General features: G+C 25.6%; 5 protein-coding genes across 5 annotated transcripts; 2 read left to right on the top strand and 3 right to left on the bottom strand.

The window, feature by feature from the left end:
* The first annotated feature begins 11,368 nt into the window (after positions 1-11,368).
* On the top strand, positions 11,369-12,742 carry LOC145832030 (polymerase delta-interacting protein 2-like). The gene has a single exon (XM_082939399.1). The coding sequence runs from the start codon at positions 11,404-11,406 to the stop codon at positions 12,382-12,384; it is 981 nt and encodes a 326-aa protein (XP_082795525.1). The 5' UTR covers positions 11,369-11,403; the 3' UTR covers positions 12,385-12,742.
* Positions 12,743-12,851: 109 nt separating this feature from the next.
* Positions 12,852-21,782, top strand: LOC145832031 (josephin-2-like). Its single transcript, XM_082939400.1, has 5 exons — positions 12,852-13,010; positions 13,084-13,262; positions 13,724-13,849; positions 19,014-19,211; positions 20,063-21,782. Exons 1-5 carry the CDS (start codon positions 12,978-12,980, stop codon positions 20,292-20,294), a joined length of 768 nt encoding a protein of 255 aa, XP_082795526.1. The 5' UTR covers positions 12,852-12,977; the 3' UTR covers positions 20,295-21,782.
* A 6,264-nt stretch (positions 21,783-28,046) lies between these two features.
* On the bottom strand, positions 28,047-28,814 carry LOC145832404 (uncharacterized). The gene has a single exon (XM_082939722.1). The coding sequence runs from the start codon at positions 28,812-28,814 to the stop codon at positions 28,047-28,049; it is 768 nt and encodes a 255-aa protein (XP_082795848.1).
* Positions 28,815-33,686: 4,872 nt separating this feature from the next.
* LOC145832403 (uncharacterized) lies at positions 33,687-34,454 on the bottom strand. The gene has a single exon (XM_082939721.1). The coding sequence runs from the start codon at positions 34,452-34,454 to the stop codon at positions 33,687-33,689; it is 768 nt and encodes a 255-aa protein (XP_082795847.1).
* An 8,457-nt stretch (positions 34,455-42,911) lies between these two features.
* Positions 42,912-51,503, bottom strand: LOC145831447 (flavin reductase (NADPH)-like). The gene is made up of 5 exons (XM_082938707.1): positions 51,404-51,503; positions 50,019-50,183; positions 49,809-49,898; positions 46,474-46,640; positions 42,912-43,497 (listed from the first exon to the last, which is right to left on the bottom strand). The coding sequence occupies exons 1-5, from the start codon at positions 51,477-51,479 to the stop codon at positions 43,255-43,257; spliced, it is 741 nt and encodes a 246-aa protein (XP_082794833.1). The 5' UTR covers positions 51,480-51,503; the 3' UTR covers positions 42,912-43,254.
* Between the last annotated feature and the right edge of the window lie 3,928 nt (positions 51,504-55,431).

Genomic DNA, 55,431 nt, shown 5'->3' with positions numbered 1-55,431 from the left:
AGTCTATAATGAGTTCTTTATAATTTTAACTTTGTTTCATACTTTGTTTATGTTTATTTTTTGTTGAATATAGACGCATAATATTTTTTTTTGTTCTCTTTTGTGTCCTGTTTAAGTGGCTCATATTTCGATAACTGAGTCCATCATTGCACAATAAACAATATATTAGTAATTTATGTTGTTTATTCATTAAAGTACAAAAAAAAAACTTTTTATTAGACACTAAAAACTTGTTTTGACAGCTCTTTTAAAACATGTTCTTATTTTCAACTTAAAAATAGATTGAAAAAATTGAAAGTGGATATAAAATAAACCTGCATTGATAAATTAAAATTATTTTTTTTATGAATCAGTGGTTTTTTAAAAAATGTAAACGTTTAAAAACGTATTTCAGCTTCTTTAGCTGAACATATAACATAACCTTCTGAAAGATACAATCTAGTTTGAATCATGATTGAAATTAATTGAAAAATATCAAACTAGACTTTGTACCATAGTACTTACTTACTAATACTCAATTTTTAGTGAACAGCATTTGAAAAACCTTTGCTCTCTTTTAAATAAGCGAAAGCTTTAAACAAAACAAGGTACAGTTACATATCAAATTAAAAATTAAAAACTAATAATTTTTAAAAATGAAAAATATCTATACCTTACACTTTTTTAAACTAGCATAATTCCTGCGTAATAAAGATAACACTTATTTATATATACTGTTAGGTGAAATAAATAAACTGAAAAACAGTTCTTCACACACAGCTAACCACGTAAATATACTAAAACGAATAATGAGTAAATTGTGTCTCCCTGTTTTTTCCAAGATTGATAGCTTTGAGTCGTCTTGTTTTATCGAAAGTAGTTTTTTTATTGAGGAAGTTGTTCTGTATTACTGTTCATGTTTTGCATTTTTGAGGTGTTAGCAGGATTTGTAAATTTAGATAATAATTAGTTAATGTTATAACTTATGCAAGTAGCTTCTTTCTGTACTGTATAACTTTTATTAGGTGAGTTATTTTGTTAATAAAGAATTTATATACACGGTAAACTATAAAGCTGGATCAATGTCCATTGTCAAGTTGTTTCGTTAACCTTGCGTCCGGTCTGTTTCCATCAAGTTATCTCAACCAGGTAATTTTTATTCCAATCTAACTCCTATCCATATTTTAAATCAGTTTATTTCAAATGTAAGATATTTAAAATAATATTTGAACTTATAAATGATTTAGAATTTGTTTTAAAACGCATAAAAATAGTAGATTTGTTTTGTTCACTATAAATAAACGGGAGCCGATCACTTCTAATCCGATCATTTGTAACCCGATAATTTTTAACTCGATTACTTCTAACTCGATCGCTTCTAACCTGATCACTAATAATCCGATCATTTCTAACCCGATCATTTCTGACCCGATCACTTCTAACCCAATCACCTGAAATCCGATCTTTTCTAACATGATCATTTCTAACCCGATCACTATTAGAAATTAACCCGATATATTACCTCATTTTTTTATTTTCATCCTACACATAATTTCAATGTATTTTCATTATTTCATATTTTCTTTTTCAATTTACTTTAACAGACGTTTTTTGTTAATCAAATACAATTTACTACATAGTTTAATTTAAATATTTTGAACTTTTCTTTGTAGGATTTTAAAGTAAGCAGTTATAACTATATAAAAGTTGGATCTTATAGTAATCATGTGATTATAATAATTTTAATATAAGCAAATTTTATAAAGAAACCTTTACAATTGTAATATTTAGATACAAAAACTTTTATATTACGGTCTGAAAACTACATTGTAATTCTGACGTAAATGTTGTATTATTGCTGACTAATGTATTAATGTTTTATAGAAGATTAATTTTAAGTTTCATATCAAATTCTTCTACAACTTGCATAGGCCTATTAAGATAATGAAATTCAAAGAAACATTAGGAGAAATTAAACTCTTTTGTCATATTAAGTGAAAATCATGATTTTTACATATAACCTTGCTATTAAAACAGTTATTTCATATAACAAACCGTAAAAGTATGTAACGTCGATTGACCGTCTTGATTTCTCATCATTAAAAAATTCTTACTTAGTCCTAGAGCAAAAAAAAGTCACTAATAGTTAAACAGACATGTTTATTTGTATAACAAGTCCGGGGGTAATCAAATTTTGTCAGGTAATCTTCTTCAAAACTTTCACTTAAATAAATATATTGTACGAAATACTTCAATTACGCCTTAAATTAATACTTTAGTTGACAAATATTTTTTTAAAAATTTACTTTATTATGAGGAGTTGAAATAACGTAAGTAAAAACGAAATAAGAACTAAAATAAATTTTAAAACAGAATAATAGATTAGTTATAGTTAGATTAAGTATAACTTGGAGCCTCAAATTAAGTATAACGTCTCTTAAAAATAAAAATTACTAAAAAAAAATTTTTTTTTTGCGTAAAAGGTTGTACATCTGAAAACAAAAATCGTGCAAGATTGGAATTTTTCTTAAAGTTTATTCAGGCTTATGGTATAAAAATAAAATTGAAAAACAAAAATTAAAAAAAAAAATTTATAGCACAATTAAAATCATTTTATAAGTATATTTAATAAAATAATTTTGAATTTTGTTTTTATTTTTTAAGAAAAGGTTGTATAAATAAAAGACTAGAAAAAAACACAAAAATTTTAAAGGGCCCTATTCAAAAAGTCAAACCCCAATTCAATGGATTTTTTAAATTAAAGACAAAGGACCGTTCTTAAGAATAAAAAAAAGTTTTTAATTATCTATTAAGATAAGGACATAATTGGGTCTTAAGTTTGGACATTTTTATAAAATTCCTAAAAAACGCTCTCAAGCTAAGTTCACGCTTGTTGAAAAAACTACTAGATTTTATAACATGAAGTAAAATAAAATGAGTTAATTTTTTTTTGTCTTTCCAATAATCAAAAACAAACAATAAAAATGAGAAAAGTATTTGCTAAAAAATTTGATTTATCCTACTATCAAAAAGTTATACATTTCATCATCAACTGCTACGGCAAAACAAGTCATAAGCTTTTTGAGCGCTAAAAACTATTAAGTTGAAATATTTAAGTAAAACCAATAGATACCATAAGATTTAATTATAACTTTAAAGCCGGGTTGCCCAGTACTAAAGAAATAAACTTTTTTGAGTACTAAATAAACTATTGTAAAACTTTAAACGTCATTCTCTAGTAAATTTTTAGCGAGTTTTAATTGAAAACTGACTGCTATGATTTAATGTATCATAATACTACAAATTTCTTTAACTAACTTTTTATTGTTTTTATTAATTACATTGGTTATATTCGTTTTTTCATAGATACAGTCCTAATTAAAGAATATACGATACACTTACAAATGTTATTGTCGTTCCGGGTTGTCCGGGTTCTAGAACTGAAGTATTTCGATTTTAACTTAAACAGGCGACAAATGAAACTGTGACTTAAAAGATGTTTGAAACTAAAATTGGACCATGGGTTTAATATCCTTGATGTAAATCAGTTGTTTTAGCTTTTAAGTTCGAATAGAATAATTCAAATATGTCAGAACTCAGAACTACGGCTTGCATAGAAACTACTGAGATTATTTTATGGTATATCTTGGTGTATTTTTTCAAACAAGTTTAGTAAACGTACATATAAAAATCCCTTCTACCACGAAGTTTGACTGAAATACTTTTGTTTGTTACAAAATTAAAATGTATCCACTAAGTAGTGCTAACAAACCAAAAATTCTAGATAATCACACATTGTCAATAAATGAAAAAGATAAATAAAAGGTAAATATTACAATAACCATGCTTCACTAACTAGAATTGGAATCATTAGTTTCTAATACCTTAGATAAATAATAGTTTATAATAAAGAAGAAGACCTTAAGAGTGGTTAGTTGTGTAACTGACTACAACTTAAAATTTACTTAAGTTGTAAATCAATTTGATAATAAGTGGTTTCAAGATGTTAGAGTATAATAAAAGTTATATAAAAAGTATTTTGTTTTTTATAACACACATAAGCACTTAATTTTCTATTTGTTTATAACCTAATATATATTACCTATTAGATAAAAAATTCTGGGCTTAATGCTAAATATATAGTTTTGAAGTTATTTAAATTAATATATCTACTAATGGTAATTTTTGATATGTACACATTTACAAAAATTAAAGTTATTATTGATCTCTATAGTTTTTCCTTTAAAATGCCAATAAAGGTAGACTATGATTTCCATGGTCAATTTTGGCAGTAGTTAGTTAAAAAAAGGATGCTTACCAGTTTTTATTAACTTAAATTAAGGGCATAGGGGGGGGATAAATTACTTTTTTCAAAATTTGATCTCATTTTATTGAGTTTTAACTAAGCTACAAAATATCTTTGAAGATTTAAAAAACTCATTTTAATAATTTTTGAGATATAGCAGGCAAAGTTTAAGGCAACAATAGGTTCTAATGGGAGGCTGCAAATTAGAAAAAAAGACAATTTTACTAAAAATCTGTCTTCTCAAACTTAATAAAATATTAATTTCATAAATACCCCAAACTTTAAAGAAATATTTGTTGCAATATTTAGACAATCTGTCCAAAGCAATAAAAAAAAAAAATCACTTGTTTTTTTGTTTTTTTTTGTCATAAATTATTTTTTTATATATTTTAATCTGTTCTGACAAAATATTCTAAATATTGCATCGAGTATTTCCTTGAAGTTTGAGGTAGTTATTTTAAAAAAACGTAGGAGGAGATGATTTTTAGTGATTTCTACTTATTTGTGGTTTTAGTTTGCGCCTCCTACAAGGAACTTGTTGTAGTCTCCAACTTGCTTTATCTTACAAGTTATTTTGGTTTTTAAAAAATCTGTAAAAAGCAACTTATAGCTTAGTCAAAACTTAATAAAATAAGACTCAATTGTGATAAGGAAGATTAATAAACTTTTATCTAAACAGAGCGCCAAATATATGCTCAAATTTTACTGCTTTTAAAGAAGCACTTACAAAAATTAAAAACTTATTGTTTAATAAATAGCATCTAAAAAACTTTATAGAGTCCAAAATCAACAAATTCTTTGAAGTTCATAAAATTGACAGTTCAACATTTAACAAAATGAAAATACTAACACAAAAAATGAAAAGAAAACAGAAATTGATAACTGCTTTATTTCAAAACAGTTTACATATGTAGTTGTTCAATAAGATTCCAAAATGAATATCATCCAATATTTCAAAACACAACATTGTTATTAAACTGGCCTACACCAGCAAAAAAGTTTCTGACTATTTTAACAACAAAAGTAAATGTTATTTATAAGTACACCTGCCCTGCATATCAGAGCATTTCCTACATAAGAGAAACATCACCGCAAGTCTCCAACAAACTACAGACCACTGTGAAACAGATAAAAACAAATCAATTTTAGACCATCTTTTTAATTGTACACATTGTAAAAATTCTGACAATGTAAAGAAAGCGAACTCTACAGCCTGGAATCAATATTGAATTTAGGAAGAACAACCTAAGTTAATACGCAAATATTTTTAAATGGAAAACCAAAATTATAAACAATATATTAGTTAACATATCTTTTCATTAGTTTTACTTGCTAAACTCTAAAGTTTGTATTTATTTGGATATATTTATCTATAATTTAAACTTGTTTTCAAAAGTGAAGTACTTTTTTAATTTCATAACTCCGTTGAAGTGTGTTAATCTGTTAATGCACAGAAACATGTGTTAGTGTATTAAAAAAAGGACACTGTATAATTTGTTATCATTAAATATTCCAGTGAACTTGTTTTGCTAGGATTTTTTGTTAATAAACACTTAAATATATATTTTTGAACAGTAATCTCTATATACTAAGTTGCAAATGATATATAAATAATTATATATACATTTAAAAAATGGTAAGCACCCTTTTTTATCCCATTACTGCCAATGTTGATCATGGAAACCATAGTTCACCATGGGCTCCACAGGTCTTCTCCCCTAGATTTTGATTTTTATGATCATTTACAACCAATTTTTTTTTTGTTGCCTTTCTACAAGACCAACCACAAAAAATGCAACAAATAACTCAAAATTAAATAGGAGGGAGAATTGGTTATGTCACTATAAATAAAATATTTAGTATAATCATAATATACTTTTAGTATACTGTAAGATCACCATGTATTTTTGTATAGTTTCTATAAATTTTTAGTATATGTGCTTGTAGGTAGGTAAAAATTTAAAATTATTAAGTATTTGCTCAACTGTTTTATTGATTTGTAAACTATTCAGTTTTAATCAATTAAGTCAAGCAATAGTAATTGGTTGAATTTTTTTAAACTACCTAAAATAAAATCACTTCTACTACTAAAAAGTTTAACTTAGAAAAAAAAAAACTTAAAAAATACTATAAAAAAAAATATTACAAGTGACTTAAATAAACTTTAGGTAAACATAATGCAAAAATTTTTAACAAATAAAGTTAAACAACCTAATTAAATAAAAGATATATAGTTTATGCAGTTATAGACCATAGTTGTTTGTGTTCACATTTTTCTTTCTAATTAAGGCCATAAGGGGGAGGGGGGTCAACCTTGATTTTTACAAGTTGATTTTAATTTATAATTTTGGTCTCAGCTATCAGAAATTAAAGTAACTTTCAAGATATAGACAATCAAAGTCTGTGACCTAAATAGGTTCCTTATAGAGGCGATTAAAAGTCTATTTAAATAAAAATCAATCTCTTCCTTCATTTTTTAACTAATCTTCAACAAATTTTCATAGTAAGTCCATTACAAATATTTAAATCGATTGAATAGAGGATTTTTTCTCTTAATCTAAAATTACATTTTCAATATTTTCAAAGGGTAATATTCAAAGTTTTTTAAATATAAAAGAAATGTTTCCTGAAAATTTGAGGTCTCTAGCTTAAACATTGAAGTAGAAAATAGATTTAAAGTAAATTTTTAAATATTTAAGAAAAATAACCATGAAAAATTTGTGATCCATACGTTTGTATTGGAAACTTTTTACATAAACGTCTGTTTTTCTATTTGAATAAGAATTAAATAAATTTCTATTTGAATAAGACCTATTTACAACAACTGAGGATCTCCTGTATGCAAGTATAGGAGTGAAACTTTGTTTTGTTAGTAATAAACTCTTAAAATATTGGATATAATTGCCCTTAAAGACATTTAAGTCAAGAACTTTAAATTGTTTATTTTAAAACCACTTACATTATTAATAAACGTCTGTTTATTAAAAACTTTCTTGTTGTTAATACTTGAAACTTTCATTTAAAGACCAATGTTAATTTTTATAAAAAAACGTCAGACCTCCTATGGCTTTAACAATCTCATGTCTAAAACTGATAAACATTTACACTTTAGTAGATGATAAACAAATCTTACTATGTTCTTTTATACATACAATAGTTATGAAGAAATGTATTTTTAAGGTTATTATTAAAACTTTTTTTACTGAAAAAAATTAAAGTACCAGTTATCCAGGTGTAGTATGATGTTAAATGTGTAATCTTATTATTCTAAAATACATGTACTATTGGTGAAATTTTTATAACCTTTTATGATTTTTAAAAGAATTAATTTAGTAATTATGATTCACAACAAAAATATATTCATTCAACTAAATAAGATATATTTTTTTATGTCATAAATTCTGAATGATTCTACTTAATACTATAAATTAGTTTTAAAAACATCTCATTAGTAAGTATAGGGAATTTGATAACTATATATGCTGAAAATTTAATTGTAGTTTTTTATCCAGACTGTACTCTAACTGTCTTTTGAATAGTTTTTTGTATATTACCACTGGATTTCCATCTTGCAACGTCCAACTAAGTGAGTCAACAACATATACTGCCATTAAGATCCCTACGCCATCAGGTCACACATTTGATACTGTTACTGTAATTTAAGATCATAAGGAGAATTCTTAGTATTTTATAATATAATAAAAAACTGAATTAGCTATTATTTAAAGTTATTAATTATATGTTGTTTTTGTTTTTCACATAAATTCAGAGTTACTATACAATTAAACTACTCAGGATATCTTAAGCTATTCTGAACATTTTTGAAGTGTTAGGCCTGTTTGATTTTTTGCCATAACTTAGGCCAGTTTTTATTGCTAAAATATCTTTTCTTTTCAAAAATTGTCTTTTTACTAAATCCTTTTGTTATAGTTTTAGTATTTTTATGTATTTATGCTTGATTATTTAATTTTTTTTTCTTTAATTACTTGTAAAATAATTTAAAAACTGATGCTAACTTAGGCTAGTTTGATGTAACAAGGCTAGCTTTTCTGCCTTAATGAGAGGCAATCCTTGAAGTTAAAAAAGTAACATATACATTTTTTATTTGTTTTTCAAGCTTTGAGACTTTGAATTTTTATGAAATATGTCTTTGATGATTTAAAATAAAAGCTGTAAGAAATTTAAAGTAAAAAATAAACTAGGACTAAAGTAAAATTGTTTAATTTTTTAATACAATTTTTAGAATACTATGTTTCTACTCGAACCTTTGAAAAATACAAGAAGTTTGGATGAAATTTTGTAAGTATTAGATTGAGAAAATTTTAAAATAATTATATAACTGCACTTAAAATATAGTAATGATAGGCCTGCTATCAGACAAAGTTGACTACTCATTAAGGCCATAGGGGGGTAACCATATTTTAAACTAGTTGATCTTATTTTAAAGAGTTTATTCTAAGCTTCAAAATGCTTTTTATTGTTTTAAAAAATTCAAATTATTTTTTGAGATATGACCCTAAGTCAAGCCGCATAATAGGTTTCCTATGAGAAGGGAAAACTAAAACAGCAAAAAAAGACTATTTTATTTAAAATCTATCTTCTCCTACATTTGTTAAGCAATCTTCTTCAAACTTTCATAGTCTAATTTTTATACAATTACAAAAAAACGTTACTTAAGAATTAAAAAAAACTCAAGTAAAAATATATTTTTTTTGAAAAAAAAGACATTTTTAAATTTTTTTTTATAAAATTTAAAAATTTTTAAAGTGCATAAGTAGCTTTTTTCTTTTAATATAAGGAACATTTCCTGAAAATTTGAAGAAGATTGCTTGAAAAATGAAGGAAGAGATAGATTTTTAGTGATTTTAAAAATATCCAAGAAAATTGACCCCAAAAATTTGTGGTCCATACGTTTGTATCTGAAACTTTTTACAAAAAATAAAATATTTAAAAGTTAAATGATATTTTTGAATTATATAAAAACTAGCTTGTAGTTTGTACTTAAAGCTTTCATATAAAAGCCAAAGTTAGTTTTTGGAAAAAAAAAGTGTATTATCCCCCTCCCCCCTATGGCCTTAATATGCTTATAAAATATACAACCTTTATGTTTTCACTTATAAAACTTTTTATATTATGCAAATATCACAAAAGCACTTTGTGGAAAATTTTAACTGCTTTAAAAAAGTTTTTGTAGAGAATATTTTTGGTTTAAAAAAAAAAAACTAATGTAAATTGTATGGCACCCAAAAGATGAGACCTTGAAATTTTTCAGAACATTGTTAAACATTTGGAAATTACCACATAAACCCCTTGTGCAGAATTTAAAACAATTTAAAGAAAGTCTCACAGAGGCAATTCATGTTTTTTGAAAAAAAAAACATTATTACAGAAGTAATTATTTAGTTAAATAAAAAAAAAAATACATACATAAAATCAAGAGATGCTTGTGTGAAAATTTTTAAATCACCTTAAATTTTGCACAGTGTATTTTTGTGATATTTGCCCCATGTAAAATAATTTTCAGCTTAAAAATCAATTTGAATTTTTATAAACACCCTACTTATGCATCTTATGGTCAAAAAATTGACCATTATTAAAATATTTTACACCAAATTCAGGGTTGCCTAACACTCAGGATACTTTGAAACTTATGAAAATCTCAGCATGATTCAGGATATTATGAATAAAAGAAAAACACAGGATGACCTAGGTGTAATTAGTTTCTTTATAAAAAAGTTGATAATTTTAAGATTTCTAAAAATCTTGAGTCAATTTTATAAATTTTGAATAAGATTTAGTTGATTTACTTTCAATATTTGTTATTTTATAAACAAATGTGTAGAAACACCAGTTTTTATTGATTATGTAAGGTTAATTAAATATTTTCATAGTTTTGAAAAACTCAGGATGACTCAAGACAGTTTAAGGTCTATCAGGACAGTTTTTGAACCAAAGAGTTAAACTGACTGTAAAAAAAAGATAAACACAACATTGCAAAAAAAAAATTATAATAAATGGGTGTGTGTCACTTTTGCACAAAGTCACTTTCACACAAGTGGACAATTTTGAACAACGTCACTCTTGCACAAAGGTTTACTTTTGCGCGGTGTAACATTTGAATAGAAATATTTTTTCACTGCATTTTTACTAAAATATTTATGCACAGCAACACCTTTAAATGAAAGGTCAATTTTGAACAGAGCTTTACTTATGTACAAAATTGTGCCAAACTGAAGCGTGCTGTGCAAATGTAACAATGTAATGCTGTGCAAATATGTTGCTGTTTAAGTGTAACAATATAATGCCGTGCATAAGTGTTGATGTTCAAAAGAGTTACCGTACAAAAATGTCCCCTTGTACAAAAGTGACCCTCTGTGCAAAAAAGTCCCTTGTGCAAAAATAACCATCTGTGCAAAAGAGTTGCCATGCAAAGTTGTCTACTCTTGCAAATGTGACCCTGTGTGCGAAAGTGACACCTTGTAAAAGTGTCCCGTTGTGCTAATGTGATGCTTGTACAAAAAAGTTTGTTCAAAAGTGATGCATGTGCAATAGTGACCTGTTCCCATAGAAAAAAAAAAGTTAGGATTATTTTTTGTTTCTTTGTCTGCTTTGTTTTTTTAAAGTACTACTTTCTTTCTCTCAAGCTCATAAATAAAATATATTTTTGCAGTCACTAGCAACCTCCTTGCACTTATCAGTGATAACATTCAAGCTGTTTAGGTTGTGCTTGCAGACATCCTTAAAATGTGATGTTGGCCAGTCTTGTGTATTTTCATTGATGATTTTTTGAGAGTTTTGAAAAGCTCTTCAAAAATATATCTCCTACTTAGTTTAAAAAATTTTCTTGGAAATGTCCTTTTTAATGTTATAAACAATATGTTGGAGCATATTTTTGAAATAAAAATAACAAATTTTCTGACCAAAAAAGATTGTTTTGTTAGTTTTTTATAAAATTTATAAATTTCAGTACCCTACAAGTTGTGCAAAATTTATTAAAAATAAGACTAAGATTAATTAAACAAATTTTATTAACTCTTACACTAAATGCTATTAAAACTAAATTAATTTATTACTCTTAGCCTTTACAAAAGTAAAAGTAACTACGTGAAAAAACTAAAATGGTTTCAAAGCAGCTGATTAATCTAAAACTCAAAAAGTGTGCAGAAGTAATTTCTGAAAAGTTCTGTGCATCTTGCAAGTCGTACAGCACCAAAACTTATCTCCAGCACATTGGAACTTCCCAAGAGTCAAGCAAACATCAATACAAAGCAGGACAGACTTTTGTTCACAAAATTCTTGCATACAGAGGTGTGGTTTTACACCCTTGGAATGTGCATGTGTACGAGCGGAACTCACAAGAGGCTTCAAACAAAAAAGAGGCAGAAAAACTGCTTCCCAAATTAAACACTGATACTTACTATCAGGTTTTGATGGACTCGCGAGATCTTAAAAACAATCAAAATATACTACCGAATGATGGGATAACTTTTTTACACAAGGAAACATCAGACAGAAACAAGTGTCTTTACTCAGTTCCAGGCGTGGACTATGTGTCTCATGTTGACATTATTCCTTACAAGTCAGCCGAAGATATTCCTGTTCATCATGACCTTTATAATGAGTTTTTGACAAAAGACTCTGAATCGGAGGAGGTGAAAGGCACTGAAATCCTGGAAAACTGGCAAAAAGTTCACCAACAAAGCTTGGAAGTAGACAAAGTTCACAAGGAAACAACAAAAAATTTCAGAGTAACTGTCATACCATTTTTCTTAGGAATGAAGCAAACACTTTCCACACAGGCTTGCGACTACTGGTGGAGGTACACAATTAGAATAGAAAATTTAAGCAGCATACCTGCTACTTTGAGAGAGAGACATTGGCAAATAGTCAGCAATGGCTCTGTGAAAACTGTCAGAGGCAGAGGTGTGACTGGCTCTGAGCCTATTTTGTCAGAAGAAAGACCAGTGTTTCAGTTTAGTAGCCACATCTCTTTACAGTCACCAAATGGCACTGTGTGGGGTTCGTTTCGATTGGAGCAAGAAGATGGAAAACAGTTTGAAGCTGGAATACCAGCTTTTGCTTTAGAAAGCAAACTCTGAAACAATTTTTTACTGATGATTTTATTATTATCTGAAATTTATTTATTTGCACCAATCTGCCTAAAATTTGTGCCTTTTTTAACTTGATGGTATTTATAATGCTCATTAAAATGATTTAAAATATTTATAACCTTAAAAATAATTCTAATAATAAATGTTTTTACTAATAATAAGATCATAATTTATCACATTACATAAAAATGTATCAGGTAGCTTAAAATAAAACTTGTGCTAATTATTTTATGTAAGTTATATCTAACACTGTCCTTTTATTTTGTTCTCTAAGTTTTGCAAATTTCATTTGATGTTTATATAAATTTTAATTAATTTCTGTTTGTTGATTAAGTAAAGAAACAAGTTGACTGAAATTTTCGCTCTTTCTAAAACGTATGCACTTATTATTTGTAAGAAAAGTTTATTGTGCATTGTCAGCGTTATTTGTAAGTTTATTACTTTAACATATTAAACTCTTATGTCTTCTATTCTGTATTTTTTTTTGATATAGCTAAACATTTTTTTTATTTATCTGCAATACTTTTACTAAGCTATAATAACCAATTTATTTATATCTGCATAAGATTGTTTAATACGATATGTTGGAGATTGCTTGCTTAATTTTAATTACAGTAAGTTGTTTGTCTATTTTTTGTAAATATCAAAACCTGTTATCATTTAGTAATGATCAAATTTGTACTACAGATAGCAACGTATATAGTCATGTCATGTTTCAGCTTGAGATCAGGAATGTCAAACTCCCAATTGAAGAACATTTACCACGAGAAGCAGCATTTCGAGCTGTGCGCCTTGCACGCTCTGAACAACATATTTCAAGATGCCAACGCCTTCAACAAGGAACTGCTTGATGAAATATGTTCAAGGTAAGGTTCTTTTCTGAAAATAATCTAACCTTTATAACATGAAAAAGTCAAACAAAAAATTAATAAATATTCTATTTATGATCAAAGTTGATAAAATAGAAAATATAAACAGCAAATAGTTTTTTTTAAATGTTTAAATTTTGTGTAAAACTAACTTTAATCATAACTAATATATTAGATAGTTTTTTGTGTAACTAGTTCTTTTTTTCAAATTAAATTTGAAAATTTACTATAATCAGTCTAGGTTTCTAGATAGACAAAATTTAATATAATAGTAATTATTAGGAGAATTCATAATTTTTGCAATTTTTGCAATTAATGTATTGTATTAACTAATTTAAGTAGTTAATTTCAAATTTAATTAGTTATGAAATTATTTTAATTTGTTTTCATATCAAAACTAATAATGTACAAGTGAATTTGTTTTTCCGACATGTTGACAAGATCATATCTTTATTAAGGTTATCACCAGGAACTCTAGTGAATCCTCACAAATGCGTGCTTGGAACGGGAAATTACGATGTGAATGTCATAATGGCCAGTCTACAGTGTAAAGGTCATGTTGCAGTTTGGTGGGACAAAAGAAGGTTTGTGTTTTTGTGCTTGAGTAAAGTTTTGTTTATATAAAAATAAGTTTTGTTCAGTTTGTTTATAAGAGAAGTATTCTTAGACGTGCTATAATTTTTAAACAATCTGTTTTTTATTTAAACCTTTTCCCAACAAGAAATATTTACTTAACTTTTATATAAGTAATACAATTTGAATAATTATTTTATTCTTTTTCAAGCTATGCTTTTTACTTAAATACAAGAACCTAGAATGTTTTAAATCCATTTACAATTTAAAATTGTTTCAGCTTGAAATTTTGATTTGCTTTTAATATTACGTATTCAATAATAAATCTTTAAAAGTTTTTTCATTTATTTTTAATTATCATAGTAATTTTGAGTATTTTAAAACAGTTATGCGCTGTAAATTTATTTCCTTAAGTTCTATTTATTTTAAGGGCATAGGCGGAAAAGTTCCTTTTTTCACATTTGATCTTAATTTGTAAAGTTTTAACTAAGCTAAAAGTAGCTTTTTACAAAATTTTAAAACTGAAAACAACTTTGAGATATAGCTGGTTAAATTCAAAGTGTACAATAGGATCCTTGAGGAGAAAACTAAAACGGCAAATAAATACAAATCACTAAAAATATATCTTTCTACGTTTTTTGAGATAAATACCTCAAATTTTTTAGAAATGATGTTCTATTTATAGTGTAATGTTAAAAAGAAATTGTAACTAACTTTAGAAAAGACTAAAGATTAAAATTTTTTAACAGAAAAAAACAATTTAGAAATAGTTTTTTGTCTATATTTGTCATAAAATTCTTATTTTTGAATTTCTTTAAAGAAACTTTTCCTAATTTTTTAAGGTATTTATTTCAAAAGTCGTAGAAAGATATATAGATTTTTAGTGATTTCTTTTTATCTACCGTTTTAGTTATCTCCTCTTTTAAGAAGTAAATTATTGTACTCTCTAACTTTAGCCGGCTATATCTCAAGAATTATTTTGAATTTCAATAATCTGTTAAAAGCAGCTTTTAGTCTGATTAAAACTTAACAAAATAAGTTTGTTTATAGGAGAAATGTTCTTAGACGTGATATAATTTGTAAACACTTTGTTCTTTATTTAAACATTTTTCCAGCAAGAAATATTTGCTTAAGGGCATAGGGGGGTCAGACATTTTTTATCAATAATATAACATTGGATCTTATATGAAAGCTTAAAGTACAAACTACAAGCCAGTGTTTATAGAATTAAAATATTGTATTTAACTTTTGAGATATTGTAATTTTTATAAAAAGTTTCGATACAAACGTATGGACAGCTAATTTTTCGGGGTCAATTTTCTCGGAAATTTTAAAAATCATTAAAAACGTAGCTTCTTCATTTTTTGAGATAGAAACCTCAAATTTTCAGGAAACGTTTCTTTTATAGTTTAAAAGACTTGTAATGTTGAAATTTCAAAAATATTAAAAGATAAAAATTTTAGATAAAAAAAAAAATATAGGTGGTTTTTATTTTTCAAAATAAAAAAAAATTCTGCATTCAATCTTTTGAAATTTTAATAATGGACTTTCTGTGAAAATTTGAAGAATATTGCTTACAAAATGAAGGAGGAGATAGATTTTTAGTGAAATGGTCTTTTTTTTTGCGTTTTTAGTTTGCTACTTCCATTAGGAACCTATTGAGGTCACTAACTTTGACTGCTCATATCTCAAAAAATACTTTAAATATTTTTTATGCGGTTAAAAATTTCTGATAGCTCAGATAAGTTTCTACAAAATAAGATCAACTTGTAAAAATCAAGGTGGACCCCCCTATGACCTTAACTTTTATATAAGTAACACAGTTTTAATAATTATTTTCTTCTTTCAAGCTATGCTATAAATTGTCTTTAACTATTTTGTTGAGTAGTAATACTGTTGCTTTTTCTTATTGCTAGTTTTTATTAATTATTAGAAGTTTGTTGATTACAAAAGTAGTGATATACTTTTGTAGAAAACTCTTATACAGGGTTGCCAAAAAACATGGAGTTATGGAAAAACTTGGAATTTTATAAAATAAGCTAAAAAACCTTAAATTAAAAAAGGAATTTAAAAAACTTAGAAATTTAAACAATTTTTTCATGTAAAGTAATGAAAATTCGGTTTGACACAAAGAATAAATAATTTAAAGTAATTTTACAGAATCTTTTTAATGTTGTTATACTAATTAAGACAGTTTTTTACCTTAAACCTGATTTTATACTAAAAATGGACCCAAAAACTTGCACTTTCGAAAACCTGGAAGAAATGTCTCAAAACCCTTTGGCAACCCTGTATTATAAAGAGTTATTAAAACTTTTATATATGTTTAAAATGTTAACTAAATGATTAATTTAAAAAACCTAAACACAATAAAAATCAACTACAGGTTTGTTTCTACTATTGATCATATTATAAAACAAATTGAAAATGTTAAAGGGATTAAACATGTTTTCTTCTTTCTAGATAAAAATATAAAAAATGTTAGGATGTTAGTTTGTATCTATAGAGTAAACTGTTCTATATTTTTTGTTGAATATTTAATATTGCGATAAAAGAACAGGAAATAGATAATCAAAAATGTAACGAAATAAATAAATTAAAACAACCGAAAATGCATGCAAATTTAGAAGGAAAAATTTTACTTTACTCATAAATTTTTATCTAAATTAAAACGATTTTCTTAGCTGCTCTAAATATATTTTACTATTTTTAATGTATGGTAATTTGTCTACAATGCGTTTTTATAATAAAAGTTTAAAAGTTGTTTAACAGTTTATAATGTGTTTTCAGCATTTTTTATTTTAAACTTAGTCGTCAATTTTTTTACATCTAAAAAGTAAATTTATTTATAGGCTATTGAATGTAATTTTAGCTTTAGCTGTGTATTAATAATATAGTAGATATAATTAAAAATTCAAAAATATAATTTTTTTTAATTCAATTAAAAGAAAATCTGTATAACTAAAAGTAAGAATTTATAAGTAACTATTTGTTCAAAGCAAGTATTTTTGTTATTAATTTTTTTATCGAATTGTGCATTTAATGGTTTCTTATAAGCTTATTAAAAAGGAACATAACATTTTAAATCTGATCAAAAAAAGCATTAAAATTTGTTCATTGTTTCAATTGGATTTAATCACTTTCTGTTACACAATGGTCAGTGCGAAATTTTCCTTTTAACTTTGTGTTCATATGAAAAGCTTTTCTTTGCGAACAGTTGCATGAATTTTGCATGAAGAGGAAAGCGCTCAGTTTGTTTCTAAATCTAATAAGCAAGTATCGCCCCCTTTTATGCCTGAGAAAAGTCTTTATTTGTGGTTAAGCACTTTGTTTTTTCTTATTTTTGCAAATTGTTTACTATTCTAAAAGGTGATCTGATTTTTTTTAAATAAATGTATGGTGTCATGTATGAACGTGAAATTTTTATTCAAAATTTTACGGATGCTTTGTAACTGCTATCATATGAAAAAATTATTGATAAAAATTTAAGCATGATAAATGCAAATTTCCAACATTAATTGCAGAGTTAAATCACGTTTTGCAATCAGCAAGAATTTAGTATTGTTAATGACATTTTATTTAAAATGCGTTTTTATTGTAATAGAAACTATAATTTTTTTTTCAAGAGGGTGGTAAGTTTTATGAGTTTTGAGGTATTTATTTTACAATGAATTATTAGTTTTGGATTAAAGTGCAGTTTTATAGTATTTTATCTTAAATAAAGCAATAGCCGCTGGGTTGGTTTATATTGTTGCTATTAAGTAGAACATGTTTGTGATTATTTTTTAATATACATATTTTAATTATGTATTTAGTGCATAATTTGCATAATTTTAGAACATTATTTTTTAGTGGTTTGTTTAAAACCTATAAGTACTTATTTAATTGTGCGGTCTACACTTCATTTGGATTGCTAGATTTTTAAATATAGTTTTTTATCAAAGTAGTATTTTAACATTTATTTAAGTCTTGTTAACCAATGTCAAGTAATTAATTTTGTCCTTAACTTTAAAAACGTTCAAGTAAATTTTAAAAAGCACATTTCTGTGAAATGAACTGTTTTGCTAAAAATAGCTTTAATGGACATTGATGATAGAAATGATTTAATGAAATATTTATTAAACCAATGTTTTAAACAATTAAACCTTTTTTCACAACTACTTTCAATTAAAATATTTCAAAAAAAAAAAATATTTCTTTTATGTAAAACACTTTTTGTAATACAATTTATTCTTTTCTAAACTTTATCAAAATTATGAGCTTATATTTCAAAAAAAAAAAACTTGTTTTTGTGTGAACTAAGTTCAAAAATATTAACCAAAATTGTTATTAATAAATATTTATTAAAAAAATATGTATAAAAATAAATTAAAACACTAGATCAGGGTGCGTTAAGTGTCTTATTAAATTTTATTAAAATAAATATTTAAAGCATAAAATATCATTTTATTATTATATATTTTTTGAAATTAAATATTAACCAGTCTAACCAATAATAAGACTTATATTTTGTCATAGATGATACTTCTTTAATTTGCACATATTTATTTATAACGTTTACTGTTACATATTTGTTTCTAAAATTTGATACTTTACTGAATATTTATTGCGACTTAATTGCTTAAAAAATTCAAAACTTGTTCAAACATATCAACGCTTTGTTAATTACATAATAAATAATTTTGTTGTGTCATATAACAATTTTATTTTAAGTAAATCAAATTATGAGTATTTAATTAAATGAAGGTAAATGGAAATAGTTAATGAAACTATATGTTAATTTATAAATTAAAGTTAAACTCAAAATATTGTACAACAAACTAAATAAAGTTACACTGTTTGATTTATAGCGCTGATCTGTAGTTTTGTTAAGAGTTTCTACAAGTTGATGTCGCAGTGCTTGAGTTTTATTCAAAGTTAATTTTGGTAAGTCAGTAAGTATTACTATTTTTTTCAATAAAACAAAAAACGTTAACGCACGCTTCGACCATTTATCTCTGAACTGCTGAAGCATTGAAACAACTTGAACATAGTCTTGCACAGATCAGGGGTTAAATGTACAACAACCACAAACGTTATATTTCAAAGAGTTCTTATCAAAATCGATACCCGAGTTGAAAGCTCTAATTGTAGAAATCAACAATTCAATAGCACAGTCAACAATTCCACACACAGGTCGGTGGAGCGGTTGAACCTCGCGAGCATCAAGGGCTTCATACTCAACCTGCCCTCCTCCGTGGGCTGGTGGGGAGTTTTGACGATCCCGCTGAAGAGGCGACACTGGGTGGCGGTGAGGAGCATCGAGGGAGTTTACTACAACCTCGATTCCAAGCTCAAGCAGCCGGAAGTCATCGGCGAGGAGCAAAAACTCAAGTTTGTTCAGTTTTTTTACACAGTTCTTTTAAAAATGATTAAATTAAGGCTGCATGGGGGCTTTACCCTATTATGCACAAGATTCATATTTAGTTTGAAATATTTAATTAAAAGTTTTTGTAGACCAATTAATGCTTAGTTGGTCAAAATTTTTTTTTTTTTTTTAAACTGAAAACTTATGTTTTTTGAAATATTATTTGTGTACGATGAGATGCTTGGTTTAGGATTAGACTTACAGAGTTTGAAAAAAGATTGCTCAAAATTTTTAAAAGAGATAAATTTATATATATATTTTTTGTAGTTTGTACCATTCATAAGGAAGCAACTGAACTCTTAACTCTTTAATTGTTAAAAGTAATTTTTCAATTTAAAAAGCGGGTAAAAACAATTGGTAGCTTGGTTATCAAAGTAAAAAGTAATGCTAACTTAAACAGAGTTATTTACCCCAATATGGTTTTAATAAGATTATTTAGATAATATAGTAGTAAATGTTGGTACACAATTCTGCTAAGTTTAGATATTGTAGTAAAGTATTAGTCTACTTTGGTTGAAAAGTAATATTTTTACCCTGGAAACATTGCGGATATATAGATAATTATATTGTTAATATACACTAAAAAGGCTGTTTTAAAGAAAACCTATTAAAGATTGGTAATAAATGCTTTTCCATAATAGTTTTATCCTTTACCAATTTTTTTTTTATTCATAAAGGTTCTAAAACTAAAAAGTATTTTGTTTAAAAAAATAGTATTTAATAGAGTCAACAATAACATTTACGTAATACAACTAAAGCTAAGTTTTCTTATTGGTTTACTTAAAACATTTACAAATACTAAACATTAAACCTGAAGAAAATTTCTGGCAAAGAAGTTGGCGTCGAAGAGTTGCGAGCTTCTGTTGGTGGTTAGCAACGAGGTCGACGTTGCTAGGGGCTGGAAGAACGGCAACTCGCCCACCAACTCCTTTACCCAATTAGACGCCAGCAAACCGTCCAATCACGAGCAAGAACTGCAGGCCGAACAGACCAATCAGCTTCATGATCAGCAGAATAAAAACACAAATGTCGAGGAAAGTTTTCAGTAGAACGACTGAAACTTGAGATAAGTTTTTTCGAAAGGAAAATTGTGTTTTTTGATTATTTTGTTGTATTAGATACCGGTTGGATTTTTCGGAGGATTGTTTACAGTTATTTTGGAACAACTTTTTAGTTTTTACTGCCTTAATTCATTTTTTTGTTTTTTGGTGTTACCAAAAATTGGTTGTCTTTTCAAAAAGTCAATAGCAATAGTTGTATCTTATTTCTAAATAAAATAAACTTAAAACTTTTGTCTTCTATAAATTGCAATATTCAACACAAACTTTACTAACTGCTTGAACTAGATTTGTTTATAGTTTTGTATAGATTTTGAAGAACAAGTTGTAAAAAAATCATTTGTGCTTTTGTTTTGTTACCTAAAATACTAATTATTTTTGTTCTTCAAATAAAGAGGAATTTTAATGTTTTTATGGTTTTATTGTAAAGGTAGTTGAGCATAATTCAGGGATATTCAAAGTTACTAATTTGAATAATCTTATGCTTGTATTTACAACGGAAACACAATAGTCTTACAATAACGTCTTGTGAAAAGATAAAACTTAGTTTGCTTTTTTAGAATATAGAACAGCTTGAAAACAATAAAACATTTACAGGACAAACAAACAGTATTAAAAAATATTTTCTAATATTACAAGTATAAGCTTTTATTTTTATTTAAAAGTATAGTTTTTTTTTTCTATATTTAGTTGTTTTTTTTAAACCCCAGTGTTACTGATAAATTCAGGGATAATATTAGGTTGTATTTATTGAATATCTTTAAAAATTGGTGTTTTAAATGCAGAATTGATTTTTTATTGCTACTGTTTTGTATGTATATGATCAAAATTAGATTTAATACGTCTAATTGTATGCCCCCTATTTTGACCTTTTGTTTGCAGTTTCTACATTGAACAGTATTTTGTTTAAAAATTAATATGTTAAAAATCTTTAAACATATATATATATTTATAAGCAAAAGTTCTCAAAAGATGCTTTTGATAAAGTTTGAAAAAACATAAACATTTGAAACTAGCAAATACTTAATCCTAAAAAAACTGCTTTATAGCCATGAGTATGTCACTTGTTTTACGAGGCAGTAAAGTTGTTAATATATATTATATATATATACCTTGCTATTTCTTTTATTTTTATTTAGTTTGCCTTTGATTGTAATGATCAAATTATGTTTGTTATAAATAGTAATCACGTTTCTCTCATCGTCGTTTTGTGAAAGTCGTGTCTTATGATAAAGAACAAAAATAGATTTAGTTTTTTTTAAATTTAAATCAAAGTTATAACTTTTTAAGCATATGGTAGTTTGAATATGGGGGTAAGTTAATAAAATTTTAAGATTTTTACTGTATGTATATATATATTGTCATTAAAATTCTATCTTATTTTGTTATATGTAAAAATGATACGAAATTATCAAAGCTTTATTTTCTAGTTTAGTTTTTGATAATTGAAGAATCATTTCTCGACAATCTGCATTTTATCTTAGGGGGTGTGGCTTTTACGTAACTTAATTCTGAAAATTTTCGTTTTCTACAAAGAATAATTAATAAAGTATTGATTAAATCATAAAAACATAATTATAAATTCAAAACTATATTGATTTAACAGTTAAGGCTTTTTAAAACTTAATATGTATGAAAAATAACATCAAAATTTTTGTTGTTGTTGTTGAAAATTTAATAGATAGGTATGAAAAATAACATAAAATTTTTGTTTTAAGGCTAATATTTATTAAACCACAAGTTTAGTCTTAGGTCATCTAAGTTTTGTTGTAATTTATATTAGTTTAAACACCTGTTTTAAATATACGAAAAAGTTCTCTGCTTACTTAAAAGCTGTTGTTTTATAAGTTTTTACGGTTTTTTCTCCAACAAAAACCTTTTTTTATTTTTTGAATAGAAATAAAAAGAAAATAAATCAAAACAATTCTCAGTAGTAGTATAAACTAAAAATAAAGTGTAAAACTTGGACTATTGTTTTTCCATCAAAATAAAACAGTTTCAACTATTTTCGTTCATTAAAATCTCTGCATTGTTTTAAAGATATATAAATTACTCTTTTTTAATGACTAGTTTATCTTCTTTACCAAAGTAGCTAAATAAAAAATTGTAGTATAAAAAATCAGCTTAAAGTAAACAATCAGAACGGAATGTTAATATTTAAAAAAAAGAAGCTAGCCTTTATCTTGTTTCATAAGCAAAGTCTCAAAATAATGTTGGACTAAAGAAAAATATTTGAATAAATAAAAAGATTAAGTGTTTCGCTAAAAAAGCTTACCAGTTACTCAAAATCAGAAAAAAAAAATTAATGAAAAACATTAAAAAAATACTTACATTAAATTTATAATAAAATTTATAAAACTCAATGTTAATTATATCATTCACACATTTTGTTATGAGTTTAAACCATGCTTGTGGCCGGTGGTTTCTTACTTATTTTTTCAGGTTTAAGGTAAAAAAAAATTAACATTATAAATTCAGTAAAAATTCTAATGTAAATGTGTTTTATTATTTATAAACCGTAAATAGTGTTAAACTTTTTTATATGTAATACTTATTTCTTAACTAGCTTAAGTTATATTGTTTTTGATGTTAAAACTTTCAGTTTTTTGAGGTATATTTTAATGATTTTTGTAAAGTTTTTTTTCAATAAGTATCTAATTCTAAGTTTTTTGCCTAAACCTTCAAAAATTACATTAGAAAATTATAAAAGTTGTAAAAACCTTTTATTTTGGCTGTCATTTCTGTTAGTCTTTTTTGTATTTTTATAACTAAAAAGGAGTTAAGTATTGTTTTTAGTTCCTTAAATGTAAATCACAACGTTCTATATTTATTTATACAAAATTTCTTAATCTTTTGTTTCCATTTGTGTTTTAAATTACGACCAGTTTGTCGATTTTGAAACCTTTTAATTTTTTGAATGTACTCCTAAACGAGTTGATAAGTTAATTCATTTTTCAACCTAAAATTAGTTTTATGAAGTAGGATTTCAAATTAGCTTATTTAGTATAAAGGTTACATAGTAGGCAAATGAATAAAATTTAAATCGTAAACTATTTTGTTATACACCCTCATATTCTAACCTTTATGTTTTTGTATTTCTGTTTTAGCATCGTTCATGCAACCTAAAGAAAATTATATATTTTAATTTTTGTAATAATATATATTTTTTTCTCAAGTTCTTATAATTCTAAAAGGGTATTTAGTATTTAGCTTTTATTAAACTTATTTTAATTCTTCCATGTAAACTATTTTGTGAACTGAAGTAAATTCCTGTAGTGTGTCCTTGTATATACCTACTCGTGTTTTTTTTTATACTTTCATTTTGGTTTATTTTCAAAAAAATAACCATGGCAATGAAACCTATCCCACTTAAGCAGATGACAAGCTGTAAAGTTTATATTATTATAGTTTATTTACGACAAAAGATCTTAGGACCTGGTGCATGAAAAAATCTTTCAGTTATCGAGTTGCACACCACTGATACCTTTTAACGTCTTGTCCAGGACAGATGTATTAAAGGTATAAAAGAAGAAGTTTAAAAAAAATCTAAAAATATATCTCTAACTAAAAAAATGCTTCTACATACCAAATTTAAATGAGAATAGTTTTTTTATGAAATAGAATAGACCATGTACATAAAACAAACATTTAATTTTTGAAAGTTTGAACCAAAATTCAAGTCAGAAAGTTGCTTACAGTAACTTATCAAAAATTTAAAAACGCGTAGCTTTAAAAACAATAAAAAATAAATAATATCAGTTATTTTGTAAAAGAACTTAGCAGTTTAAGGGAAAGGTTTTTTAAATAAAATATATTAAGTGTAACAAATTTTTATGTACAAAAGAAAAGTCATGCGTAAAACTCTGTGAACAGAGAAAATAAGTGTTAAGGTTAGATTTAAATGTTTGTTGTAGTCATATTAATGACTAAGAAAAAAAAAAGTATTTTACTGTAAAAGTTTGCTGACTAATATAGAAAAAAAAAAAAAAAAATTTTTGGTTTATAGTAAGATTTTACATTCAAATAGTTTTTAGGTAGGTTGTTCTATAGATTAAATGATTAGTAAAAAAAATAGTTCTATTCAATACTCTATAAGTTGTGTTTGCATGTATTTATTATTAGTTTATGCTTATTTTTTCGTAAAGTTTAAAAATAAAAAAAATTGATTTAACTTTCCCTAATTTAAGTTTAGGATAAAGATTGGTTTAATGTCATTTCTACTCGAAAAATATAAGACTAAGTTTGACTATTTTCATGATAAGACCTGTTAGCAAAATTAGAGATTATAAGGGTATATATTTTTTAAACAGTTTCTTATAAGTGTTTTTATTTCTTAGGTATTAATAGTTTGTTTAATTAACGACTTTCTTCAGTTTTAAGTTTTTTTAAACACTTGCAAGAATGGTACAAACTATTTTTTGTATATCATTTTTATTTTAATTCAGTTTTATATTACCAGCTATAAAATTTATATTATTTTGTATATTTGAAACAAGGCATTAACTAACGTTGAAGTATAATTTTCCTAGGTGATGGTACATTTTTCAAACACTGTTGTTGAACTTTATTAGATAGACCTTAAAATAATCCTGGATAGGACGTTAAAAGATATCCGTGGTGAGCGACTCAATAACCGAAAGATTCTAGCAACAGATTCAAGGACCAAATGGTTTGAGCACTTTTTTTTCAATAAACTCTAACATAAAACAAAGTTGAAACCTAAATTAAAGCACGATGTGCTTTTTGGAAAAAAAATATTTAGGTGTAATCAGGTTATATGAAAGCCATTAATCTTGTTTTCAAAGAGGTAATTTGTTTATTTTTAAGAAAACTGCTTCTATATTAATCTTTTTAGTCTCCTTTTTTATTGTTACTTTGCATAGTTGTGTAACTTCCTATGATATTTTAGTTCACAAAAAAAGTAGCAAAAGAATCTTTTCATTTGAAATAACTCGTTAGTGATATTTTTTTAAAGTTGTAAATGTTGTTTTGCTACTTTGTTTTATTGTTTATCTAACAATTTTAGTTACTTACTATTTTTAAACATTGAACAGGTTTTATTGCATGTATTTTTTGATACATAAATTTTTCATCTCTGGTATTTGTCTTTATGTTTAAATTTGATGAACTCGTGGTATTTCCTAAAAAATCTTAAGTAAGTTGTTTTCAAAGAAGTTTTACTTAATAGTTTAGCGTACTAACCTAGCAAACAAAAATATAATAAGATTCATGCTTAGTTAAATATAGATTTTACCTGGAACAGATAGAATGGACAATTGATTTGAAAACAAAAATTAATGATATTATTAACTTAAAACTTATTTCAAACTGAGTGTTATTCTTAAATATTAACTTAAAGATTTAAAGGAACACTAACAAACTTTGCTTTATTTTTTTGTTGTTGTGACTTTAGTAGACTTTAAAAAAGCTTTTGAAATTATTGCTTTGATTTATAGTATTTAACTTGATTATTTTTTTGTAGAAAAGTATATCAGGGAATCTTGCTGTATAGATTTTAAAATTTAAACGTAGTTACTTTTTAAATTTTAGCTTGCAGTTTATTAAAATAACTAAACACAATAATTAGAAAAGTTTTAACTTTAATAAAAACTGATAAAAGGTCAAAATAGTTAAACTTTAAGAAAACTTGTTTTGATTTAAGTTGTGCTAAACTATGGTTAATAACGAAATAATAAGTTATTGAATAAAAAAACACATCTATTAAAATTTATTTTTCTTATTCAATCCGCTCTTTCAATTGTGTTTCGTTTCTTCTTTATTTAACTAATTTTTGCTGTGTTTAGCACAAACTTTACTGGAATACAAAACAAGTTTTTGATACTAACTAATAAAAAAGTTTCAATAACAGAGAAACCTCGTAAATGTTAATTACAACTACTACAACATTGTCAGTTTTTTAATGTTAGTAAGAAGTTTTTTAAACTGTAACAAATCAGAAATTATATTCAACAAGATGTCCTTAATTTAATAAATAAACAGATAATAAACTGCACCGAAACATAATTTTGAATGCAAGCTAGGCATTCCTGGTTAACAACCTTGATTTTGAACAGTGTTAATATGATACAAAGATTGAACTTGTTTCAATCATTTATTGAAAATGGTTTTCATTGAACAATGGCATAAAATTTATGCTAGTGGATTATTTTTGATTAGTATACAAGTTCATACACTGCGTGTCAGATTGTTATAAACAGTTTAATTTGTTCTTAAAGATTGAAAACTATTGATATAATTTCTAAGAGCTCTATGATATTTAAATTAGGCTTTAAGAAACGTTTTACAGTAGGAAATAATTAACCACTTTTAAAATACTCTTTCTTACTTTTTTATCAAATTTTGATTTTTATATAGAACTTGACTATAAGTTATTTTTATATAAGAACCCAATTCTTTAAAAGTTTAGTTAAAAGTATGTCAACTTCAAATTTGTAGTGTGATAAATAATAGACAGAGATGATTTGAAACTATAGGGAGTTAAATTTCAATTACTCAGAAAAGTCAAACGAAAAGCCTGAACAATTGTTTCAAGAATTCAGCTTCAAAAAGAATTTTTGTATAACAAAAGCTATGAAAAAAAAAATCAGATTTCGTACAAAAAAGACTATATGTGAGTAAAAAACTTTATTCACAAAGTGAAACAAAGTCAACTACGATCAACTTCACCATTAGACTACTCAACAGATGATAATTCATGTCAAAAAAAACATACTGCAAAGCTTAACAAACTGTACTGTACATTTGTATACATACAAGTTTATTGTTCCTATAAAACTTTTTATGCTATTAACTTCTTTAATAGAACATAAAATAAAGTTTAACTTGAACTAAGCTAAAAAATTTTTTAATGCAGTTTACTTAATAATAATTTTAAGATAATGCTAATACTAGCTTTGTTTTAGTTTTTTTGCTGAATTATGTAAAAATATTTATGAAATGAGATTTCATTGTGTTTGATACTATTGTTGTATAAATAAAGTTTAAATTTAATAAAATTTTAGACTAGTATTTAAATAAATACGAAATTCAATTTATCTGGAAAAAGTACAATATAGAAGATTTGAATATAAACAAAAAATTTAAAAAGGTTAAGTTATTGTATTAAAAAACAAACATAGATCACTTCATTCAATTAGTTAGTATTACGAAAAGAGCATAAGAAAAATTTGTACCAAAAATTTAACAAAGATCTAAATAAAAAACAAACACTTTTGTATGGAAATTACATTTAATGATTATTATTTTTAATCTTACTAATAAGAACATTTTTTATAGATATATATACAAAGATATGTAAAAAATGGTCGATTTAAATAAAGCGAAGTAATAATTTTATAAGTAAATATCGATGACAATGTAGTTCAACTTTTTTTTTAACTTGAATATTTTAAACGTATTTGTTTTAATTTACTGATCACTTTAGTATGTAGATAAAAAACATCTATAAGTAAATTTATTGATTTAAACATTTATTTTATTTATGGAATGTATTACTTTAAAGTCAAACAGTTAAAATATACTATATAATAAGTATTAGGCAAAAATACACTGGAGAAAGTTATGATAATTGTAAAAAAAATATTCATTTTTTCATTAAAATTCAAAGCTGTAGTTTATACAAGCTTTGGTTTTAATAGTTTTTAGCAAAAAACGATGTTATTAAGAAAATTTTACCCTGTTAAAAAAAATCTTTACAATATCTTAGTAAAAACAGAACTTCTATTAGAGCTTTAAGTCCAGTTTCAGTTCCGGTTCCTCTTTCAACACACCCTGAACAAACTTGTTTATTTCTCCAGCGTACTCTAGCGGATGAGTTTTTAACAAACCAGCGTGTTCACTGTTCATCCACGCTTTACTTCGGACGTTCTCATGATTTTTTTGCCAGTCTCGTACCAAACTTGCGAAGGCGTCTGCTTTGGCCATCGGATCGCCTTCCGTGGTGTAAATTAAACTAGCAACTGGCAAAGGTTTCGACCGGAAGCACTCGATGGTGTCGTTGTAAACCGAGACAGTGAACAGGTTCGTCACGACGAAGTACGATAGAGCGGCTCCCGAAAGCATTCGTTGCTTGAAGCGGTTTTTGGGAAATTTCGAAATCGCCATCGCGGTCGCCATTTCGTTCAGAGTGCCTATCACCGGGCTTTCGACTATTTGCACTTTCGTCTTTGCCACAAACTGCTCAAACTTTTGCGGGTGTTTGTGGATGTTGACCAGCATCAGCCCGTAAAAGTAGCAGCCAATCGACATGGAGTGAATGACAACATTGTCGTATGAACTGTCAGCACTCTTCAATTCGTTTTCCAATCTTTCTAGAAACTTGTAGCTGTTTTCTAGTCCTTTGGCTGGCCTCAAAAACTCCCATAGTTCTGTTGTTTTCGTCAAAACCTGACGCCCTTGACTTTCGTGTAACTTTACATACTTTGATTGTACTGATTTTGAAGCGCCAAAAAAAGGAAGGAAGACTACCAAAGTGTTTTGCTTTGCTTGCATACTATTTTTTTAGCTACTTTCAACAAAGTTTCTGTGTGCACAGTTATTTTTGTTAATGTTGAACCAAGAAACTGTTTTTAACTTAGGTAATTTTCTTATATGAATTTAGTGTTTCTACACACTGTTAAATTACTACTTTAAAGTGCTATGTAGCAAACTTGATACAAAAAAAAGTGTAATTTTAATTACGTCACTGAAATATTTTTTACTTGTTTTAAGTTTTTGCATTATAAAGTAGAAGTTGTTAAAGATTAAAATTGCTTTCAGGTAAAAAAAGCATATGTTTTTAATAATAGCTAAGTTTTAAGTAGCTAGTTACATAAAAAAGTCTTAATTTAGGGTTAAGCAACTTTTCTAGTCGGCGGGCCAGAATTAAAAAAAATACTTCTTAAAAATAGATGGTAGCGGGCAGCGTAGCTAAAAAATCAAACATTAAGTAGAAATTTTATCCTATTAAAAAAAAATTATAATGGAGTTGTCATTTATTAAGCACTACTGTGCAGTAAAAAACTAAATTTATATCAAAGTAAAAAAATATTGAAATATTTAAACTGTTAAAAATGTTATTGGGCTGCCCAAAATTGTATCTTCAAGCTGAAAAATTTGTAGCGGATTGGATCCTGCTAGCGATCGTTGCTCACTATAAGTAACAAAGAACAACAAAGTTGTTCACAGACTTTCATAATCTATTTTAAGCATCCGTTTAAAAATTTTATCTATAAAAAAAAGTTATAGTTTGCGCTGTACTAAAAAACGTGAAAAAAAACCATGAACATAAAAAGATAAAGTTTATCTTATATCAAAAAAAAATTTAGGCTAGTACTAAAAATTACAATTTTCTAGACCTATTTAAGCTAATTAAAAAGTATAGATAATTAAAAAGAAAATAACAGGTAGCACAAAAAATCAAAAATTTAAACTTTGCAAAGATTTATAGTATTTAAATATAATTTAATTATAATAACAGTTTTTGACAAATCTAACTAAAAATATAAAAAGATCTTTTTAAAAAGTTCATTGCAAAAATTACAGCTTGTAATTAAGTGAGCTCTAACTTCTATTAAGAACTATCTTTTAACGACTTCAAAAAAAATTCTTTCAATATATGTATACATTTTACTTGTAAATCTTTTAATTTTTTCAGTTATTAGAAAAGTACTTTATAAACTAAGCGTTTAAAATCTGCCTAAAATATTAGTCAGCAATTAAGGGAGCAATAAAAATTAGTATTTTTAGTTTGAACTTAGGCTGTATAAAATTTATGAAATAAGCTCTAAAGTTTACTCTTTTTATACTAGTTTAAATATTATATTTATTTAAAATGATATTTTAGTTCACAAGAAAAGTAGCAAAACAATGTTCTTATTAGAAATAACTCGTAAATGATATTTTTCTAAAATTGTAAATGTTGTTGTGCTACTTTTTATTTATTTTTTAACTAACAATTTTAGTTACTTAATATTTTTAAATGTTAAACAATTTTTATTGCATATTTTTTTTGATACTTAAATTTTTATTTCTTGTATTTGTCTTTATGTTTAAATTTGATGAACTCATGGTATTTTCTAAATAATCTTAAGTAAGAGGTTTTCAAAAAAGTTTTACTTAATGGTTTAGCGTACTAACCTAGCAATTAAAAATATAATAATTTTCATGCTTAGTTAAAGATAGATATTACCTGGAACAGATAGAATGAACAATTAAATTGAAAACAAAAAATTACAATATTGTTAACTTAAAACTCATTTCAAACTGAGTGTTATTCTTAAATATTAACTTTAAGATTTAATGGTACACTAACAAACTTTGATTTATTTTTTTTGTTGTTGTGACTTTAAAAAAGCTTTTAAAAATATTGCTTCGATTTATAGTATTTAATCTGATTATTTTTTTGTAGAAAAGTATTTCAGGGAATCTAGCTGTATAGATTTTAAAAAGGAAACGCTGTTAATTTTTAAGTTTTAGCTTGCTGTTTATTAAAATAACTAAACATAATAATTAGAAAAGTTTTAACTTTAATATAAACTGATAAAAGGGTCAAAACAGTTAAACACTACGAAAACTTGTTTTGATTTAAATTGTCTATTTTAATTGTGCTAAACTATGGTTAATAACGAAATAATAATTTATTTAATGAAAAACACATCCTTTGAAATTTATTTCTTTTTCTTATTCAATCCGCTCTTTCAACTGTGTTTCCTTTCTTCTTTATTTAATTTTTTTTTTGCTGTGTTTAGCATAAAACTTTACTGGAATACAAAACAAGATTTTGATACTAATTAATAAAAAGGTTTCAATATCTGAGAAACCTCGTAAATGTAAATTACAACTACTACAACATTGTCAGTTTTTTAATGTTAGTAAGAACTTTTTCAAACTGTAACAAACCAGAAATTATATTCAACAAGATGTACTTAATTAAGTAAATAAGCAGATAATAAACTGCATCGAAACATAATTTTGAATGCAAGCTAGGCCATTCCTGGTTAACAACCTTGATACTGAACAGTATTTATATGATACAAAGATTAAACTTGTTTCAATTATTTATTGAAAATGGTTTTCATTGAAAATTGATATAAAATTTTGTTAGTGGATTATTTTTGATTAGTATACAGATTCATACACTGCATGCCATATTGTTATAAACAGTTTAATTTGTTCTTAAAGATTGAAAACTATTGATATAATTTCTAAGAGCTCTATGATATTTAAATTAGGCTTTAAGAAACGTTTTACAGTAGGAAATAATTAACCACTTTTAAAATACTCTTTCTTACTTTTTTATCAAATTTTGATTTTTATACACAACTTGACTATAAGTTATTTTTATATAAGAACCCAATTCTTTAACAGTTTAGTTAAAAGTATGTCAACTTCAAATTTGTAGTGTGATAAATAACAGACAGAGATAATTTTAAATTATAGGGAGTTAAATTTCAATTACTCAGAAAAGTCAAACGAAAAGCCCGAACAATTGTTTCAAGAATTCAGCTTCAAAAAGAATTTTTGTATAACAAAAGCTATAAAAAAAAAACAGATTTCGTACAAAAAAGACTATATGTGAGTATAAAACTTTATTCACAAAGTGAAACAAAGTCAACTATAATCAACTTCACCATTAGACTACTCAACAGATGATAATTCATGTAAAAAAAAACATACTGCAAAGCTTAACAAACTGTACTGTACATTTTTATACATACAAGTTTATTGTTCCTATAAAACTTTTTATGGTAGTAACTTCTTTAATAGAATATAAAATAAAGTTTAACTTGAACTAAGTTAAAATTTTTTTATATGCAGTTTACTTAATAATAATTTTAAGATAATGCTAATACTAGCTTTGTTTTAGTTTATTGCTCAATTATGTAAAAATATTTATGAAATGAGATTTCATTGTGTTTGATACTATTGTTGTATAAATAAAGTTTAAATTTAATAAAATTTTAGACTAGTATTTAAATAAATACGAAATTCAATTTATCTGGAAAAAGTACAATATAGAAGATTTGAATATAAACAAATAATTTAAAAAGGTTAAGTTATTGTATTAAAATACAAACATAGATCACTTCATTCAATTAGTTAGTATTACGAAAAGAGCATAAAAAATTTTGTACCAAAAATTTAACAAAGATCTAAATAAAAAACAAACTCTTTTGTATGAAAATTACACTTTGTAAATAACATTTAATGATTATTATTTTAATTCTTACTAATAAAAACATTTTTTCTAGATATATAAACAAAGATATGTAGAAAATGGTCGATTTAAATAAAAGCGAAGTAATAATTTTTTAAGTAAATATCGATGACAATGTAGTTCAACTTTTTTTTTTAACTTGAATATTTTAAACTTATTTGTTTTAATTTACTGATCACTTTAGTATGTAAATAAAAAACATCTATAGGTAAATTTATTGGTTTAAACATTTATTTTATTTATGGAATGTATCACAGTAGACTACCGCTTAAGTACGCACTTTTTTTTGGTACGCACCCCGCCTTAAGTACGCACTTATCCAGAAAGACAAAATCGAGAATCCATTCTCATTTAAGCATTGAAAATCCTAAGAAGTTCCCTCATATTATCACGGGAGACATATGTTGGCTTTGGTGGTGAAAATTTACCTTTATCCTAATAATTGTTCCATAGAGTCATTTTCTGACGCTTACCATACATTTTTCTAAATTTCTCTAAATTTTTCTAAAATTTCTAATTCTTTTTTATTCAAAAACTTTTAGAATATCTGCGAATGAAAGGCTAATTTTAGTGTGACATAATATAAAACTAGTTAACCACAAAAACTAGTTGCAAATTTTATAAAGTCAAAATAAAAATATAAACAGAAAATATGGCTTAATATTCTTTTTTATATCATTGACTGACATTGACTTTCTATATTAAATGTATGTATTAATTATGTATAAACTTTATAAAGGAAAAATAGATCATTTTAAAATCTATCAAAAAATTTTGCAGATTAGAACTATGTATTAAATTGTATTAAATAAAGTAGTTAAAGACTTGTTTATTTGACTTAATTATTTGGTGGCTAGTTGTAAGAAAGAAAACAAACAACTAAATTTCATATCATACTATGTCGTCAAAAAGTACGCACTACCCGTGCTAAGTACGCACTTTTTGGTCGGGTTCAATTTGCGTACTTAAGCGGTAGTCTACTGTACTTTAACGTCAAACAGTTAAAATATACCATATAATATGTATTAAGCAAAATTAACATTCAAAGGTGTAGTTTATATAAGCTTTGGTTTTAATAGTGTTTAGCAAAAAACGATAATATTAAGAGAGTTTTACCCTGTTAAAAAAAAAATTGTTACAATATCCTAGTAAAAACAGAACTTCTATTAGAGCTTTGAGTCCAGTTTCAGTTCTGGTTCCTCTTTCAACACACCTTGAACAAACTTGTTTATTTCTCCAGCGTACTCTAGCGGATGAGTTTTTAACAAACCAGCGTGTTCACTGTTCATCCACGCTTTACTTCGGACGTTCTCATGATTTTTTTGCCAGTCTCGTACCAAACTTGCGAAGGCGTCTGCTTTGGCCATCGGATCGCCTTCCGTGGTGTAAATTAAACTAGCAACTGGCAAAGGTTTCGACCGGAAGCACTCGATGGTGTCGTTGTAAACCGAGACAGTGAACGGGTTCGTCACGGCGAAGTACGATAGAGCGGCTCCCGAAAGCATTCGTTGCTTGAAGCGGTTTTTAGGAAATTTCGAAATCGCGATCGCGGTCGCCATTTCGTTCAGAGTGCCTATCACCGGGCTTTCGACTATTTGCACTTTCGTCTTTGCCACGAACTGCTCAAATTTTTGCGGGTGTTTGTGAATGTTGACCAGCATCAGGCCGTAAAAGTAGCAGCCAATCGACATGGAGTGAATGACAACATTGTTGTATGAACTATCAGCACTCTTCAGTTTCTTTTCCAATTTGTTCAAAAACTTGTAGCTGGTTTCTAGCCCTTTGGCTGGCCACAAAAACTCCCTTAGTTCTGTTGTTTGCGTCAAAACCTGACGCCCTTGACTTTCGTGTAACTTTACATACTTTGATTGTACTGATTTTGAAGCGCCAAGAAAAGGAAGGAAGACCACCAAAGTGTTTTGCTTTGCTTGCATACTAATTTTTTATTAATATCTACAAGTTTTAAAGTTTCTGTGTGCACAGTTGTTTTTGTTAATATTGAACCAAGAAACTGTTTTTAACTTAGGTAATTTTCTTATATGAATTTAGTGTTTCTACACACTGTTAAATTACTACTTTAAAGTGGTGTGTAGCAAACTTGATACAAAAAAAGTGTAACTGTAACTAAGTCTCTGAAATAATTTTTGTTGGTTTTAAGTTTTCGGATTATAAAGTACAAATTGTTAAATACTAAAATTGTTTTCAGTTAAAAAAAAAACATATCTTTTTAATAAGCTAAGTTTTAAGTAGCTAGTTACATTAGAAAAATAAGTCTTAATTAGGGGTAAGCAACTCTTCTAGTCGGCGGGTCAGAATTAAAAAAGACACTTCTTAAAAATAGATGGTAGCGGGCAGCGTAACTAAAAAAATTAAATATTAAATAGAATTTAAACGTATTGAAATTAAAATTAAGATGTCATTTTTTAAGCACTACTATGCAATAAAAACTAAGTTTACATCAAAGTAAAAAAATATTGAAAATTTAATCTGTTAAAAATGTTATTGGGTTGCCCAAAGTTGTATCTTCAAGCTGAAAAATTTGTAGCGGATTGGATTCTGCTAGCGTTCGTTGCCCACTATAAATAACAAAGAAAAAAAAAGTTGTTCACAGACTTTCATAATCTATTTTAAGCATACGTTTAAAAAATTTTATCCATAAAAAAAAGTTATAGTTTGCGCTGTACTAAAAAACGTGAAAAAAAATATGAAAATAAAAAGATAAAGTTTATCTTATATCAAAAAAAATTTAGGCTAGTACTAAAAATTACAATTATCTAGACCTATTTAAGCTTATTAAAAGATATTAATAATTAAAAAGAAAATAACAGGTAGCACAGAAAATTAAACTTTAAAAAGCTTTATTAGTATCAAAACATAATTTATTAATAACAACAGTTTTTAATAAATCTAACTAAAAGTAAAAAATTTCTTTTTGAACAGTTCACTGCAAAAATTACAGCTTAAACTTAAGTGAGCTCTAACTTCTATTAAGAACTATCCTTCAACGACTTCAAAAAAAAATATTTCAATATATGTATACATTTTACTTGTAAATCTTTTAATTTTTAAAATCTGCCTAAAATTTTAGCCAGCAATTAAGGAAGCAATAAAAAATTAGTATTTTTAGCTTGAACTTAGGCTGTATAAAATTTATGAAATAAGCTTTAAAGTTTACTATTTTTATACTAGTTTAAATATTAGTATAAAAGTAATACAAAAACATCATTTCTTAAGAAACTTTAAACAAAAACTTATCAACTTTTTTAAACACAAATATGCTTAAACATAAACTTTTCTTATTTAAAAGCGGTAAAACTCACACTTTTTACAAGTTTAGTTTTTAGGGTAAATTATATTTGATGTATGTAAAACCCTACAAACATACAAGTAACGCTTCGTGTTTTTAAATCTGTTTTTGATTATTTTGCAGGAATAGCAAACATTGCTGAACTCAAATCTAAACAGAAAATGTTTGCTAACATGAAATAATTCAATCTAACCTGCATAAAAAACGCGACACGACTTTTAGTAGGAGAAGAAAAAAGAAACTAAAGTACGACTTTTTATATTTCTCTTTAATTATTTATTAATATTTCACAGATAAAACTCAGAAAAAATGCTTCAGCTTTTTGCTTAATAACGTAAAACTAAAACCTAATACAATTTAATAATTTATTTTTATAAAATACAACTTTAAGTAAAAACTTATTTTTGTTATATCTCTAAACAATATAAATTTTAATAAAGTTTATATATTTAACTTAAAGTTATTTTCAAAACAAATTTAAAACAACATTTCAGATTGTAATATTATTTTTTTTGATAATTTATAAAACTTTTTTTTTAAATAATAATTAAAAGCTGTTGTGCTGATAGAAAATCAAGTTAGTTAAAACAAAACGCTTTAAACTACATTGTAATTGTTATACAGTATATTAGTTCATTAAAAATTACCAAAGTTGTTTAAAAATTTTTGTCAAAACTTTTTATACACTGTTTTGACTTAAAAACTTAATAACGTAAATTTTAATTTAAAAAAAATTAAAAAAATTATAGATTTTTTTATTCCTTAAATTTATTAAAGATGTTTTTTCAAAGTTTATTTTAAATAGTAAAAGTGTGAAAAGAAAACTATTGATCTTATAATGAAAACTAATCTGAGGACTAGCTTTATATTTAAAAAATTGCATTTGATCTCTACAAAAATATATTATTATTTTCTAAAGAAAATATATGTATATTTTCATAACACTTTAAACTAAACTGTGTAATAAAAAAAAAACAAAGTAAGAAAAAAACACAGTTAAATTTACAAAATAAACAAACTTAAAAAAAGAAAAACTTTAACTAATTTCATTGCAAAATTTTTAGGAAATTATTATAGTAGAATTTTATTAATTTAGAACACAATACTTGGGTACAAATTTAATGATTTGTAATAAAAAGTAAACAAAACATGTTTTTATAACTTAGAATTCTTTTTTTTACTTTATTATTGCTGAAACTAATATTGAATATATAAAATACCTTGAGTACAATTTGTTTGCTGAATGTATTCGAATAGTTATTTAAACTTTAAGTTTTGTATTTCTTGAAGTAGTTCATACCAGTCTTATTAATTTTAATAAAGCAAAAAGGATCAAAGTTTACGATTATTTAAATAATTAAAATATATTGAAAAGTAACTCTAAAAAATACACACAATGATCTTAACAGCCTCATCATTAAGAAAAAGCTACAAATGTGCGTAAATAAACAGTTAAGTTATAAACTACTTTTAAAGTGAATTTTCTTTTTCCTTAAAGCTTTGAAACGTTAAACTGCATGATTAAAAAGGAGTCAATTTTACTGAAATAAAAACAAACAAATAGCTTTACGACAGTTAGTGGAACTTTTATTTTTATTGTTGCACTGCAAAAATTAGTACTAAAAGTAACAATGTATTATAAAAAAAGTAGTAAATAAAGTAAAAGCTATTTTTAAAGTTATTTTTTTCGAATTTATTCTAATTTTTATTAAAAATAGTGATTTACCGCTTCCATAAAATAAGGATCCGTATCCTAAAGGTTTTAAATACTTGTACTGTAAATAATATAAGTTAAGAAAACAAGCTGAAACAATGTTTTTCATGTGTTTATTTAAAATTAATTGTTGTCGCTACAATACTTTTCTTTTAAAAGCATACAAAAAAATTATGTTTGCCTAAAAAAACTACATACACAAGTTCTTAGTTTTTTTTGATGTGATTACAATCTACATTTACGATAAACTATATTTTAGATACTTGTATGTTGTAAAAGAAAAAAAATCGACTTTAGTAATTGCTTAAAACAGTTAACGAAAAAAATTAAGACAAAAAAATTCCCGTTCAACTTAAGACTAAACTTTTACAAAAAACAATTAAATTATTGACTTTCGCAACTGTTTAAAATTATAAAACAAAGTACAACTGAAAATAACATAGACCAGGGACGTGTTTTGACCGATTTCCCGGGACCAGTGCATCACCTAAAAAAATTAAAAAAAAGAATAATAAATTATCATCAAAAGGTTTTTTTAATCAGAATTTTTATATATGTTAATAGGAACATAAGTGGCTAGTAATTATACTACAAGATATACAAGACAGACAGTTTCAATAAAACAATGTATATTTCGAGCAATTCTCATCAGTAGAGTACAAAGCTAACAAGAGATAAGATTTTACAAACTTATATAGTAACCAAGTAACCATAAAGTAATTAAGAGATTAATAAAAAACAAAAGCAATTAGTTGAAAACAAAATCATTAAAGTTTACTTACGTTATAATTAATCTACAGTAAAACTAAACATCAATATAATAAAAACAACACTTATAAAGTATCACGAAAATAAAGAAACAGTATAGTCAAAATATTATTGCTTACACAAAACAGGTTTCCTTAACAAAATACAAGTAGCTTCTAATTTAATCAAATCGAAAATATCATTACAAGTTTTACTAGTTTTAAATATGTTTAGATTATAATTGCTAGCACATGTTGAGTTATTAACCAAATGTTCTGCAATGGATGAACATTAAGATGCATTTTAAACCCTGACCGGTATATTCTCTTTCTTATCTGAAAAACAAAAATCTCTACACTCTTTGGGACATGCTCTTTCATCCTTTTCCTTATATGTCTTGTTGTTAATCCAAATAGCTTGCTTTACAACAGCAGATGTATTGACAAATTACCATACTTTTATTTAAGTTTGATATTGGATCCTTACCACCTGGTGTAAGTAAAGGTTTAGAGGTGAAGAAGATTCTAGGGTTTGCTGCATAATAAGTATTTCTTATCAGATGTCTAATTTTCTTTTCTAACATTTCTGAGCTTTTATTAATGAATGGAATTTTTAAAGTAACTAAACATTTTTCAGGTCCTAATATCTTTACTTTATCCAAATTTTTCAAATGTAAACGAGTTGTTTTGTTAACTAACTCTTGTTGGTACCCGTTTTTGTTTGTTAGTAACTTAATTCTCTTAGTAGCAATTCTGGGAAACAAATTTTATGTGCACGATGACACAGAGTTCTGATTAGATTCACTTTTCTCTTTATACTACAGTTAGATTGAAAATTCAAATAACAACCTGTAAAACATTTCTTTCTATACGAAAGATAAGATTTTACAAACTTATATAGTAACCAAGTAATCATAAAGTAATTAAGAGATTAATAAAAAACAAAAGCAATTAGTAAAAATTGAAATCTAAGTTAAATTTTTTTTTTCTCGTTTAACTTGTACATCTAAAAAAGCAAGTCCATTGTAAATCTGATAGAGTTATAAGCAATATTCAAAATATTGAAAAATTCATTTTTCATTGCTTATCAAAAATTCATAAAAAAAAACATTCCTTTGAGGCCAATTTTATCTATTGTAAATTCAGCACAGCATAAATTTGAGAAGTTTTAAACCTGTTTATTAAATTTGTAATTTCTATTACAATGAGAATGTATACTTAAAATAAAATAAATTTATAAAACGTTTGTACTTCAGTTTTCAGTTAATTGATTTTTACCGTACGTTCATTTATGGTTTAACTTAAAACATTTTTTTAGTGGTTAGTTTTCAATTACTTATGCTATAAGTGCATAATACTTTGTTAATCAAAATAAGTTTATGTAGACTTACCTGTTACAGCCTTCACAAGTATTATAAAGGTAATAATATTCTGATAACTAACTTAGTATTACAAGTTAATAGCAGTTTTGAAATATTTGTTTTTTATTGCCAACATTGTCAAATTTTCTCATTTACTACCACTTTTAGTGCACAGAAAATAATTAACTTTGGTAATTAAGTAGTTTATTTTTTGCTACGGTTTCCAGCATAAAATAAACTTTAAAATATTATCAAAAAATGTTTTTAAAAGTAATCACAGTTTTTATTATCTCTAGTTTTCAATATGCTAAATAAATAGAAGCTTTTCCCCAGTGGGATCTATAACTAAAATTGTTGAATAAAGAAGAATTATTAAAATAAAAACGAGATTTATTTATCATAGAGTTTTAATTTCGTAATGGGTACCATAAAGATTAATTTTTTACATGGGACCGTATATATTAATATTTTTATTACTGAAACAGACAAACATGTTTTGTACTTACAATATATTGACGACATTTTCTGTGTATCTACATATGTGTCTTTTAATATCTAACCGATGAACCAACAGATTGTTTTCAATTATAAATAAAGGGGGAAATAATTCCTATTTCAAAATATAAAAGTTAAACTAGGAAATCAAGTTATGTAGCTTTACAGATAAGAAAGTTTAAGTGGTGTGATTTCCAGTTTTAGTTCATTAGCTCCTGTTTCGCCAAATAATATTGTTTACAAAGATGATTAGAAATTAAGAAAAATGTTAAAAAAAAAAGAATAACATTATAAGTTAATTAATCAAAATAATAAAACAAAATTAACAGCAATTCTGTTATTAGACCACCAAGTATTTAAAATACATTGCTTAAAAAAATTAAATATAGCTTACCAAAATAAGTTAGATAGCTAAGTTTTGTGTATTTTGAAGATAGTATAGTCACATTTATAACAAAAAAAAAAGCAAATAGATTAAAACAGAAATGAAATCAAAAAAACATAGTCTAAAAGTGACAATTTGAATACAGCCCAACAGCGCGTACTCAGCAGGTAGTTACTCTGTACTGGGGGTTTACTTTTGAACTGTTGCATTAAAGAGTAAAAGAAAACTTAGTGGTAAAAATTATGACTCTGACCACACAGAATATTAGAGTTGATTTTGTAGCAACAATAAAAAGATAGAATTTAAAGATTTTAAAACATTAAAAGAGCGTCGTAAAAAGTTGAAAACTAATATAATTGAACTTATGTTTATACAACGGCATAGCCCAATTTTGAACAAACCAACTTATAAAAACCAGAATTTATATGTTATTGATCACGATAAAGAAATCGACGTTCAAAATTATGACCAAAATACCTGATTTATAGAAAGACCTTTCTGTCCTCGGTTACCCAGAATTTGTAAATTTTTATCTATCTCTTCTATAGTCAATAGGTCTTTTGTAGAAATAAAATTTAAATACTTACCTCAGTTAGAGTTAAAAAGGACAATTTTTATGTTTACAATATATTAGGTTTACCGGTGCAAATTTATTTCAAATATATTGAAAACACCGACGAAGTGTCGAAACGCTTCGGAACCCGAATAAACTCAAATATTGTATTTGTGTGTGTCGTTGTATCAATTTTTTATGTAACTTTACTTTACTGAAATGAATAAATTTTGCATGTATTATTCGACAAACTGATTTTTAATTTTGTTGTAAACTTATTTGACATTTAGCAACTAACATAAATGTCTGCTGCCGATTTCGGTCTTAAGTGTCGTGTGCTTCATTAATAAACTGTAGTTTAAGTTATTTTGAAACTACCAGTCTAACGTTTTAGTAAACAGTTTTTAAAATTAATTTATTAAACACTATAGTCAGCATTAAGTTATTTAATTTTCTATTTAGATATTCGGCCCTATAAATGTTGAAGAATGTTAAATATTTCGTAGGAACAAGTTTTTGATACAAATTTTTGATCAAAGACGTATAACCTATTATAAGGTCGTGCATTTTTAGAGGATTTGTTAAACAAGTAGCAAAGTTTAAAGCTTTTCTTAAGTATAAGGGGGTTGATATTGATCAGAAAACGCAACAGATTAACACAAGTTAGTGCATTTATCTGGGGTGTGGACGTAAGACCCTATTTTTACACATTATGAACTGATAGCACAACACATTTATAATTTCAACTAACTTTCAACAGTCGTTTTTATCAACTGCTGTTACAAAAACTTACATGTTTTTTATTTAACATTTTCTATAGTAAGGATAGTAACACTTATCAAAACTTAACTCTGACTCTCTAAAGGAATGGTATTTAATAAAACAACACATCAAACTGCAATGATATACTCCGGGTTCCCACTAAAATTTCAAAAAATAGTTATAAGGAAATCTGTAAAATAAAGCAAAATTTTAGGGAATTATCAATAAAAAAACAATGAATTTAAAACGTCACGAACATATTTTTAAGGTACACAAAATAAAATATGTTAATAACTATTTATAAGCACCGTCTCAATAAAAAAATTGCGAAAGTTAGAGGGTTTTTCAGCTCTAATTTTAGTTAAATTAGCAGACTTTCGATAAGTTGTAAATAAGGAAAACATATCCGCTAGGTGGTGCCATGGAGTCACAGTATTGTACGGAGATTGCAAAAATTAAGAATTAAAAAAATAATTAAAACTTTTTTACGTGTTTTTCACCACGCGGCGTCTCTGTTTTGGCTTTAAAATTTCAATCACCAACCAAAAAAAAAGAAATTTATTGAAATTTTAACATATTTCAATTTTTTTCTAGGGATTTTTCAGAATATTGCAAATTTCTAGGGATTTATAGGAAGTAGGAACCCTATATATTGTTATAAAAATTGGTGGATTTAAAAGTTATTTTTGCTAATAATTGAAATGATTTAATTATAAGCTAACAAAAAAAATCTTCAATAACTTATTTGTTTCAGTATCACAATATATTTTTATTTAACTATAGTTCATTAAATATTAAGAAAAATAATTAGTAAACTATAAATCACTTGCGTGACAGAAAATTTTAGCAGAGAAAATGTGGATGTAATATTTTTGATTATAAGGGAAATTAGTTGTAATTAAATTTTTGTTTTTAATATTTAAACATTTTATTGTATCTATTAAAGCTGACCTACCTTACTTAAAATAATTAGCATTTAAAAACAATTTTATTCTATTCGCTAGCATTCTTCTTAATTAAAATCAAAAGTGAATGAAACATAAGAAAAAAAAAACTAATATTCATAAATTGTGTTGAATAATTTAATAAAAGAATCCATGCAAAATACACAATTCGATGTCGTCTACTAAATAAAGAAAACAAAAAGTAAAATAATTTTATTTGTTGAATATATCTAGCTAAACAGCTTTTTGATAACTATTTATATTTTTGACTAATTATAAATACATCCTAGAATGTTATTAAGTATATGACGATATAAAAAATATACTAGTAGACATTTATAAAGTAGTTGTAAAAAAAGAATAAATAAATAGAAAAAATCATTCAGTAATAAGTAAACTAGTATGAACTATTTAAAAAACGTTCATGCACCAAGCATCAAAAATTTCCTAATCAAATATCAACTCAATCATCTGACCAGCTTGTAAACGCCCCAACCGACCAACGCGACCATCGACGCCAGCACCGCGGACCACACCCTGCCCTGTTCCGTGTGGAGCATGATGGTCGATACGGGGATGTTGGAGGATATTCCCACCCTGGTGTTCTTGTAAGTGAGCCACTTGCGCTCGTTCGCTATGCTGCTCACCATGAAGTGAGCCATGTCGGCGGCGCACACCGTTATCGGGCCGGGGCGCTTTCCGATCGCCACCTGATGGTTATAAATTAAGTCAAAAGTTTCCAAATAACTCCTTATTTAGTTTATGTTAAATATGTGTAAGAAGAAAAAGTCGTATTTTGAACTGCAACTTGTGTTATACTTTTATGAAAGTAATAGGTATTCAATTTATGTTTTTTTTTGTAACTTTTTAGTCCAATAGTTTAGAAGCACGTTAATTTATTACAGTGTATATACTTAAGAATAATTTTTTATAATGAAACCCTTTAGTAAAAGTTAAAGTATTTAAAAATTACTTAGTATAAGACTGATAGTATGAGATTTGCAAAGGAACTGAAAAACTAAGCTTATATTTTTTAACAGTTTAAACATTATTAAAAGAATAGAAACCTTAAAAATTAATTTATTCAGGGTGTAAAAGTAAAAACTTTTGTTTATTACTTTTGGTTAAATGACAATTCAAGTTGTTAAAAAAGATATAAAGGATTATAATTATTAGATTTATTAGGCGCCGATACATCATTAGACTATATAGCTATTTGTATCTTTCACTTTCCGTTTATGTCAACGAAGAAACATGAAAAGATGAGAGAACCACTACAAGGTACAAAAAAATTATTTTTGGCATATCCGGTTAAAAAGCGGCCGAACAAAGCAGTTAGCCGGTATTTGAGAAGGTCTATTTATAAATGTTGTAAATACTTTTAAAACAGTAGGATATTATAATGATATTACAAAACATGCTATTCCAAAATAAAATAAATGAGTCTTTATAAAAACGAAACTAGTCTCATTCTACCAAAGGTTGTAGTCTGATGATCTAATCCGTATGATCAAAGGTTATGTTAACTGGAGCTTGACTCACGTAATACGAAAGTCCTGTATGCTCTGCAGACACCACTTTCGCCGATGTTTTTGTTGATCAAAATAATGTTTGATATAGGTACGAATATAAAGGTACGAAAAAACTCATACGAAAAAAAAAACGTTCTAAAATATTTTTTAAATAATAAATTTGTTACAAACTTCTTAAATTAAGAGCTACTTTTGAAATGAAGAACTAATTTTTAGTCACCCAAAATAAAATCAATGTCAATTTTAAACTTGCATGTGTGTGTAATATAGCATATGTTGACAGGAACATAAGCTGCAAAACTCACCAAAATATCTTAAGACAAGTAAAATTATTTTAATGACCCAGAACAGAAAAAAAAGACCCTGGTTTTATTATTTTAAATACCTAAAATACTTAAGATAGAGTTAAAGCTATTAATTACGGTTATATGAATACTCAAGCTCTGGCAATACAAAATTTCACAATAACTTTTAAGGGACCACATCTCTAAAAACAAATGAAAATGATAAAAAGCTCATGTAGTTCTAATAAAAAAAATGATTAAAAAAACATATTTTTTTTGTTTTAAATAAATAATTACTAAAAATAGCCATACTTTAGTGAGTTTTAAAGCTTGTTTCACCTATACGCAAATGTTTATGTTAAACTGTACGTGAAAGCACAGTTGTAAATTGATTATTTTTGCTTTTAAAACTATAGAAAAACATAATCTGGGTTGCCACGCAAAATTTTGTAAATTTAGCCTGACTTTTCAATATTTTGACCGATTTAGCCTGTCTTTTATCTTCATCTTAAGTACGCGTTTTGAGTACGCGCTTACAGTTAAACACGCATACTGAGTACGCATATTTTGATAATTATGTATTTTGTGTACACATATTTTGACAAGTACGCATTTAGTACGCACTTTTTATTTAGTTAAAAGGTATAATCATACATCTGTTATATAAAATATTACCTTTTACAATTTACCATGAAGTATTTTTAGTAAAAAAACCATTAACAAAAATCTACTTTTACTAATTGTACAAACTTAATTAATTCAAAAGAAATATTTTAAGAAATAAACTTAGTTGCATATATTTTATACAAATTATTACCAGTACCACTTAAAATAAAAAAATCAATTAAAAACCAATTAGAAAATAATCTACTATGATTAGTTTTACAGAGTTAAGTAACAATAAAAATAAATAAATAAGCAAACTATATATCTGTTATATAAAATATTTCCTCTTATCATTAAATATAAAGCCTTTGATTTTGAAATACTAAGTAATAATTACAAAGTAGTTTGTAACAGAAAAAACCGACTTTTATTTATTTTAAAAACTTGAGTAATTTTACAAATTATTACAAATAAGTAAACTTAACCATATTCAGTTGTATATATTTAGTACTTTCTCATATCATTTAAAATAAAACCTATAAATTTAAAAACAAATAAATACTTTTTACTGTTACTTACTTTACAAACTTAATAATTATTATAATAAAGTAAACCATACGTCTGTTTTATAAAATTCTTCCTCCTATTATTTGTAATGAAATCTTTATAATACAACAATAACTAACATAATGTGCTTTTACTTATTTTTAAAATTTAAATAACTTTGAAAAAATCATATACAGAGGTAAACTATACACATAAACTTGTTTCATAAAATACTAAACTAAGTGCTTAATAATGAAGATCTTAATAACTTACTTAAACAAAAAACAATCTGATTCTAAAATTTTGCAATACAGACTTTTGTGTAGATATCAAAGTTTCACTGTGGAAGTGTCCTTGCCACAGATCATCAAGACTAAAAAGATTACATACAACAACTACTTGTTCAAATAAGGTAACAGTTCAAAATGTTTCTGGGAAAATTTTGCAATTTTAGTCTGACTTTGTAAAGGATTTTTTTATTAAATTTTACCATCTGAAGGCTTTAGAATTTAATGATTTTGTAAGTAATTTCTAGGAAAATATTTCAATTTCAGTCTGACTTTAAAATATTTTTTGTTAACTTTTTACCATTAAAAGCTTTGAAAATAAAGGAATTTTGTAAATAAGAACTAACAAGTTCTAAAATTTTGTCATTTTAACCTAAAAAAACTGACTTAGCCTGACCCGTGGCAACCCTGTACAAAACTGCAATAAGTACCTGGTAGTCATCAGTTTTGGGAAGTTTGAATATTTCAGGAACCATGACTCCGATCCAGTCAATGTCGTCGCAAGCTTGCAAGTAATCCAGCATTCTGTCGTGGTCAGCAGCTATTTTCCTCAGGAAAATCGGACCTTTCTTGTGTTTGTTAGCAGGAAGTCTTGTAGCTGGAAAAATAAACAGTAAGTTGTTTGTAACTTGTGGCATACTCTAAACTTTTTCTTTTTAAACTTCAACCTACGTTTGTAAACTTGGTTCTCAGACTTTATATTTCAAAAACTAGTATTAATATTTCTAATAAAGTATTTTAAACCATATTTTAAAATTTGATTTACAAAGACCACAACTTAAGTTTTCATCAATAGTTAAAGTTAAGAGATGCACCACATTTCAAAGTATAGTACTTGTTGTGATTATTCACTAAGTAAATACTTTTTCACTACTTTTTATCAGTATACCTTATATTTGAATTGAACTTTTTGGTATATTCTTAGTTTTTTCAACATCAAATTTTTGGTGAGATATATTCAAAAATAAATTACAAGCTAACTGAAATTAAGATATGTTAGCTAGTATAAGTTATCACTTTTAATATTTTTTTTACTATTATAACCCCTACTCAGGGTTGCCACTTGTTTTTCCAAATTTTTCCAGGTTTGTAATAGTACACATTTTTGGGTCTATTTTTAGTTTAAAGTTAAGCTTAAAGTAAGAAACTGTGTTAAATAGGTTAAAAACATTGAAAAGGTACTGTAAAGCTACTTTAAATATGTTCTTTAATAAAAAAATTTTTGATGATGACAAATTCAATTTATATGATAGACTTTTTGAGTCAAATCGAAATTTTACTACTGAATATGTGAAAGTTATTAAAATTCCAGTGTTTTTTGCCTAAATTGTCAAATGCCATGTTTCCAGGTAAAGTGGAAACCCTTCCTACTTTAAAGCGACCTTCTTTCAACTTCATTTCATTTATTTTTTTGAAACAAGGCCCCTTGAAAAAATCATTAGAAATTGAGTTTTCAGATTTCAATTTTAGTAATTTAAATTATCATGCAACCAAATTTAATCACAAATGGATTACACAGTTTTGTTTTTACTTAATAACAAAAACTCTTGGTGTACCATTTAGTTATGTGTCATGTTTTAGTGATATAAAAATACCTTCATTTATATTATTAATTTTAGTTAAAGTAATGCAGTTAGTACATCTGAACTATTGCTCTGGGATTAACTTAGTAAAAATAAAACGAGGTGGATAAGCCAGCAAAATAAAAAAGTTTAGAAAAATAAAATATTAGGACGTAGCATCATATATAAAAGACAATTTGAGTGAAAAAAACCAAATATATCAACAAAAAATCGTTTTACGTAAAAATATAACAAAAAAAGTCTACAAAGTTATAAGTTTAGGAACATAGGGGGTTGAATCTTTTTAAAATAAAAATAAACAATGAATTATACTAAAAAATTAAGATATAAGTTTGACAAATTTTTTTAGTTTTTATAATATAGTCTGTTTTTTTAAAATCTCTCTGATTCAAACGTATAACAAGATTAAAAAAATTTTGATAGCCTATTTTCTGTAAAATTTAAAAACAAATTCAAAAACATTGGTTTTTTAAATTAGAGGTTTCAAATCTTCCACAAATATTCTTAGCATGATTATAAAAAAAATCAAACGTAATACTAAATTTATAAAAATAAATAGAAAATAAGAGTTTTTGTAAGGTGTTTGGATTTATTTTTAAATTGGTTTTAGTGACTTGAAAGGTTTACTCTATTTAAGTATAAGTTAAAGAGCTAGTGTACAGATAACTATAGAAAATCTGTTTGTTTACTAAAATTTAAGCTTCTAATAGCTTTTACGGCAGTTTTTTCAATTTAAGTTTACTTATTGACAAAGACAGCTTTAAAAGCTCTCAGAAATATAAGCCTTAATAAACCTACAAGTTTGCTCTAGTTGTTTGTCTATATATATAATTGGAAAATAAGATAACCTTTAAATATAGATAAAAATCCCACAATACTACTACAAGTTGTTTACTACTTAGGGCAATAGGGGGGTAACCATGTTTTTTAAAAGTTGATCTTATTTTATATAGTTTTTTTCTAAGCTTCAAGATGCCTTTTATCACTTTAAAAAATTCGAATTATTTTTTGAGATATGACCAATCAAAGTTGGGCCACATAATGGGTTTCCTATGGGAAGGGAAAACTAAAACAACAAAAATAGACTATTTTATTTAAAATCTATCTCCTCCTACATTTTTCAAACAATCTTCTTCAAACTTTCACAGTCTAATCTTTATATAATAAAAAAAACGTTACTTTGGACTATTTTCTACAGTTTTTAAGCAATAGTTCTGAAACTTTCTTAGTTTAATCTTAACCAACTAAAAACGTTTTTACTGTAGAAAATTTTATTTATTTTTACTCAAAATTAAAAAAATCTTCTCTAATTGAAAAGCTATTTTATTTTTTATTTTGAGTATAAAATTCTTAAACTTTAATTTTTTTAATTCTTACCATAGGATTTTTCTAGAAATGCAAGGAGCATTTCCTGAAAAAAAAATTTAAGAATTTTATAAACAAAATAATAATTAATTGGTTAAATGACCAAACAGTGAAGAAAGAAAAAATATTTTTTTAAATAATAAGAAAATAAGCAATGATAATTTTTTCCCTATACATTTGTATCAAAAACTTTTTACTCAACTGACAATGTCTCAAAAAAAATCAATATTCTGTTAAAAGTATCTTAAAGAACATTGTTATAACTTTCATAAAAGGTCTAATGTTAATTTTTGTAAAACAATTTTGGACCGCGAATGGCCTTAATAAAAAATACTACATAAAATACTTTGATAGGTTAACATAACTGTAGAGTCTTAAACATATACAGATTATATTAGACTTTTGTTGTCAAAACAGTTTCAAACTTTTGTGCTACTTGAATTTGGAACAATAAACACACAAATTTGTTTGTTTCTACACTTTGTACAAATTAAAACATTTTTCATAGAAAATACATTCATAGTATAAAATATAAAACTTTTTAAGCTAAGAGTATCAGAAATGTTAGTTTTATAAAAATATTAAAACGTATTTAGAATCTGAAAATAACATTTTACTGCATTTCTAGTATAAACACATAAATAAACTATGTTTAGAAACTTCGTTAATTTTTTCAATTTACATTTTAGCATAAACTATATACCTTTTTTTGGTCAAATTTACAAAATAAATAATTTATTTAAGTCAAATGTGCAGTTTTTGTAAAAAATTGCTAAGAAATCAAAATATTTTTTTGTCTAAAAGCAAAAACTACTTACAAATGCTGACAACTATCAGCTTTTTGACCTCATGAGCCCTCATAGCTTTTACCACATTTTTTGTTCCTTCAGATATTAATGTAGTTGAACCTGGAAAAATATTTTGCTCAGTAGATAAACTCTAGTCTTTTTAAAACTTAAATCTTAAACACTGTTATTATTGCATCTGTTCAGAATGATCTGAGTTTAACATTCATACAAGTCACTTACACAAATTCATTCCTTTTCCAAGACATGAAATAACAGCATTGTGACCTTCCATTGCTTCAACAACTTTCTGCCTGTTTAAAACATCTCCTTGAATTACGTTCACACGATTGACTATATCTTGAGGAATTCTTTCTGGTCTTCTTGCATACACAGAAACTTCAATATCTGTTTTAATTAAAACACAAACTTCTATAAAACTTATTTAAACTTTTTAATAAATAACAAAGCTAAAAATAAAAACAAATTTGGTAATTTAAGGTTTAAAATATGTTTAATTAGATGAAAAAAAATATTTTTAAACGGACCCTTAGATATATGGACAGCAAATTATGAACTGTCAATTTTCTCATAAATTAAAAAACTCACAAAAAACCTATCTCCTCCATGTTTTATTTAAAAAGAGACCTCAAATTTTCAGAAAACATTGCTTTTATAGTTTGAAGGACTTTGAATATTGGTATTATTAAAAATACTAAAAAACAAAAATTCTAAATACAAAAAAGTATGATGTTTTTCTTTAATAAAATATTTGTTTTTTTTTAATTAATCAAAAAGATTTAATTACTAACAATGGACTTACTGGAAAAACTTGAAGATGATTGATTAAAAATGAAAGAAAATTATTTTTATTGAAGTAATATTTTTTTCATATTTTTAGTTTGCTCCTTATACAAGGAACCTATTGAGCTCACTGACTTTGATTGCTTATATCTTAAAACTTACTATGAAGTTCTTTAAGTGGTTAAAAAAGTCTGATAGCTTATTTAAAAGCCACAAAACAAGATTAACTTTTAAAAATTAAGGTGGACCCCCTATGGGCTTAATTAAAGACTTAGTATAACTGTTACATAGACATATTTTTGGAGTGTAGTTAAAGTTTAATAAGAAGGTCACTTAGTATAATTAGAGTTTCGTTATTCATTAACACTGAATGGATTAACTTGGATTCTGTAAAACAAAGGTTATCAATAGTACTAATAGGAGCCTTCATAACTATATACTGAGTAACTTTGAAAATAGTAAAGTATTTACCTAAAAACACATCCATATTATGAAATGATAGTTACCCAGTATCTAATTTTTATGAAAATACTATGAAATGGAAGTCTTTAATAGTACATATACAAACTTTAATAGTTGTAAGCACATTAATTTTGTAAATCCCATCATATAAACATAACTTTTATTTCCATTTACAATTTTTTTCTTTTAATTGATTGATTTAACTTTTTGAATGAAACTTTAAATAAAGATCACATACTTTATTTTACAACATATTTATTTGTAAACTTATCCATTATTTAAAACAGAAAAATAGAAACAGCTACATAATATAGGTAAACTTTAATAACTATAAATCTGGCTTTTATAAAACAAAAACATACCTTTTTGCTGGAGGGCTTCTCGTATTACAGCTATTCCACTTTTTCCTGTCCCTCCAAAAACTATCAACTTGGTCATTTTTAGTTTTTAAATTAAAGCTTAAGTTATTTAAATTTTATTAACAACTATTGTATTAATACTAGCATTTAAGTGTGTTTAAATTTTATTAGTAACTATTGTATCAATACTAGCATTTAAGTGTGTTTAAATTTTATTAGTAACTATTGTATTAACACTAGCAATTAAGTGTGTAAATCAGGGTTTCTCAAATTGTTTAACAACTTTTACAAATCAGTGGGCAGGCAAATTGAATGACAAAAAAAGTGCTCAAAATATTTGGTCCTAATTATATATATGCAAAAAACCAAAATATAATCCAAAAAGCGAGTGACACAACACAGTTACCTTATAAGGTCTTGTCCAGCTAAAAATAGTAAACAGGCAAAAGAGGGGAAAATTCTAAGATGTGAGCATTTTTTTGAAAGAAACATAACATCTTGCTGAACTAATAATAGTAATGTAATATAATGTTTAATTAACTAATCTACAATAGAACCAGTGAAAGAAAACTTGCTTGGGGATTTGAGTTTCTTGATTTTTCTACACTTTGTCGTTTAATTTTTTTATTATCCAGAATGTAACTTCAACTTTTTTGTTAAAGCTTTTGTTTTATTTAATATATAAAGGGTTGCCAAAAGCTCTTGAGAAACTTCTTCCCGGTTTTTGATAGTAAAAGTTATTGGGTTTAGTTTTATATAAAATTAAGTTTAAGGTAGAAAACAAACTGTAGTATACAACATTAAAAAGATACTTGTAGAGCTCCTTTAAATATATTTTTTGCTAAACAAATCTTTAATTATAACAAAGTTTTATCTATATGATTGACTTTTTTTTTTAAATCGAAATTGTTTTACTTTACATGTAAAAACTGTTTAAAGTTTTTTTATTGAAAGTTGTCAAAATCCTGGTTTTTTGGCCAGCCTGTATATATTACTACTACACAAGTTAAAGAAATTGTAAAAACTAGATAAATATACACTCCTTATTTACGAAGTATCAAAACGTGCATTTTCAGAATACTTTAGTTTTTCTATTGTTTAAGTTAAAAGATTTATCTGTAAGAAAATTGAAGTATATCTTGAAATTACTACTAATTGCTAGCTTAAATGCAATTGTAACAACAAAGTACTGGATTAGAATTTAACTTTAGGGAATTACCTACTTCAGACATAAACTAGCTGTAAAGTAATATAATTACTCTGTTTATTACTTGAAAGTTTTTATAGGTTTGACAGTTAAAAAACAATTGGAGGTCTCTTTCTTCTCTACTTTTTAAAAGGAAAACCAATACTATTTTCGCTTAACATTTTAAAGTTTCTTAGTTATTTTTTTTTCCATGGCTTTTAGTCATATATTAGAAACTATTTTTGTTAGTTTTAAGCATTGAGAAGTTTTTTGAACAAAACTTTGTTTGCCAAATAAAGTTAAAAAAAACTATAAAGTACACTCTAAAGCTATAGTGAACATTATGAACTAACTTACCTACTACGAAATTTTATATTTTTAACTATATGAAGTTTTATTTTTTTGTTTACGATAAGTAGAAGTGGTACAGTTTTATCATAAATCAATTTGATAATTAAATTATTTAGAAACTGTAACTTTCATTAAAAAAACACAACCACTAATCATTGGCTTATTTTACAATTAAATTAAGCTTTTAATATATTTATAAGAATATGTTGCAAAAAATAAATAAAAATTTCGTCTAAAGTTTCATAATGATACTTTTATGAGAAATAAGAAAAACCCAATTTCTTCGTACATTATTCTTCAATGATAAATTTTTAAAATTTTATTACAATACAATGTTTCACTCGTTTAAAAAAACGAGATCTTCAGTTGCTTAAAATCTGTAAAAATTTATGTGATAACACGTAGGAAGACATTAGGCCTTTTTTTTAAACGAGTAAACTTAACTTAAAGGTTTAGTTAAAGAGATGTTTTCTTTGTTAGTTATCTACAGACTTCACAAGGCCACTAAATGTTAGTAGAATTATTTTTTATTGTATATTTTTTATTTATTTGTTTAAGTTTTAAGACTGTATAATTATTAAGTAACGTGCATTTTCTTAAATTTAGCCTAGCAACATTAAAATCATCATATGCTAGTAACTTTAAATTATAGGTTTTAATTAGATTTTACTCAGTTTTTGTTATACATTTTTTCTTTTTAACTTATTTTATTTCAAGTTTAGCCTAATGTCTTCCTACTTGTTATCACATACATTTTTACAGATTTTAAACAACTGAAGATCTCGTTTTTTTAAACGAGTGAAACATTGTATTGTAATAAAATTTTAAAAACTTATCATTGAATCATTCTCATTTTAAGTTGAGAACTTTGATTGCAACCTTTAAAGCAAAAAGGTACATTAACCTTATATATTTAAATTAAAAAAAGAGTTTATGTAACTAACGCCAATTTTAGCCACATTTAATCTTGAAAAATTAGGTGAAAAATTAAAAATTTACAATCGCTAGATTTGATAAAACCTTTTTTTACTTTATAAATTGATAATTGTATAGCCTGGCCATATGGTCATCGCCTAAATAAGGACTAAGTTTATTAGAAAATCTGCTTCTAAAATTAATCAATAATTGCTAATTTTTGTTCTTTGTTTTTTACATACGATTACAATTACATACACTTTAAATTACAATTATATAAAAATGATTTGTTTTTTATCAATACTTTATATTCAAAACCAGCTCTATCCACAACTTAAACACATTTGTTTTTATCAGAGGATGGATCCGTAAAAGTTTAAGAGGTTATTCTGAAATATATGTTGTTTTAACTATACAAAAGTGTTGCTTTAGAACTTTTCGATGTACATAGAAAAAAAGTATTAAGTGTTTTTACTGTTACTACTTTAGGCAGCAGTGAAGAAAAAGTTAAAAACTTACGATAAAAAAAATTGTTATCATGTAAGTTTATAAACAACCTGCTAATAAGTACTGTTTAATATACATGATGATAACTTGAAAATGTAAGTCGTAATGCAATTTATTTTTGTCTGTTAGGGTTGGGCCGTAAAGATTTTTCATAGTAGCCTTAAAAGATTTATTATCAAAAATATTAAAGTAAAAAGGTTAACGTTTGGTTTGAAGTTATGTCTAACTTTTAAATATTTTGTATTATTATTTCTTATTTTTATATTAGAAGTATAAACAAATCATAAATTTATAAGTAAAAGTAGAATTTATAAACTTCGTTCAAACTTGTTTTATCAAATTAAAAAAGTTAAAAAATATTTTTAAACTTTATTTTATATAAAACAAACTAAGATTTCTATTGTTTAGTATTTACTACTTTCTTTGTTTTATAACTGCAAAGTTAGAAGAATTGAAAAAAAAAGACAAGTTGTCAAGAAGTTTTAAAATAAAGTAAGTAGTTTTAGCTTAAAATTTTTTAATGATTTTTCGATAACTGAAAAATAAAAGTGTTTAAATTAATTTATTTTAAAATAAATAACATCTATTAAGCCGTAAAATGCTGTTTTATACAAATTTTTATACAAAAATTAGTTTTTAAAACGCAATAAAGTTCAACACTCTTAAACGTTTTTATTTCGATTTAGCCTTTTTGTCTGATTTGTTTTTTTTTTACTCGCTTCTCATAGTTTTGTCCATTTTCAATATGAGTACTATTTGAAGTTTTTTTTTAATTTACAACTTTGGACTATAGATTAATTAATAATTTTTTTCCTTTCTAACTTACATTTTTTCAGCTTTTTAGTTTAGTATCTTAGATGAATGTCAAGACTTTAAATTCTTTATTAGGTGTTCTCAACAGGTAGGTGTTGAATATGCACGAAAGAACACTTTTGCACGGCACTTTTTCCCGAGGGGACAACTTTGCACAAAGGCTTACTTTTGCATGAAAAAAATTTAACACAGGTAAAAAAGTTTTTATTTTTGCTATCACTTTTACCCCTAACCCTTGGTTGGTAATTTCTTTTCTTCT

This window comes from Thalia democratica, chromosome 3, assembly GCF_965202585.1.
Source record: "Thalia democratica chromosome 3, ktThaDemo2.hap1.1, whole genome shotgun sequence".
Classification (NCBI taxonomy): domain Eukaryota; kingdom Metazoa; phylum Chordata; class Thaliacea; order Salpida; family Salpidae; genus Thalia; species Thalia democratica.
The sequence above is the reverse complement of the archived record's forward strand: the minus strand, read 5'-3'. Positions and strand labels throughout refer to the sequence as shown.

What these genes read in the sequence shown, in the direction of transcription:
- LOC145832404 (XM_082939722.1), bottom strand. Translation starts at nt 28,814, where the DNA reads ATGCAAGCAAAGCAAAACACTTTGGTAGTCTTCCTTCCTTTTTTTGGC.
- LOC145831447 (XM_082938707.1), bottom strand. Translation starts at nt 51,479, where the DNA reads ATGACCAAGTTGATAGTTTTTGGAGGGACAGGAAAAAGTGGAATAGCT. An exon ending in TGGAAAAGGAATGAATTTGT is followed by an intron (nt 49,899 to 50,018) that starts GTAAGTGACTTG and finishes ATATTTTTCCAG; the next exon opens with GTTCAACTACATTAATATCT. An exon ending in CCAAAACTGATGACTACCAG is followed by an intron (nt 43,498 to 46,473) that starts GTACTTATTGCA and finishes TATAACCATCAG; the next exon opens with GTGGCGATCGGAAAGCGCCC.
- LOC145832031 (XM_082939400.1), top strand. Translation starts at nt 12,978, where the DNA reads ATGTTGGAGATTGCTTGCTTAATTTTAATTACA. An exon ending in CTTGCTTAATTTTAATTACA is followed by an intron (nt 13,011 to 13,083) that starts GTAAGTTGTTTG and finishes TTTGTACTACAG; the next exon opens with ATAGCAACGTATATAGTCAT. An exon ending in GGCGAGGAGCAAAAACTCAA is followed by an intron (nt 19,212 to 20,062) that starts GTTTGTTCAGTT and finishes TTAAACCTGAAG; the next exon opens with AAAATTTCTGGCAAAGAAGT.
- LOC145832030 (XM_082939399.1), top strand. Translation starts at nt 11,404, where the DNA reads ATGGTTTCAAAGCAGCTGATTAATCTAAAACTCAAAAAGTGTGCAGAA.
- LOC145832403 (XM_082939721.1), bottom strand. Translation starts at nt 34,454, where the DNA reads ATGCAAGCAAAGCAAAACACTTTGGTGGTCTTCCTTCCTTTTCTTGGC.